We start from the raw sequence: 72,089 nt of genomic DNA, 5'->3' as shown, positions 1-72,089 counted from the left end.
ACACAAACACCTCTGTGTATGTCCACCCATCGAACTTGTGACGGCCCCCTCAACTTTACTTCAAGCTCCATCTTTACCTTATCAAGGAAGATGTTTGCCACATGAGCTCATCAAAACATGGTACATGTCTTGTAAGTGCAGCCTATATGTACTACAATGTCTATGTATGAAATCAGCTACATGCACTTTAATCAGCGAATAGAAAAGTGGACGTTGTTGTATGGTTTAACTTTAACAATCTGATGCTCTGAAAAAGTGAAATACCTAACTATTCGTCGAATCGAAATTCCGTCATTAATGCCACAGCCGTATACTAAAAATAAAATGCTAGCAAAGTTCCGTATTCGTTTTATTTTGTATGAACGCGATATAGACCAGAAAGTGCATTTCTATTATTTTCATTATTTACAAAGCAAATACATTCATTATGCACTTGATAATTAAAAACGTGTCCACTTTCAGAGATTGTGAAATTGCGAAAGGTGTGCCTTTTTCTGTTGAACATTTGATTCATTTGAAGGTAATAATGTGTTGCTGATTTGTGTACGGTCAAGTCTGATGTCACAACAGTATAACTTTATGTATGCTTGACTGTACGTCAGATTAAGCGCCAGCTGAACAAAAACGTGTTGATGTCCTATCATCAAGCCTTGATTTACCTCCACACTTTCTATTGTCGAATTCGACTTTTGTTTAAAGATTGTTGTCTCGAGTCTGTTGCCTGACCTGTTAGTCAACATATTAAAACAATTAAAAAATATATATCGTGAGATCTTTTAATTATTATTTTTTTTTGCGTTTTTTTTCCCATATTTACTACGTTCTAATAATACATCATTTAAGGAGTCGACACACATCCGCTACGACTAAAAACATTTGCTTTAAAACTCGAACAGTAGCTCGCGATCAGTGAAGGTAATTTATTTGCCCCTAATTGGGTTTATATTCATGCATTATCATCCAAGAAGAAGGTATCTGGAAAATTTTAAAGAAATCGCTGGAATAAAAGTGGGTCAAAACTGAGTTTTAAGATTTGCTACCAATCCCCAGATATTGTAACAAAGTAAAAGCTTGTTATACATTTCTGTCTATAATAACGATAAAAGATTTACTTCCTGTGTTGAGGCTTAAAAATTCTCTGTCGAGCTTCCTGCACTTGTGTATCATGTTTCAAATAATAAAGGATGTATTTTCATTCTATTATTTACATTCCTGGACAACCTGGTCTGTTTCGGGTTATATTTTTACTTTTAGGCAGTTAATGTTTGTTATCAACAAATAACATGTTTGATAGCTTGGAATTTTTCTTTTGTTTAAATTCTTGCTTTGTTCAGCTGGGTACCTTTCAAATTCAGATTTAAAAAGTAGGCAGGGATGTAAATATTGAGAAAATCGATGCTGTTAAATACACGCTAAACCAACGTATTTTAATCAACTTAATTTAAAACTTCTTTAAAGGCAGGAATTATTACAATATGAAGGCAAACATAGTTTTCTTGATGTAATTCCAAAAAAAAAAAAATACAAACAAAGAAACCCAAACAGAATGTGTATGGCATGATAAGAGACATGTGACGTGGAAGAAAGTGTCAAGTTCCATGTGGCCACGCCGATGTTCATGCACTCCACAGAGAATGTTCCACTTTTTCAGTCAGTCACCTGATAACCGATCACGCGTGACGTGTACACTCATGTCGAACAGCTCGAGACGTAGTGCAGCGGTTATGTCTGTCAATACATCGGGGACGTTTGTTGACACGCCGTGGCTGAACTGGCGGGGCTGTGTCAAGATCTGAGGCCGGGCTTCACTCAACCGTAAAGAAGGAGGTTAGTCGCGGCCTAGTCGACGGCGGTGTCGATCCAGCGTTAAGGTGACGTCCTGTGGCGGCTGACGGAGACGTCCTGTGGCGGCTGACGGAGACGTCCTGTGGCGGCTGACGGAGACGTCCTGTGGCGGCTGACGGAGACGTCCTGTGGCGGCTGACGGAGACGTCATGTGGCGGCTGACAGAGACGTCCTGTGACGGCTGCCGACATCAAGCTTCAAATTGTAGAAGACTTTTGTTTCGTTAAAGTGTGCATTGAGTGTCCCACCAATCGATCTAAGCTTCGATCAGATGAGTCGACCCGTACGTTTTAATATCCGGAAGCAACATGAGAGTAGCATTAGAAAAGAACTATAACAGAATGTCTTGATTTGCACACAAACAAGATCTCTGGGTAAATAGCTGTGATAGTCACTCACTGGTGCCCTGCTGTATCAGGTTCAAATGACACCACACAAACCCACTGGTCGCTATCGGTTCAACAGGGAAAGCGTCTGGCATTACATAAGAGCTCCAGTCCTCTTCTATTTACATCAAGAGCTTGGAGGACTTTCGAACGCATACATTTCAAGTCTTGTCAGCCACACACACAAAAAACATCGGACAGTCTATGACAGGAACCTTTCCCACAAACACCCACCGATGTTTTCAACTCATTTCTATTCAAAACAAATGGAATGTGACGAGCGGGGGATTTTAAAAAGCTACCGATCCTGCCTCATCCGTAAAAGATACCTTCACTAAAAAGTTCAAGTGCTGAAATGGGGAAAGTTATTTATAGATCTGGGCCATAGTTTCTAAAGCAATTGGTAAGTTGTTAAATATGGCTGTAACAAAGCTCAGGGATCTACCACAACACATAGCCAGACAGAACATTACAGAGCCCCACGAGAACATTACAGAGCCACACGAGAACATTACAGAGCCACACGAGAACATTACAGAGCCACACGAGAACATTACAGAGCCCCACGAGAACATTACAGAGCCCCACGAGAACATTACAGAGCCCAGCCATATTTCTCTACGTACGTAAAAAGGCTCTGTGCTCTACTAGAGCTCCAAGTAGGTAGTCCAAACTGGCGAAAAAGTGCGTTTTAGGGTCAGTTTTTGCGGTTTTCAAAAAAAAAATTTCACTACTTCTAGTTGTCCTATAAGAATAAAAATTATATGTCAATAAAGTTTAAGTCTTTATCTGCCGTAATCTGGTATTTTTATATCTGTAACACATGTTTGAATGTGTTTTATATTTGTTTGAAAAGTATCAGTTACGTCAACAAATTTCACCGTTTTGCGTGTACCGATCGAACCCACACTGTTTTATTTGGTCGCGGCTTCGCGACGAAGCATCGTAGAAGCATAATCTTAATGTCATTTTAAAGATCGAATTCTAGGCTATCGTTTGATGTATAAATTGAAAAAATAACTTGTTTATTTCATTTAAAAAATACAGATTTTAAACTTTAAATGACGATATATACACGGAAACAAACTAATTCTGTTTCAATTTTTACACCGATGTAAAGTTCAGTTTTATAACTACTTTGTGTTGTAAATTCAAGTATTTCTGATTTACGGTCGCGAAGCCGTACCCCCAATAAACATATAACCCTCGAGTCGACTTTCAGCCCCGAGTAAGTTGCTCGCCGAACGGTTTTAAAGGTTGACGACCGATGATGCTAAACGGATTTTACCCTTGCTAGAGCCTTCAAACAAGTTGTAAGTATCATTTTTAAAGTTTCATTTCCATTTTAATAAATGAATTTTAAGTTTGAATGTCAGTTTGGTTTAATTAGTACACGTTATTAATGTAAATTTAAACGCTACAAGTCCACGGTTTTAGCGGGTGAACTACGCTTGTACACAGGGTGTGTTTAGACGTGAAGCTATTTAATTCAGGACATTCTAGGGACTTAAAATATGGATGCACTTAACTATTAGATGCTAGTGTTTACTAATTCTTTAAAATCTATTGACTGGGATCAATGATAGGGTCGTATTACTACAGTTTATCTGGACTATCACGTCAAAATTATGAATCGACAAATTCAAAATGGCCACCAGACTATCCTGGTTACTATGTGGACGAACTCAATTATTTACAGGGAACGAAGGTTAAATACTTATAAAATACTAATGAAACACGAAAGAAATTTATAATTATAATAACTATACATTTTTATCAATGTATTTAAAACAAAAGACACTAAATTTGAAGGACTAATGTGATTAATTTTTTTATTTTCTGTTGTGCACTCTGATTCTGATTCCCCTGCTGAATAATGTGAAATGGTCTGCGCCAGTCTCCTTAATAAAATGTACAGATCAATTTTTAGATGGTTGTGCAATTTATTAAGATTGTACATGTTGTGACTTAGTTTTAAATGTTATATTAGTTGTAAGTGTAAGTAGTACTAGTAGTATTTCTCATTATTTATTTATTTTATATGCATATAATAGTAACAATGAAGGACAGTTAAGTTGTCCTATAGGATGTTGAGAACCACAGTATGGCATCTTCATCATTGGATATCTCAACCATTGTGGGACAAGCAACGATTATTTCAAATTTCATTCAGTAGAATTACTCTTAAAAATATATATTAAAAAATATAAATTACTTTTAACAAAAAGGTGTTTTCAGGCTTTTTCATATGTTTCCAGTTATAGTCATAGGACAAATAGTAGGCCTACACAATAGGCTAGTAGTAAATTTAATTATATTTTATTAATCACTAAATCAATTGTTCGTTCCATAGCTGGAGACATTTACGGTGGCCTATCCAGAACTTTCCTTACAAGGGAAGGGAAGAAGGCCAAGACCCCACTCCCCCCTCCCCCCTACAATTCCCAAAACATATTACTTACTCTTGATGCTCCACAAGATCAAGGTTGAGGGAAACAAGACGTACAAAGATGTTCCCCCAAAACTGTTCCCCCAAAGCAGTTATCAGGTTTGAAAAGAAACCAAAGCATGTGGCATCAACTGCTGCATCACTTGTAGGCATCACGTCTTTATTAAACTACATTACATTACATTTACTCTACTAAATTTTGATTCTGTTTGTCCTGCACTAGTTAACTGTGGTATTTTTTTAAATAATATTTTAACTCATGTGATTTTTGAAAATAATTAACACATTTTTCCACGTCGATGTTACCAACACAATAATTTTAGAGTTATTCCAAAGCAAAAAAAAAAAAATTGAATTTTTTTTTTTTTTATGAAAATAAAAGTGACCAAAACGCATTTTTGTCATTTTCAATTATTTTTTTACCTTAGAAAGACTCATTTTAGATGACTGAAAAAAATTGGGCTTATATATTACAAACTTTGCAGCAACTTTACCAATTTCCACACTTCTATGTTATTTAGTTTAAAAAATATGGGTTCTCAAAAATGGCACTTTTTGAAAATCAGTTTTTTACCAAATTTTGCTTTTTTAAAAATCGCATAACTTTTTTATTTATTGAGATATTTTTATAAAATTTGTGGCATAGACCTTACAGTTAAAAGTTCTTTCATGACATACTCACTCCAGAAGTCTGCAATCAATAGTTAATTTCAGTTTGGACTACCTACTCCAAGCCTTCCTGGTTTATGTACTTAACAAAAGCGTAGGGCTCAATCAAGATAAAGGTTCTACGGAAAGTGTGTGTTGTTGTTCATCTATATTGGATGTTGGATGATAGATAGGTTGGCTGTAATTTAAAATATCCCCATCAGCTGTATGCTGAAACGTTTAGCACTGAAATTGACATGTAAATTTTGAATGTGAGGACCGTTGTCCCACTAAATGCTTCATGTAGAACCCATGCTGGGAGGGTGTGGGTGTCAAGTGAGGCGGGGATCAGTGCCGTCACACAAGGGTACACATGAATGGGTTCCTGCATCTCATCACCAGATTCATTATCTCTGAAGATAGGACTCACTGATAGGGCCGTTATTGAGCAATGGGGACACCAGTGAAAGATATGACAACGTTATTGGACAATATGGGGTTTTCATACAGACATTAGATAAATGATGGGATTTCTTACGGGCTTCAGGAAAATGATGAGATTTTTATAGACAGGCAGATGATGGTGTCTAAAAGGGAGGAGTGTGGGAATCTATTTATAGGAGTATTACATTGATTAGAATGTGGGGCTTGATGGTTGGTGTTTTGTAAGGCAGATCAAACCACCGACCGGTCTGTAGATGTATGTACTGTTTTAACATAGGATCTGATGACAGGCTACGCCAGAATGTCAAGATGGCATGTCGAGATGACATTCAGCACAGGTGCAATGACTAAAATGACGTGCGTAGAGACAGACGTTTAATTAGTCGATTCATGACACCAGGGAGTTGGGGTGGGCAACTAAAAAAAAAACGTCTAAATAAATGTAATTACTGGTGTCATGAGTAATGGAGCCGCGAGGTCAGTTAACCGTAGTACAACCCTGACGTCAGCCAACCGTAGTACATCCCTGACGTCAGCTAACCGTAGTACAACCCTGACGTCAGCTAACCGTAGTACAAACCTGACGTCAGCTAACCGTTGTACATCCCTGACGTCAGCTAACCGTAGTACATCCCTGACGTCAGCTAACCGTAGTACAACCCTGACGTCAGCTAACCGTAGTACAAACCTGACGTCAGCTAACCGTAGTACATCCCTGACGGCAGCTAACCGTAGTACAACCCTGACGTCAGCTAACCGTAGTACAACCCTGACGTCAGCTAACCGTAGTACAAACCTGACGTCAGCTAACCGTAGTACAACCCTGACGTCAGTGTAAGTAAGAAAAATAAAAGCAATGAGTCGAGAATGTTGATATGGCAGAGTGGCAGAGAAAAAAGAGACAATGACATATGAGGTGGTCACACCTAATCAGCCGTCAGAAGTCAAATTACATTTGTGCATGCGCTCTCAGGTTGCTCTCACGTGTACGTGGGCGGGGATGAGGTGGGTGGGTAGATCAGCCGATCAGATTTATTTAAAGCTAGATAAAAAGGTCAGATGGTTTCTCCGTTGGGAAATATAAAAAAAATCGAGTTTAGCGTTTCAAGGATGAAAATAATATCTGACTCGAATGTGTGAACTTAAAAAGAACAACACGAGCAGACAAACACTCCACTTACCCAGCCACACTCTCCCCAACCCCAACATTTAACTACGCGTTATGCAAATGAGGAATGAATTTAATTTCTCTGTTTAGAAAACAGAACATACAGACACCCGCTGGGAGACCGGACACGCATGAGTGACGCTAGAAACGTTGTCAACATTCAAGGATTTAATTTAGGTAGAGCATGCGAACTGTGCTTCAATTTGTCAACATTCGGGTATCACTTAATGAATGTTTCACCAAATTGTGAGCCAAGAATAAATTAAAGAACATGCAAACTCACAAGAAGTTAGCGTATCTCTAATCTCATTTACCGACCCAATTGTTCTTGACGTTGAAAGCACTTCCTGTTGCCAAAATTGGAAGAGTCAGCACTGAAAGAAATGTTTGTGGGAGAATTCTAACAACCCACAGCTGAACTTTACCAAGTTTAAAAATGTTTCTAATTAAAACTTAACGAACCAGAAAAAGACAAAACTGTGACGCATTAATGTCACAGTGACATTTTGTTGTGGGTTAATTTAATGTCTTTTCAAGATGGGAAATCACCTGTTAGCTGTGGAATTAAATATAGCTGTGTGTAGATAATGTAATTTCTGTCAGCAAAGGAAGCTGACCTAAGGGGCAGAATAAACAGCTGTGATATGTGCAGCAGAAACAGTCTATACTTTTATCAGACGTGATGCACCCATTTAGTTGGACTTCAACATTAACCTAAGCCAGAGGCGTAGCGCCCCTTCCCGGCGCCCGGGGACAAACTTTCGATTTGCACCCCCCCCCCTCGAACTTTTCATTTGCACCCCCCCCCCCCCTCAAACTTTCAATTTGGCGTCCCCCCTAAGGTCGGCGCCCAGGGACATATGTCGTCCCCCCCCGCCCCCCCCCCCTCGCTACGCCTCTGACCTAAGCACTTAATTTAACGTTTAAACATGGTTACGGCATAGTACGGTTTCCGACACTATTAGGTATAGTTAGGGGACCCAATATATCATTCGTTTTAATAATCACATAAGGTTTGGCCGTGTGACCAAGTCACATAAACGCATGTGGTTTTGAGCTACTTGTGAGACAGTGTGTTACTACATTGGAAACTCCCCCCCACACACACACCCCAAACGTGACGCGGGGCAGTCCCCCACTCACAAAACAATCACTTGGGAAAAGTCTAATCGGACATTCCCCACACCCTTAACAGTTTGATGGGACAGCCCCCCCCCCCCTCCCCTTACACCACTGACATTCACTTGGGACAGCCCAGCACATGACCAACTGTCACAAGGGACAGTTCCCTCCACCACACAATCAACAGTCATATGGGACAGTCCAACACACAATCAACAGTCATATGGGACAGTCCAACACACAATCAACAGTCATATGGGACAGTCCAACACACAATCAACAGTCATATGGGACAGTCCGACACACAATCAATAGTCATATGGGACAGTCCGACACACAATCAACAGTCATATGGGACAGTCCAACACACAATCAACAGTCATGTGGGACAGTCCAACACACAATCAACAGTCATATGGGACAGTCCAACACACAATCAACAGTCATATGGGACAGTCCAACACACAATCAACAGTCATATGGGACAGTCCGACACACAATCAATAGTCATATGGGACAGTCCGACACACAATCAACAGTCATATGGGACAGTCCAACACACAATCAACAGTCATGTGGGACAGTCCAACACACAATCAACAGTCATATGGGACAGTCCAACACACAATCAACAGTCATGTGGGACAGTCCAACACACAATCAACAGTCATATGGGACAGTTCAACACACAATCAACAGTCATATGGGACAGTCCAACACACAATCAACAGTCATATGGGACAGCCCAACACACAATCAACAGTCATATGGGACAGTCCAACACACAATCAACAGTCATATGGGACAGTCCAACACACAATCAACAGTCATATGGGACAGTCCAACACACAATCAATAGTCATATGGGACAGTCCAACACACAATCAACAGTCATATGGGACAGTCCAACACACAATCAACAGTCATGTGGGACAGTCCAACACACAATCAACAGTCATATGGGACAGTTCAACACACAATCAACAGTCATATGGGACAGTCAAACACACAATCAACAGTCATATGGGACAGCCCAACACACAATCAACAGTCATATGGGACAGTCCAACACACAATCAACAGTCATATGGGACAGTCCAACACACAATCAACAGTCATATGGGACAGTCCAACACACAATCAATAGTCATATGGGATAGTCCAACACACAATCAACAGTCATATGGGACAGTCCAACACACAATCAACAGTCATGTGGGACAGTCCAACACACAATCAACAGTCATATGGGACAGTCCAACACACAATCAACAGTCATATGGGACAGTCCAACACACAATCAACAGTCATATGGGACAGTCCAACACACAATCAACAGTCATATAGGACAGTCCAACAGACAATCAACAGTCACATGGGACAGTCCAACACACAATCAACAGTCATATGGGACAGTCCAACACACAATCAACAGTCACATGGGACAGTCCAACACACAATCAACAGTCATATGGGACAGTCCAACACACAATCAACAGTCATATGGGACAGTCCAACACACAATCAACAGTCATATAGGACAGTCCAACAGACAATCAACAGTCACATGGGACAGTCCAACACACAATCAACAGTCATATGGGACAGTCCAACACACAATCAACAGTCACATGGGACAGTCCAACACACAATCAACAGTCATATGGGACAGTCCAACACACAATCAACAGTCATATGGGAAAGTCCAACACACAATCAACAGTCATATGGGATAGTCTCTCCCACCACCAAGTCACATGGGGCATTCCCCACACAACCCACAGTCACATGAGGATTCCCCACACACTAAACAGTCACATGGGGCAGTCCCCACACACTCCAGTCACATGGGGCAGTCCCCACACACCCAATGTGAACTACTCCTCCAGTTATTTCAACAGTCACGTGTTACTGCTACACATTGGCCTATGTCCACACACGTGATACGGGGTTTGAAATGTTTTGTAATCCTCCTTGTATAATTTATTAATTAGATTACATGTGGATTTTTAACATGGTATTTATCAATCACTTTCTATAATGTAATTTTAAGTTATTATTTTTTTTATTGAAGAGCGAGTTGTTAATTCTTCTTTTTCCATGTGTCCCTTCAAAACTCAATATTCTAAGACTGGTTTTTGTTTACTATGTACAAATTAAAAGATCCAAATCTAGAAGAGAATAACTGGAGGTGTATCAGAAATAGCCAGGGGGATGGGGAAACATTCGAACAACGGGAATTCCCACAAACTAATTAACTTCCAGCAAAACCAAATAAGAAAAAATAAAACAAATTTCATCACGTAACTGCCCCGTGTTGTTTTTGTTCCAGTTTAATGTTTGTGCTTTTAGCAATTTTTCAACACTTAAAATCTAGATAGAAATTATATTTTAAAAACATATATAAATCAAAACACTTTTTTTAAAGTTTAGGCTTTTATGGGGCTTACTTTAAAATGAAAGGTCGATAAAACAATATATAATTATTTTTTCTGTGTAAGTGTAAGTATTTATAATTTATGGGGCTTATTTCCAAATGAAAGGTCGATAAAACAATATATAATTATTTTTTCTGTGTAAGTGTAAGTATTTATAATTTATGGGGCTTATTTCAAAATGAAAGGTCGATAAAACAATATATAATTATTTTGCCATTATTGGACTTTCAAGAAAATAAAGATCGATGAAAAATATTTTTTGTCAAAACTAACCAATATCTTTTCCTTCTTAAACTTTTTTTTCTTTCCTCTTTCTTAAAAAGTGAGTATTGTTTATGATATTTAGGCCTCTAGTACAATTGTTGATAACTGTAGCACATTTTCTGGCAAATGGCAGAATGTCGATTTTGGTTATAACACGTACCAAATGTTGGATCAACTGTGCCAACCCTAGCTGACTCCATTTAAATCTAAATGTGATGTGTTTTATTGTTGAGCGTGGACAAACAGTCATCAACGATCAGATGTTATCTATTATATAGACATCTAATGTCGCATCATGTCAGCATTCCTGGGCAATATTGTGTTGTTTAAACAAAAATACACTAGCTGGAAGGCTTTGGCAATCGCATACATTCTTTATTTATTAACTTGTTGTTGTTTTTTTTTTTACACGAATGTGTGGTTTTATAGAAAGAATATGGACATTGATCGTCAAGTAATGTGTTTAAATGGGTAAGACACAAGTCTGAACCACGCGCGCACACATGCCCACTGCGATGAAACATTTTTCCTGCCATGCCAGCGTCTGTCCCGGCACACAATTGTACAGGTTAAATACAGATCACGTCTGCTCCCGTGTTTGCCCGGGGATGAGTTAGCTCAGAGCTTCGAGTGGATTTGTCCAGCTAAATACAGATGTCAAATGTTTAGGGGATCGCATTGGGAGGGAGGGGACTGTCGTGTGCCGAAGGACTTGTGACTCACACAAGATAACGACAGAGGAACGTAATTTTAATCGCGAGATCTTCTAACTGGTGCAACGGAAAGTATAGAGTAGTTGAAACTGGCCAGGCTCATTATTTAATAGTGTGACATTGTTTCTGTCAAGTATTCAATGGTGTGACATTGTCTCAGTCAAGTATTTAATGGTGTGACATTGTCTCAGTCAAGTATTTAATGGTGTGATGTGACATTGTCTAAGTCAAGTATTTAATGGTGTGATGTGACATTGTCTCAGTCAAGTATTTAATGGTGTGATGTGACATTGTCTCAGTCAAGTATTTAATGGTGTGACATTGTCTCAGTCAAGTATTCAATGGTGTGATGTGACATTGTCTCAGTCAAGTATTTAATGGTGTGATGTGACATGGTCAAAGTCAAGTATTTAATGGTGTGATGTGACATTGTCTCAGTCAAGTATTCAATAGTGTGACATTGTCTCAGTCAAGTATTCAATGATGTGACATTGTCTCAGTCAAGTAATTAATGGTGTGATGTGACATTGTCTCAGTCAAGTATTCAATAGTGTGACATTGTCTCAGTCAAGTATTCAATGGTGTGACATTGTCTCAGTCAAGTATTTAATGGTGTGATGTGACATTGTCTCAGTCAAGTATTTAATGGTGTGACATTGTCTCTGTCAAGTATTCAATGGTGTGACATTGTCTCTGTCAAGTATTCAATGGTGTGACATTGTCTCTGTCAAGTATTCAATAGTGTGACATTGTCTCAGTCAAGTATTCAATGGTGTGACATTGTCTTAGTCAAGTATTCAATGGTTTGACATTGTCTCTGTCAAGTATTCAATGGTGTGACATTGTCTCTGTCAAGTATTCAATTGTGTGACATTGTCTCTGTCAAGTATTCAATGGTGTGACATTGTCTCTGTCAAGTATTCAATAGTGTGACATTGTCTCTGTCAAGTATTTAATGATGCGACAAATTTCGCTACATATGCACCCAAATGTCGCTACATCTACACCCAATGTCGCTACTTCTACACATGTGTGTTTATATACATATTTGTATGTGGCTACATCTGCACATTATGTGACTACATCTGCACCTGTGTGTAAAAACCCAGGTTAAACAGATACATGCCAGTCGATTGACATGGTGCATGCTCAACATACAGGTCTAGTGGTTTCAAAATTTGCTCACAAAAATAAAAACTTGAAATCTGAAAACTTATTTAAATAAAATGTACATGTCAGCCTAGTGAATTCGTTGGCAATGCTAACGACGTTACCGTATACCAGTGGAACCCTAGCTCAATGCCTAGCTCAAGCCCTAGTACAACTGAACTAGGCTAGCTACTCCACCACATCTCCCTATTTATATTCACGTGCCTGACGTTTCCACGGATTTTATTAAATATGATTCAACATTTTAGTGGCAAAATATAAAGGCCGCAATATGTAAACTAAAAGTAAAAATGAAATGTGCAAATACACACACAAACTTGATATTACGTCCGTGAACATTTGTAAAAAATAATTATCGGCCGATTTGTATGGCTTTGTCCATGTAAGACACGCGGCGTCTATTTTAAGCTAGCACGAGTTTATTGGCTGAGGGTCCCACCGTAATGAAGAGCCAGTCTTTCATGGAAGCTGACGTTATATTTGTCTTCTTATTCTACCTGCATTATGTGAACGCCTACAGAATTTGGCTATCCTCTGGAAGAATTGGCCTAATGACTAGATATCAAGTTAACTCGTCAGAATCAAAGAGAAAAAAACAGATTGTAAATACCTTGTTTCAACACTACAAAGGTATTATGGTGTGGAAAACTATAAATTATAAATTTAAAGCCAGGCAAGAAACAGTTAAAATTAGATAAAAAAACAAACAGCGAACTAGAGTCAACAGGTTATGTGCCTAATATAAGAACAATACCAATCTAACATTGTACTTTGAGAAAAGCTGCTAAATAGGCTGCACACGTTTCACACGTAGCATACCTTTATTTAAAAAGGAGAGATAATTTATTTCCAAATCGCTAACACTATTAAAATGAATTTTAGAAATGGATGTATAATAATGATAAGAGAAACACTTAAGGTGGTGTATTAGGACAAAGTGTAACATAGAGAATATAATTAGAGTGGGGTTTGGTTTGTAATTTAACCTCACAATAAAGTTTCTTTAATTCGTTCGGGTAAATGAAAAACCTGTTTTGTTTGCGCGAGCTTTTCCATGAAATATGAACTTTTAATCTCCGCAGCAACAAGTCCCCTTGGTTCGACTAGAATTAATCAGTCAACAAATACTTTGGGACCCCAAACATTGCGACACACAACACACTGGGAACCGCTTTATGATTGATGGCAACACATCTTGACACGCCCAGAATTATCCTAGTCATTGCCACAAGTCAACAGCCACAAAGTCGCAGTCATGCAGTCAAACTGACTCGGTCACACTGTTAAACAGTGACCCGTGAAACAGTGACTCAGTCATATAGTGACCCACTCAAACAGTGACTTAGTCATGTAGTGACCCAGTCAAACAGTGACTTAGTCATGTAGTGACCCAGTCAAACAGTGACTTAGTCATATAGTGACCCGTGAAACAGTTACTTAAAAATGAAGTGACTCAGTCATATAGTGACCCAGTCAAACAGTGACTCAGTCATATAGTGATCCAGTCAAACAGTGACTCAGTCATATAGTGACCCAGTCAAACAGTGACTCAGTCATATAGTGACCCACTCAAACAGTGACTTATTCATGTAGTGACCCAGTCAAACAGTGACTTATTCATGTAGTGACCCAGTCAAACAGTGACTCAGTCATATAGTGACCCAGTCAAACAGTGACTCAGTCATATAGTGACCCAGTCAAACAGTGACTCAGTCATATAGTGACCCAGTCAAACAGTGACTCAGTCATATAGTGACCCACTCAAACAGTGACTTATTCATGTAGTGACCCAGTCAAACAGTGACTTATTCATGTAGTGACCCAGTCAAACAGTGACTTAAAAATGAGGTGACCCAGTGACTCAGTCACACATTTTTCACTTGAACAATCACAGCCATATATTGAAATCAGTCAAGCAGTCACAAGTCGTTTTGGTTTCGAATACATTCGTCTTAAATCGGATAACGTTTTCCGGTGTGCGCTGGTCAAGTATCTTTGACTGGACGGAAGTTAACTAACGCCTTGGAGCGGACGTTGGTCAACCGAACAAAAAGGAATGAATCTATTTGACTTGTATCCAATTGGATGAATGCTTCCACATCCACTAGGAATGACTGACTAACCTGAGGCAAAGAAATTCACCGAATCACGGAACGTGTGAGACAATGACGCAGTTATCCCATTAAGCTGTAAAAACAAGAGCGTCCACCTACCAGCTAGGCTTGGATGTTCAAGTCACCAGAAGTCCAAGAAGAAAACTTGGATATTTCAGCACTATCGAGCGTTAGTCCAAAGAACGACACTGTGGAGCGTATCCCACCTAGGTAAGAACTGAGACGGTGAGACAGAAAAAGTTGACACACACCTTTTACCTGTTGCATGACCTGCTTGGGCCTCTCCAGGTGTTTTCCTACTCCACACAGACGTGTGTAACTCCATTACTGCTACACGTGAACTGCGCTGTCACCTGGGTTTAAACAAGAAGTTCGCGTGAACTGTAACTGACTGCAGGTAAAAATGTGTTATTCTATAATAAAAGCCGGGAAATAATCAGTTAAGAAACTATTATAAAACTGATGTGGGTAATAGGTCAATGATTAATCGTTTAGTAAAAATAGGCTGAGTAATTTAATTTGGTTAACGGTGAATACTATTTTTAAATTCTAACTTAATAAACCGGGAGTGATCTCCCCTAAACTTTCTCGAATATTCTTATATAAAACAACAGGGAATGGGAACACGGGCTATAGACATGATTTTTAATCCATTTTAAATACTTAAAGTTTTAAAAATAGAATAAAATCTCGTAGACAAAAGAATTGCACACCAAGTGAACGCCAAATAAAAAAAGTACATAATAGTGCGCAATATTATTAGTACTTTAAAAATTTACATTAGTTTTTTGAGAAATCGGAAGTGGCGTAAATTACTACTTCCGGTCAACGGAAGTTACTCAAAATTTAACAGAAGGTAGAGAATTAGATCTTATACTTACATGTGAAATTTCATTTATCTATCTGAAATAGTACTCAAGTTATAGGCTTTTGAAAAATTCAAAGTAGAAAAAGTACCATTTCCGGTTATCGGAAATCGCTCAAAAGTTGATACGGATCTACGATTTTGATAAAATACTTATATATGAAATTTCATCAACCTAGCTGTAACGGTACTCAAGTTATCGTGTTTACACACGGACACACACATACACAGACAGACACACAGACATACGGACAGAATTGCAAAGCCCAGTTTTTCAGACTGGATTACGCATAAAACCTCTTAGTTTTGATAAATCTGGATTCATAATTTTTGCCCGATTAAAATAAGTCCTCTAAATTTCGGATGTGATGAAGGACTGAGGTGTAATACGGTGAAAATTGTTAAAATTTCAAGTGATTTTTGTGCACGATTACAATACTTTCTCTATACGAGAAAGTAAAAACAATGCACAAGCCACGTACGGTATTCTTACTAATAACTTCAAAACACACACACACACATATTATATATATATATATATATATATATATATATATATATATATATATATATATATATATATATATATATATATATATATATATATATATATATATATATATATATGATCTTTGTTTAGAAGGGAAGTTCGACCGTTTACCCGGAGACGAATGGCGACCAGCAGTATCAAGGTGAGCCATCCCCCTATGGAGGTTTAGTGGGTACAAGGACGGGTCTATCACAGACGGGTAGAAGAAATTGTTTTTAACTGCTGTGTTCTAGTGTAGACATTTCAATGTTTATTGAGCTATATTTAGACATTACTGGGCCACTTACAAGCAGTTTGAGCTTCAGATATAATTATGGACACACAATAAAATAATAGACTACGACGGAAGTCAGTAATTTGTATGAGTTCGAGGTTTAACGGTTCATTCTGTGCAGTCCCTCCATACTGTATTGCTAGTACATTTTTAAATCAAGGCAAACATGAACGAAAATAACATTTGGAAGTTTAACTCTAATCAATCTGGAGGTCGGTTATTTCGTGTCCCCAAAACGATTACTTCCCGCCTCATTGCGGGGTACGTAGTGCTGTACTTCCACAACTGCCCAATTACGGTAAGGCCTTGGAATGATCATCATTCGCTATTAAGTTTTCATTGAAATTTATCATCATATCCATTTATTAATTCGGCCACATTACAATTCTTTTGGCTAGGTCTACGCTTCATATTAGCCTAGTGCAACTCTCAACACTTAGTACTGCATTTTCACAGAATTTCAGTAAATCAAATTACTGGCTAGCACAACCTTTTAGCATGTAAATAATGGAATATACAATTTTTTAAACACATTTTAATTGTTTATAAGTTTTAGTTTTGTTTTAGCCATTTAAAATGTTTTCTAACATGCTATTGAGAGCAATCCCAGCAGGGACCTGAGTGGTAGAAATGTGTCTGAGAGTGTACGTAGTCGTGTACTTTAGCTCGAGTTGAGTACCCTGAGACAGAAATAGGGCTTAAATATTTGATGCTCATCTTTTGTTCAGCTATTCCCTTTTGTTTAGACAGTACTAGTTTTAAAAGCATTTTTTCTAAGCATCTTGCGAACTATCTGAACCGAACATTGAAACTGAAACATTTTAAAATATGCACTAGAGGTAATTTGCTCTAGCTTAGTTTTGAAAGTAAAAAACAAAAAACTTTCAATTCAATAGAATTATTGATAAAGTAATCTAGATGAAAACAGTGCTACGGAAATAAGTGTTCCACACATCCATCTGTACACTTATGGGGATATCAAGAGCAGGCAGATAGACGTGTGATTATTTATAGAACAATGGAGATTTACAAGTGGTGTCATGTTGTACAGGCCTTCTGTCATAAAAAAGTGTTTAAATGCAGAAAATTAATTGATCAAAGAAGGATAATTATAAATACAAATATAAATTATAAGTCCAAAATGGTATTGTTTAAAACAGGGGTCTCCAAACTTTTCAGCCCGAGGGCCACATTAACTATCAAATATCAGTTCGGGGGCCAGAGTTTCTTTAAGGCATCTCTTCGGGGTGGTGCCGCCCCCCCTCCAACAAAATATAATTTATATAGAAATATATATGTTTTAAGTGTACACCCCCATCTCTTCCCCCCCCCCCCCCCCCCCCGTAGTAAAAAGTCTGGAAGAAACACTTTCGTGGGTCGACAACACACTCGATGTCAAGTTTGCTCTGCTCTCAAATTATTCTTAACGTATTTCATTCTTGAAAATGTTTGTTCACACATGTATGTTGTTCCAAAATTTAAAAAGTACTTTGATGCAGAAGTTTTAATATTAGGAAAGTCTTCCTTGTGCAAAAACTTATGAAAACCCATCCGCTCTTCTTTGAACGTGTCTCTAAGGAAGTCATTTTCTTGCAATTCAATGACCGCCCGATGCAGTTCATCTTTGCAACTGGCCACATTTGTTTCAAATGGGTTTTGAAACAGTCACACTTCTTCTGCCTTTGAAAACAAGTAAGAGAACCGCTACTGAAACAGCAGTTGGAGGTCTTTGATGATCTCGCATGCAAATGACGTGGCGAACTCAGTAGTTGCTTCAGCCGTAAAGACCTTGCACTGCTGAAAGTGTGTCAAGTTGTTCACTCTTCATCAGACAATAGCGGCTGTGGCTTGCCTTTACTTCCAGGAAGTCACCTATTTTTTTCTTAATTTAAATATTCTGCTCAGAACGTTCTCGCAAAATGAGCCATCTTACTGATGTGAAATATGATCAATCTTGCGATTTTGTGTTTGTCTCTGAACTATCTATGGTAAGATATTCTCTCCGGTAACAGTGTCATACATTCTATGTAGGGAAGCCAGCTCTTGTATTATGTTCATGTCTTCATCCACACCTCTAATGAACACAAGAAGTTGAGGTGGAACAACGGTCAAGCGACTCATCAATTTAGGGTTGCCAGATACCTTTTCCGAAAATACTGGACACCTTTCCATCCTTCCCTTCTCAGGTATGCCGCAAAGCAGAAGAAGGGGGGGGGGGGGGGTAACAGATTATCATTCATATACTTGTCCAGTATTTATATTTATTTTATCCTGGACAGTCTGCTCAAATACTGGACTGTCCAGTTCAAAACTGGACACCTGGCAACCCTACATCCATTGCAAATGAAAAATGGCGAAGCTTGCTTGCATTTTTCGCTATTTGAGTCACGATGTTTTCACCAATGTCTGCAACACTGCGGCAATGGTATTTGCACACTAAGCTACATTTTCAAATTGTTTTGAATTTTCTGTGCAAAGTTCCTCCGTCACCTCTAACAAACATTTATTCAGTGGACAAAAAGATCGTCGCGGGCCGGATGAAATGACCTCGCGGGCCGCATCCGGCCCGCGGGCCGTAGTTTGGAGACCCCTGGTTTAAAACATTAAGAATAGACCTAGTCATCTGTAAATTCTTTAATGTAAAAATAATTATCATCTTAAAATAATGGGTACATATTATACGCCATGAGTTACGTCAAGTGATGAAAACACATATATAAATAAGTTAGTGATTACACGCTTGATAAAACTTGAGACGTTTTTATACGCCCACTCCGTCCTCGTGGTCCAATTTTATCTCGCGAGTTCTAATATCCCACGTCTTGTTTTCAAGATAAGATGATAGTTTAATTAAATGTAATCATGAACGATTGTTTTCTATCTCTATATAAAACAAGTTCTATTTTCTTAACTTAAAAGTGAATCGAGATAACTGAAACAGTAAACAAGCTCATGTAATTAGCAAACGAAATAAAGACAAATGCTAGCAAGATCTCCGATTAAACAAGAAATGCTCTGCGACTGAGTCAATGTCCAGTTTCGTCTGCTTGATTGGAGAAATGTTTCAGGCTGACCGCTAGAGTGAAAATAATTTCCGCTGGAGCGATGATTATCAGTTTTTCCCTTGTGGTTTATGACATTGTTTACATCATCTGGTCTCATGGGAGCCCGTCATGGTTCATTGGTCTAGTGGTCAGCAGCTTGGTGCCACAGCCTGTGGGATCCCAGGCTAAAACTGACAGTCTGTAGACACACGCTTGTACAGTGCAAAACACAGATATAGGCCTACTCATTGCTCGGCCCCCAGTGTTGTATAGATGTTTGTTATAAGAACCTTGAAGAGTGCAGGCCACAGATATAGGCCTACTCATTGCTCGGCCCCCAGTGTTGTATAGATAGATGTTTGTTATAAGAAACTTGAACAGTGCAGGCCACAGATATAGGCCTACTCATTGCTCGGCCCCCAGTGTTGTATAGATGTTTGTTATAAGAAACTTGAAGAGTGCAGGCCATAGATATAGGCCTACTCATTGCTCGGCCCCCAGTGTTGTATAGATGTTTGTTATAAGAACCTTGAAGAGTGCAGAACACAGATATAGGCCTACTCATTGCTCGGCCCCCAGTGTTGTATAGATGTTTGTTATAAGAACCTTGAAGAGTGCAGGCCACAGATATAGGCCTACTCATTGCTCGGCCCCCAGTGTTGTATAGATGTTTGTTATAAGAAACTTGAAGAGTGCAGGCCACAGATATAGGCCTACTCATTGCTCGGCCCCCAGTGTTGTATAGATGTTTGTTATAAGAAACTTGAAGAGTGCAGGCCACAGATATAGGCCTACTCATTGCTCGGCCCCCAGTGTTGTATAGATGTTTGTTATAAGAAACTTGAAGAGTGCAGGCCATAGATATAGGCCTACTCATTGCTCGGCCCCCAGTGTTGTATAGATGTTTGTTATAAGAAACTTGAAGAGTGCAGGCCACAGATATAGGCCTACTCATTGCTCGGCCCCCAGTGTTGTATAGATGTTTGTTACAAGAAACTTGAAGAGTGCAGAACACAGATATAGGCCTACTCATTGCTCGGCCCCCAGTGTTGTATAGATGTTTGTTATAAGAAACTTGAAGAGTGCAAGCCACAGATATAGGCCTACTCATTGCTCGGCCCCCAGTGTTGTATAGATGTTTGTTATAAGAAACTTAAAGAGTGCAGGCCACAGATATAGGCCTACTCATTGCTCGGCCCCCAGTGTTGTATAGATAGATGTTTGTTATAAGAACCTTGAACAGTGCAGGGTACAGATATAGGCCTACTCATTGCTCGGCCTCCAGTGTTGTATAGATGTTTGTTACAAGAAACTTGAACAGTGCAGGCCACAGATATAGGCCTACTCATTGCTCGGTCTTCAGTGTTGTATAGATAGATGTTTGTTATAAGAACCTTGAAGAGTGCAGAACACAGATATAGGCCTACTCATTGCTCGGCCCCCAGTGTTGTATAGATGTTTGTTATAAGAAACTTGAAGAGTGCAGGCCACAAATATAGGCCTACTCAATGCTCGGCCCCCAGTGTTGTATAGATGTTTGTTATAAGAAACTTGAAGAGTGCAGAACACAGATATAGGCCTACCCATTGCTCGGCCTCCAGTGTTGTATAGATGTTTGTTATAAGAAACTTGAACAGTGCAGGCCACAGATATAGGCCTACCCATTGCTCGGCCCCCAGTGTTGTATAGATGTTTGTTATAAGAAACTTGAACAGTGCAGGCCACAGATATAGGCCTACTCATTGCTCGGCCCCCAGTGTTGTATAGATGTTTGTTATAAGAAACTTGAAGAGTGCAGAACACAGATATAGGCCTACTCATTGCTCGGTGTTGTATAGATGTTTGTTATAAGAACCTTGAAGAGTGCAGAAAACAGATATAGGCCTACTCATTGCTCGGCCCCCAGTGTTGTATAGATAGATGTTTGTTATAAGAAACTTGAAGAGTGCAGAACACAGATATAGGCCTACTCATTGCTCGGCCCCCAGTGTTGTATAGATGTTTGTTATAAGAAACTTGAAGAGTGCAGGCCACAGATATATAGGCCTACTCATTGCTCGGCCCCCAGTGTTGTATAGATGTTTGTTATAAGAAACTTGAAGAGTGCAGGCCACAGATATAGGCCTACTCAATGCTCGGCCCCCAGTGTTGTATAGATAGATGTTTGTTATAAAAAACTTGAAGAGTGCAGGCCACAGATATAGGCCTACTCATTGCTCGGCCCCCAGTGTTGTATAGATGTTTGTTACAAGAAACTTGAAGAGTGCAGGCCACAGATATAGGCCTACTCAATGCTCGGCCCCCAGTGTTGTATAGATAGATGTTTGTTATAAGAACCTTGAACAGTGCAGGGTACAGATATAGGCCTACTCATTGCTCGGCCCCCAGTGTTGTATAGATGTTTGTTATAAGAAACTTGAAGAGTGCAGAACACAGATATAGGCCTACTCATTGCTCGACCTCCAGTGTTGTAAAGATGTTTGTTATAAGAAACTTGAAGAGTGCAGGCCACAAATATAGGCCTACTCAATGCTCGGCCCCCAGTGTTGTATAGATAGATGTTTGTTATAAGAACCTTGAACAGTGCAGGGTACAGATATAGGCCTACTCATTGCTCGGCCCCCAGTGTTGTATAGATGTTTGTTATAAGAAACTTGAAGAGTGCAGGCCACAGATATAGGCCTACCCATTGCTCGGCCCCCAGTGTTGTATAGATAGATGTTTGTTATAAGAAACTTGAAGAGTGCAGGCCACAGATATAGGCCTACTCAATGCTCGGCCCCCAGTGTTGTATAGATGTTTGTTATAAGAAACTTGAAGAGTGCAGGCCATAGATATAGGCCTACTCATTGCTCGGCCCCCAGTGTTGTATAGATAGATGTTTGTTATAAGAACCTTGAACAGTGCAGGCCACAGATATAGGCTTACTCATTGCTCGGCCCCCAGTGTTGTATAGATAGATGTTTGTTATAAGAAACTTGAAGAGTGCAGAACACAGATATAGGCCTACTCATTGCTCGGCCCCCAGTGTTGTATAGATAGATGTTTGTTATAAGAAACTTGAAGAGTGCAGAACACAGATATAGGCCTACTCATTGCTCGGCCCCCCGTATTGTATAGATGTTCATTGTAAGAAACCTTACTGTTGTCTAAAACAAGGTGGGTGGTGGTTTACTCACCCAACACTGGTTAGAGCAAACATCATCAAATGGGGGGCGAGAAGGAGGGGGGAGTTGAAGCTCTTCAGCTCTCAGTACAGAAAGTTGGCCGGATCCAACGTGGCACACTATGTTTTCTTGACATAGTCCTATAAAATCAAACATGATTTGGCCATGTTATTATTTTTTCTTACAATTTAAAACAAATTAATACTTAACTTTTTGCTGTCTTGAAGAAATCGCACGTTTTTAGTACTACTTTTTTTTTTATTGATTTTTAAATCACTGAATTACTTGGTATAAAGATAAAAATTGACGTTTGTCTATACCATGCTGGAGAAGGACAAAGTAGAAAAACCTTCACAGTCACACAAACAACAGGATTGGAAAGCGTAAAAAAATAAGAGTAAATTTTTTTTATTGAACCTAAATTAAAAAAGTAATTCGATTTTTAAAAATTAAATTCATACTTTCCACAGGAATAGACACATTAAGTTGTTGTTTCCTATTGCTTTTTAGTTCAATATTTATTCCGCCGTTGTTCGTCAGTACACCAGAAAGAAAGTCAAAGCTCTGGTGTTTTTTTTAAAACTGAATCCTATCAAATGCTCTCTTCTCAGTACTTGAATGGAGACTTAATTAAAAACCAGGAATTTCCCACCATCTTTAAAAAAATGACCACATCACCAGTGTTTTCTTGACAGACCTACGTTAACACGTGTCTTCTAATTAGCCCAGTCTGCTCCAGTTCCCCCCCCCCCCCCCACATGGTGTAAAACAACGAGAGCATGTTTGTTTGAATTGGGTGGAGTAAGTTGTCTTTATTTAAATCAATAGCAGGTTCAGCTCAGTACACAAGAAGTACCTACAAGAAGGGACTGACATTTCGATGTCTTCACAAATACAGGGGCTTTACAACTGTCTTCACAAAGACAGGGGCTTTACAACTTTTTTCACAAATACATGGGCTTTACAAATTCACAAATACAGGGCTTCAAAAATTCACAAATACAGGGGCTTTACAACTGTCTTCACAAGTACAGTGTCTTTACAAATTTTGTGATTCGCAAACATGTTTTTTTTTTCGACTCTCTTTTTTTTTTAAAATGTGCTTTTACTTCACTATAAAGGGCTAGTCTTAATTTAAAATAGCTAAATCACGCTAGTAATAATCAACTGATGAGAGCAGAAATGTCTATCGCGAGGACACCTCTTTCATCTTCTTGAATAAACCAGACATTAGCAATTACGTTTCTCATAACTGCGTCATGAAACAGCAAATATTAGACCGGTACAAATGATGTCCTGACGCAAATACACATCTAACAACTAATGATGTTTTCACACAAACAAAATGTTATAACGTCATAACCACATACATCTAAAGTATAATCTCATAGTATGAACATCAATTTTAAATGCAACAATAACTAATGAATTCAAGACACAACCAGCGCATTATAATTATGAATCAAGAGGATTTGCTCGATAAATCCGACATTTTTAGAAATCGTGTTTTCATTAAGAGATAAGAAATCGTTTTGTCTGTCGCACAATGTGTATGTGTCCATGTCAGACGTGAATTAATAAAATATCTGAATGGATACGAACTCGAGGTGGAAAGTTAGCTAATTGATCAAAGAGACAGTATCCTTGTTGACTTACAGGTTTTCGATTAAATATTAATATATTAATAGGCCGATACCAGTAAGTAAAGAAGTTGATACGTTTTTCGTGGTTTGCTGGTTGATTACCCATCTGTTGCAAACTTTAAGTACAGACGGCTACTAAATGAAGAGGTTAGAGAGGATAGTTACAGAGAGATGTTTAATGATGGTGTTGCTGTCCAAGAGAGATGTTGTTACAGAGAGATGTTACTGTTACAAAGAGATATTACTGTTACAGAGAGATGTTGTTACGAGAGCACTAAATAAACTGTATTTTAAAGTGGGTAGGACAAATGTAATACAACTTTATCTTTACCTCATTAACAACAATACGTCATCGTGGGGGGACAAAACATATTTCTCTGTGCGTCATCGTAGCTTGACGTTGGTTGGTAGGTCACTGGTAATGATGCGCCGGATGTGTTTGGACAGTGGAGGAAGTCATCGCAACCTGACTCAACAGATACGGGTCACTGGATACCAAACCAACACCTGTAACATACATGACATTAGGTACTGTCCTAGTAGGTCTTACACCTGATTAAGGGATGTAGTATTTTCTTTAAACTTTAAAATATTAGCACGCCTTAATATTACTATCCTCGATGGAAATGTATTAGTAGTACATTTGCAGGCACAAATTACAGACTGAGACAGTCAGGTAGCAAGCAAGTGACGATTGATTAGAAAATAAATTGCTATTTTGATGAACTAGTATTGTGTTGCAGTAGAACTGAGTACCTTAATGTAACATGAAGAAATAGTTCTGTCGTATATCCTTTACACTTCATCAGAAAATTAAATCCATATATGTTCTACTTCTTGGAGCAGTTGAACCATCAACTTCCCATGGTTTTTTTTTCCTAAGCATAGATATCAGCCTTGAGTCTGTAGACTAAAAGAGTTAATTAGTACTAAAGTAATGAATGAAAAAGGTTGCCGGCCTTTAGTTTCTCACATGAGCCCATCTTGCGATGGATGACTTGCCCCGGAGCACCAGCCTCCCGAACAGCCGAGTCACTGGCCAGCCGTGATGACAAAGAAGAGAAATCGGATTCGACGTGTTCGCTCATGTCATGGGAATTTTTTCCATTTCAGGGTAGCTAATCAAAAATGTTAAAAAATAAACTCAGACAAATGAAGGTTTAAAGGTGCCTCTTGTGATGTATATAGTTCCCAGTACTCAGAGAAGCAGATACAAATTTATCGATGCAAAAATATCTCACGACGTTTAAGTATAAAGATATATTACTTTTAAAATAATATTTTTTATGCTTTTAGATTTCGGAATGGATTTCTCACGTATTTCCTTCGAAGAAGAAAAAGATGTAATTCAATAATATGCGAGTAAAAAATAATGGGAACAACGACCGATGTATGTTCCTTTTTAAAATCGTGTTTTTTTTAATAGCGCTATTCGTTTTGTCTTATAAAGCTAAGAAAAACATTGATCTATCTATTAATGCCAGCAAGTGGAGATTTCTTTTAAAAATCTGTGTTCAGATCTAAAAAGGGGAGGAAACCTCTAGTAATGTCAGAGACATCATTAGACAGTTGTGATGGGCCAGTCCAATCAATGTGCAATAACTCTGATTTCACCACCAACTCGCGAGCTTCTACAAAATCGAAATTTCATCTAGTTTGGAAGCTAAAGCTAGTCCCACTACATTTTTTTACAATTACATCTCAGCAGTGACTCAGACTAGTTAGGGGAGAAAGAAGCGTTAAACACATGAGTTGTGTGGCGTTGTTTCAAGTCATATGTGAAGGACATTGGTTAAACACATGAGTTATGTGGCGCTGTATCAAGTCATATGTGAAGGACATTGGTTAAACACATGAGTTATGTGGCGCTGTTTCAAGTCATCCTTGAAGGACATTAGTTAAACACATGAGTTATGTGGCGTTGTTTCAAGTCATATGTGAAGGACATTGGTTAAACACATGAGTTGTGGCGTTGTTTCAAGTCATCCGTGAAGGACATTGGTTAAACACATGAGTTATGTGGCGTTGTTTCAAGTCATCCTTGAAGGACATTGGTTAAACACATGAGTTGTGGCGTTGTTTCAAGTCATATGTGAAGGACATTGGTTAAACACATGAGTTATGTGGCGTTGTTTCAAGTCATATGTGAAGGACATTAATTAAGCACATGAGTTATGTGGCGTTGTTTCAAGTCATATGTGAAGGTTGCCGTTATTTAACACGAAGAAAGTGTAACAATAATGCCTTTTCACCAAATATCGGATACCATTAGTTTACTGGACGGTAAATAGTGGGCAGTAAATGTTTAATAAAACCTAATACCACGATGTCTGTATGAAGCAACAAGGGATTCTGCTGCCTTTGATTAAAGCATCGCTCACACTGCATCGCAGCTTTGACTCCCATCTTGAAACTATTCTAGTAATAGCGCTGGATTTGCTTGCATAGCTGTTCTCCACCCAAGATCAATCTGCGATGCAGCAGTTGATGTTTTCTACTCTAGATGATTTCTTGCCTCCAGCAATTAGCATATTGCTTGCCCCGGGTCCGAACTAAGAACGTTTTGGGTTAGCAGCAATAAGCTATCCTACCCGACCACGCCATCCACTTACTAAATACGTCAATTACCTCTTCCTTGAGACATTAATAATTTCTTGCAAAATATTTGCCGATTTTACTTTCTCGTTATATAGTTACGTATTGCAATCGTGCGAAAAAAAATTAATTTTTTTTTACACCTTGATGAGTCAGTAATGAGTAAAACAAAGTTTTGTGATGTTATCTGTGTGTGTGTGTGAACATAATAACTTGAGTGTCGTTTCAGTTAGACAGACGAAATTGTATACATAAAGTATTTGGTATACATAGGTTTCTTTCACCTTTTGAGCTATTTAAGGCAACCGCAAGTGGCACTTCAGTCGATTTCAGCTATCATAGAAAATCTCCATTTTGATCATTTAAATATTCTCATATAGCATATTTGAAGAATGTTTCACCTGTGTTTCCTTAGGAAAAACGAGTCTTTTGTCACAGACACCGACAATGTCTATAGACTTGTACATGTAAATTTCAACATTCAAGTACATTACAAGAAAAAAAGGTTTCATTATTAAAGATTTTATAAAAAGAAGACCTGAATTCTCTTTTGCAATGGCTTGTAACCCATAATCTTTGAAACCAGATGTATTGACACTATTTCTTCACTTGAGTGTGTAGTATCACCACTTTAGTCCTGTTTGGTAGCAACAGACAAGAAGATTCAATTGACTGCGTTAGCTTAGCTGCGAAAAAGTACCGAAGGCAACGTTTGAAAGCCAATTAAAGTCATGTGTGGGACTGATCAATAGAGGAAGTACTTTAAGAGAGTACCAGAGAGCCAGTAGTTTGATGTTGATTACTATCGTGCCGACATGGTTCACTAAAACACAGTGTGTTTGTGTTGCAAATGCATGCCTGTTACACTTGTAACAGTACACACGTGAAACGATAACATTCATGTAACGAAGCGAATGTTCCAGTTGTCAGAGGTCTTGCCCCTTAAAAGCCAAAGCCTACTCATGAGATAATCACTTGTCGTAGGAGACGGGTTTCAACGCTAATTTATTGACATGCACGCTGCCCTCACTTAAGCACCCATTGATTTCATGTCATTTGAAAGCAGAATGTCTTAGATATGTTAGGACCGATTATCTGTCAACACCCAGATGGATCAAAGATGTCTTATCTATTAGGTAAAAAATAAAGGTCGCTTATTAGAGGACTGTAACATTTGGTAAAGTACGTTTAAAGCTTTATTTGACCAGATACGAATGGTATTTGAGTGTTTTTGATTTGCGCTCATGGTCAATGATTTGGGTTTTTCCTCTTTTTCTCGAAATCCATGTATCCTGTTCTACAGCCTAAGAATAAGATACAGCCTGTCTATCTAGACAAGCAGCCTCACCTATCAGCGCGACTTCACAAGATATTGTCTATTTAACTAGATAAGCAGTCTCACTTATTAGTTTGACTATTTAAGATACAGTATATTTATATAAGCAGTCTCACTTACTAGCTGGAATCAAAGATATTGTCTATCTAGATAAGCAGTCTCACTTATTAGCCTGACTCTCCAAGATACTGTCTATCCCATATCATTTTGACGGTCTCAGATAGATTGCATCAATCGAGACAAGCAGCTTCAGCTATCCCCGTGTATCGATCACCCCAAGTCCATCTGACGATCCATCCGACTAGATCCATTTCTCTCTGTTTTCTCATTATATCACGCCCTCTCGTCCTGTATGGCACCAATGTGTAGCTATCGGATGACACATCATACCACATTTCTCACAAGACATCGATGTGCATCATAGCATTTCTTCCTTTCTATACCTCACTGTCTTGTGAAGTACTGTTTATCTTCCACTTGCTGACATTTTAATCGACACCAAATATAGAAGATTTATTTAAAGTTGTCTGCCAACTATATCAGTTAACCAAGATTTTAAAAAAACATCCGTGTTTGGCTGTAAACATTGTGTCCTACTACTACTACTAATACTACACGGTAGCTGCAGTACTTCATACAAAATGAAGTTTTATTTACACAGAATGATATGTGGTGGCAATAATCTAAGCTGCATTACTGTTGACAATCACTAAACAACATTTTGATTCATTAACTCTAACAGGTAATTTATTACAAATGAAAAACAGGTACATGTTTAAGTTTTGACACATCCTGTCTAGCCACTTCTTTAGTTATCTACAAAGACTACCAGCATGCATCAAATGTCATAAAATAAGTTATGCCCTTTCTATGTACCGATTTAAGCAAAATCAAAACTGTTGGTAAATTTTAATAATTAAAAATATTCAGGTTATTATTATACTAATCAGCTTATTGCTTTAAAAATAGCATAACTTAGCTTTTTAGCATAGGGAAAATAATAAATAATAGTAACATTTTATTAAAAACAATCCTTAAAGTCTAATGCAAATTTAGTTCAATGAAATTAAGACTAACACAATTATATTATCAGAATGTTTAATAAATACACCAGTTAAAAAGAAACAAAAAAAAAGAGTAAGGAATATTAAGTCTTAGTGACCAATATAGTCTACTGAGCGGAACCCAGTTGTTATTTAGCAAGAGGTTTGTATTGCTTATAGTAAACTTTGCCATCTCTATTTTCCGAAATTTCAGGACTGAATAAGTTCAAATAACACAATTACAAAATAGGCAATAACGCTGGTTTAGTAAACAGCTTTAGTTAAATCAAGTTAAAACACTGACCAAATACTAATTTAAACAATCAAAACAGAAAAAAAGCATTTAAAATAAAACAAAACAAATGCTGAATTGAGAATACATTTCACAACTGTTAAACATTTACTGTCTATTGGCGAACTTCTTCTTATACTTGAGGTCAATGAAAGTGGTTTGAGCTTTCTTCTCTAGCTGGGCAAGTTCTGCTACGGTAGGAGCCAGAAACTCCACGTGTCCCTTGTACATGCTCCCTGTGAGAGAGAATAAATGTTCATGTTACAGGTCTCAATAAGGAATGATTCAGACATGTCATAGGGTCAAACAACTTGATGTTACAGGTCTCAATAAGGAATGATTCAGACATGTCATAGGGTCAAACAACTTGATGTTACAGGTCTCAATAAGGAATGATTCAAACATGTCATAGGGTCAAACAACTTGATGTTACAGGTCTCAATAAGGAATGATTCAAACATGTCATAGGGTCAAACAACTTGATGTTACAGGTCTCAATAAGGAATGATTCAAACATGTCTTGGGTCAAACAACGTGATGTTACAGGTCTCAATAAGGAATTATTCAAACATGTCTTGGGTCAAACAACGTGATGTTACAGGTCTCAATAAGGAATGATTCAAACATGTCATAGGGTCAAACAACTTGATGTTACAGGTCTCAATAAGGAATGATTCAGACAAGTCTTGGGTCAAACAACATGATGTTACAGGTCTCAATAAGGAATGATTCAAACATGTCATAGGGTCAAACAACTTGATGTTACAGGTCTCAATAAGGAATGGTTCAGACATGTCTTGGGTCAAACAACGTGATGTTACAGGTCTCAATAAGGAATGATTCAAACATGTCATAGGGTCAAACAACATGATGTTACAGGTCTCAATAAGGAATGGTCAGACATGTCTTGGGTCAAACAACTTGATGTTACCAGACTCAGTAAAGGACAGGTACCAAACATGTCTTGGGTCAAACAACTTGGATGTTACCAGACTCATTAAAGGACAGGTACCAAACATGTCATAGGGTCAAACAACTTGATGTTACCAGACTCATTAAAGGACAGGTACCAAACATGTCTTGGGTCAACTTGATGTTACCAGACTCAGTAAAGATTAGTTAACAAATGTGTCATTATCATTGAAGTTTAACTTTTAAAAATGCTTATAATAACAAGCTTTTATATAATAAGGATTAAAAAGAAGAAGACGTTATTATTTAAATTTATAGTAATGTACCACCTTTTACACAAATATAAAAAAAGTTTTAAATAAATCATATTTTAATAAAATAAAAAAGTGAATAAAGATAAGTATTTTCATTATTTTTTTTTTTAATTAATAATTTTATTGTGTCTAAGTTTATGTCACATTACATTGTCATCTGGTCTTGACCAATGTTCCAAGTTAGGGAACAAGCACAATAGACGAATCAAGTACGAAGTAATAAAAAAAAAGCATGAAGAATCAAGTTAAAATAAAAGCTTGTTACAAAAGCACGTATCTGAAAAGATGTACTTTTATTAAAGAGATTATGTACATTACACAAAGTAAACCTGCAATAGACAAAGAATTTACGACAACTGTAATTCTCTTTGTAGAGATCATCCCTTTGTAAGCTTACAGAACAAGCTAAATATCTATACTTTGTTTCTCTACACAATAAAATACGGACATAGCTTATGTTTCTCAAGAACGGACCAGGCTTTGAGAGACCGAGATACTGTAAAATGATAGTCAGTTGAATAGAAAACTATTGATATCTTTGGAAATGTAAACATGTTTACCAGTACTGACAGAGTTTAACCAAATGTCAGCATATACTATTATATTTATTTCATTTGGTCAGATTCTTATTAACGTAATAACGACCAATGGCATTAGCTGAGTAGTTTAATAAACATTCTGTATACATCATCAAGATTATAATATTTGGACCGTTATATATATATATATATATATATATATATATATATATATATATATATATATATATATATATACATACATATACACTTTTGGGAATGGCGTAAACATAGTTCTGCTCGAATTTAAATGATAATTTATACTTCGACAGCTTACGGTAGTCCAGAGGTTTAAAACACAGGATGTGAAAATATAAGCCGTAAAATATTTAGCAAGCTTTTGTTGGTGATAATGAGATTGTCAAGTTTATTTTAATGAATTTTCTGAAGGTTCCTATTTTTTCACACGAAAATCTCCTTCAAACCATACTAACAAAGAAAGATCGAGAAGTGATAGTTTCATATCTTAATGCATGCGTTTAATTTCACGGTTTCTATACACTCTATATAAAATTATTATACTTTCTTTAATGACAAATTGTAATATTAGTCGAAATGAGTTACGGTTTAAAAAAAAATAATGATGGTACCAAATATAGAACAAATTAAATTGCTTTAATGAATATGAAGCTAAAGTTAAAAAATAATAAATAAATTGTTAGTGTCAATAGGGGCATAGCAAAATCTCTCCCCCCCCTCTCTCTCTCTCTCTATCTCTCTCTGCGTCCAGGTGAAATGACAATATACGTATATTCCGCCACCCCCCCCCCCCACACACACACTTTATTAATGCCACTAATACTATATGTTTTACCATAGTCTATTACGTTACTAAAACTATTACACTATCACCGAGATACATATAACGTATGGTGAGCGGGTGTGAATACAATAGATGAGCCAGACTAAAATGATGCACTTTTGTGATAAGTATCTTCAGTAGAATTATTCCAACAAAAGCATCCTTGCGACCGACGCATAACTCAATCGAAACCCCCAAAGGGATACCACATACCATCAGTCTAGTAGAGAGAATAAATCATTTGCTGGCTCATATTGCAGAACTCTTACGATAAGCAGCTCACACGGGTATAAATTAGCACAGTACTAGTGAGTTTTTATTTATGAAATACCTTGTAATCTACTTAACTAATTCTCATGTGGGCAGATCACAAATCACTAGTTATGTAGTTTATGATCAAACCAGGGGCGGAACTACCATACTGCCAGACACCGCAATGCGGGGGGGGGGGGAGAGGGGGGGGGGGAGCATGCCGTTTAGGGGTACATAATCCGACCAAAAAAAAACAACTTTTTTTTTACTTTGATCTACCACGTCACTGATTTTTCTACAATAACTAACACAAAATACTGCATAGACAAAAAAAAAAGTTACAAGAGCTGTAGTGTGAAAGATACGCAAACTTTCAAATCAATTCCATGACTTATCGCTGCTCCTTAAATAGTCTAATAGAAGTGCCCATAAATCTCATTTAAATAGTTTTTTACTAAGCAGATTAAAAAGCAATTCTATATCTATCTATTATTAAAATAAGACATACTAAAGAATGACAACAAAAAAAAAAAAAAAGAAATGTATTCAAAATTATTAATATAAAAAAAATATAAGAATAAAACAAATACGGAAAACAGTAAACATAGAAAACGTCCGAGTATACTTTTGACCAGCTTGCCAGTTATGAAGTTACTCTTTTCACAATTTTTAGTGAGTATAAATGAGATAAAGACGTTTGATAAAACGATTATATGAGGCCCGAAATGAGTTAGAGCATATTTTTGTGTGACTTCTTATCTCACGATGGATATACTTTGCTATGAAATAGGTTAAATTACTAAATTAGGAAAGGGTTAAAATATGTAATTTAAATTTAATCATCGAGTGTCGTGTGCAGCCTTGTCAATATTGCAGGGTGCTCCTTAAAACTAACGTAGGCTCCATAGTGCCCACAGGATAGCACAGGGTGCCAAATCGCACCGGGGCGCCGGAGGACGCGCCTGATTCGATATAGTCAACGTTTATTGTTGCTCATCGAGCCTTTTTTTTTAAAAAAAAAACGAACGTAGGCTCCATAGTGCTCACATGGGAGCCCGGGGCGCTTCGGGTCACGTAATAGCCGGGGCGCCCGTGGCTTCACCTGTTGAAGTTTTACCGCTTAATATAGTAGTACCCCTAACCCACTATGCAGGACGCCCGATTAACGAATACCAAGTGCTAAGATAGCCGCTATGGAAGTCTGGCCGCAAAAACCGTGTAATGACAAAAATCGCACGCTCCTTTTTTTTCTCTCGCTGAAACCTTCCCTGGAGTATTCCCATCAACTCCCCAAAAGTTTCATGGCGATCGGATCAACGGTGTCAAACCGCAATCGGCTTTTATTTTTTATATACCGTATTTACAGAATAATTGAATCGTGGCCTGCTGGGGCGCCACCCATGCGAATTTGATTTCTTTTTCGCAAATACCTCCTCATCAGTATTCTCAACAACTTCCAAAAGTTTCATGGCGATCGGATGAAAAGTGTAGTAATGCATAAAAGACAAACAGACACATATACATTGATTTTAATATATATATATATATATATATATATATATATATTGTGTGTATATATATATATATATTGTGTGTATATATATATATATATATATATATATATATATATATATATATATATATATATATATATATATATATATATATATATATATATATATATATATATATATATATATATATATATATATATATATATATATATATATATATATATATATATATATATATATATATATATATATATATATACATACATACATACATACATACATACATATATATATATATATATATATATATATATATATATATATATATATATATATACATACATATATATATATATATACATACATATATATATATATATATATATATATATATATATATATATATATATATATATATATATATATATAATGGATGATATAAAATAACTTTTAATGTGTTTATTTCTATACGTACAAAGGAACAATTTACTCGAATGTTAGATAAAAGTGTAACCATGGAAATTGATTAACGAAAGCAATATGATGTACAAGTTGCAACGGAAGTTTGATTGTAAATAACGTCAGCATAAGATAAAATCGTCCTACTCGCAGATTCATGTTCTATCCAAGTTGCTAAACCTCTGTAAGTTGTGTTATTGCTTTCCGTCTGGTCGCCCACATGTTGTCTAGCACTCCTCTGTGTATAATACCCACGGGAGAGAGTCCCATCCACTAGGACATCTCACTATTGGTGGATTAAGTCAGTCAATGGGGAACCGTACGATAGTTGACCACCAGAATGAACGACTACTCAAAGACTGGCGGTTTCACTAGAAAACACTTTAGTGGCGTTGGGTACATTCTTCCGCATGACTTGATGGCACCTAGTGTTAGTGTTAATGTCGTTGTATATTTTATAGCACAAAGCGTGTTTACCGGGGTGTTGTACAATTATCTCCATCTACTGCGTTTTAAGATCCGGATGTCCACTAAGAGGTTTTTTTAATCTCAGTGTTTTCGTTTATATTCTAGATGCTGGGCCATACTACAACAGGAACCTAATCTGTTTTTAAAGACTTTAGTAAGTGCTAAAAGTTGGAAGCAGCTTGGACACAAACCATCTGATGGAGTGATGTCAACAACTCTTATCGTACGATGACAAAATTCAATACATGTAACCGGCTGGTTGACGCATATTTACAATTCGCTTACTTTATTGGTACCGATTGCAAACATAAAGTTTATAAGATTTCTTTTGGACCATGTTAAATTGAAAGTTTTAATGTAATGGACATTGAATGCTATCAACTCTGAACGTTTGAGTACCTAGTTTTAATATCAGACGTTTAAAATGACATGTATCGCGTTTTGACATTATCATAACCTTTAAAAACCTTTAACACGCCTATAATATAATGGACGATGTATACGTAGGAACACTGTCTGTGTAATGCTGACTGACTAAAGACATCGATACATTAGTATTATGGGTGTAATAAAAATCTGTATATACCATGCATTTATAAATGTATTGATGAATTAAAGCGTGCATAAAGGTATCTCCAAAGATAAACATTTTTGAAAAACCTAAATTTAATAAACCGGGAGTGATCTTCCCTAAACTTTCTCGAATTTTCTTATATGAAACAACAGCTGATTGCAACTCGGGATATAGACATGATATTTAATCCATTTTAAATACTTAAAATTTTTAAAATAGAATAAAATCTCGTAGAAAAAAAGAATTGCACACCAAGTGAACGCCAAATAAAATGTGCATAATAGTGCGGAATATTATTTGTACATTTGTAAATTCACATGCGTTTTTTTAATATAATACTTATATATGAAATTTCATCAACCTAGCTGTAACGGTAGCCTAATCAAGTTATCGTGTTTACACTCAGACACACAAGATTACAAAACTATGTTTTTCCGACTCAGGGAGACCTAAAACGTCGAGATTTGCAAAAATCTCGATTTTTTTTTTTTTTGCACGATTACAAGACTTTCTCTATACTTCGTATATACGAGAAAGTAAAAACCCGTGGTGAGCCCAAGATAGAGAGAAACACTACTTTGTTGGTACATTAATTACAAAATCGATAGTGAGGATTTAGAACATTGTATTATCTCAATATTAGGACTTATATTCCAACAACCAGAGGCTTAGCTAGGGTAGGGCGACTGCAGCGGCCAGTACCAGCATCGACTCTTAGGTGGCGCCAACAGAGTTGAAAGAAAGAAAACATCTTTTGAGCTGCATTTTTAATTATATACAGTCTTAATAGAAGAGACTACTACGGATTTAATTGTTGGCGCAACCGTTTATTCAAAAGAAAATAAACAATTGTTAAGAATCAGTGGTAAAGAACACCCCCTTCCCAGGATGGTGGAAGGGAGAGGGCACAATGGCGTAGCTACAGGAGGACGGCAAACCCGGGCGCTTATCAGAGGGGCTCCAAATGGGGTACACATTGTTTTTATAAAGATTAATTTGATAAGCATTACCAAGTACAAGTTAATAAATTAATAAAAGTTAGGACGAGTGACCTACATTTCTGTCTCCACCTATCGCTATCGTTGTTGTAATAACAGATGCATATTGCATCAGCAACACCAAAGACCTACAGTGTCAACCTCCATAAGGGTGAGGTAAAACACAGGGCGCTGCCATTTCGGTCGTTTGGTAATAGATTTTAGAAGACTGCCGAATCCTTCGTGTCGGGCGCTCTTTAAATAAAATATAGATGCCAGAGTGCTAATAGAGAGCCCAGTGTGCTTGATTTCAATAGCCCACCGTATCCATAAGGGATGATGCTCGTTGTAACAAATGTTGGTGCTCTAGTGCTCATGTGGGCGCCGGGGCTCACCGGATCTGCCAACCGCCCAAAAACTAATAAAAGCTAGTTAAATTGAAGTCCAATATATGTATTAATAGCTTCTTGGATATACTATTTTAACCGTTCTTAGTGAAGCTTATACAATTAGCATACATGTATAGTTTCTTAAGGCGGCATTAGTTTGTGTATCTAAGAATGTAGCATGGTGGACTAAAAAAGTTTTATAATTTCTACTAGAGACATTGACCCTCTAGTATTGTTATGCTCAAAGCTTAGAACATAAGCATGTAGTACATTTCGGCCGACAACTGCGAAGTGCTGAAAAGTAAATAAAGGTTGTTGTTTTTTTATTCAAGCACTGTCGTCAATTAGCTAATTACGGGCTCTAACGAGATTCACCGAGAAAGATTTATTTCACTCATTTAAATGATTACCGTTCAAACACGTTTTAACATTCATAACGATAAGCCGAAAATAGCACATTAATTTAAGCAATAAACCTAATCAACTACAGTCAAATCAGAAAATGTAGGCAAAAGGAGAAATAACGTGTTTCATTTTTTTTTTAAATCCTCTGAGTATAATAATAATTTAGACAGGACACATTATTTCTTATAACTGGAGTGTGAGGTAGTGATTCAGCTGAACGCTCCCAATCGATGATCACACAAATTGCTGCCGTGGCCAAGTTAATTGGTACTAGATTAGATCTAATTTAGAAATCAGCTTAACTGTCATACAGCATAATTTAAACAGGCCTCAGCACGCGCGTCCATTAGTTTAAAGACATATTTACTGTTTGGACGAGTTCACAAGCCACAATCAGAGAATACATTTACAACTTTGCCCTTTTTCTACTACATTGGAAGCGGAGAATCAATAGACAATTAAATTGATTGTGGGCATGCTATTTAATTTATCAAACCAGAGCAGCAGTGTGCATTTAAGTCCGTAATATTAACACGCGTTGGTTATGGCTTATGTAAGACAAAAGTAATCCGCTTGGTCAATGCAGTCGACAGATGATTATTAATCTATGGATCAGTGGATATAGGGCAGAGGTATATCGGTTAACTAGAACAGGTAAGAACAACTTTGTCAGTGATCAATAATCCAAATAAAGGTTTGTGAGTAGTTTGGGCTAAGTTAACTAGAAATGGTAAGAACACTTCATAAGCGAGCATACGGGTTTTGTGTGTAGCTGGGGCTAGAGACAAACTTACCTCCGGCTTTTCGACGTTCTCCGTAAGTAACTTTCCCGTCAAACTCGTTGATCGGGACTTTCATGTCGGTACTAATTCTATCGATGGTCACATCCAAGTGGTCCTCAACGTCATTCAGCAGCTTGAGAAATAAAGCAGTTTTAGGTTAAACACATCTATTTAGTTCAAAATTATATTAAGCTATGTGCTTGAACAAAGTTTTGATAAACACTCCTTAACTATGTGTTGATATAGATGAACAGTGAAGCTGAACTGTAGAGCTCACGACTTCAGAAAGTCTTGAATTCGGTTCCCTACCCCAGCGTTTAGGTCTACCCAACTCTGATTGACTAAGCCAGAATTCAGTTAGGTCGTGAAGTATCTTTGTAAAAGCTTTTTTATTACAAAAACTAAAACGATCTGTCTTGCTTTAGACTGATAGAACAAGCATTAATTGTTAATGAAATCACTTAGCATAAAATAGCGACCATGCTTTTAATATTATATTTAAATAAAGCAACAAAAGTGTTTTTTCTTTTCATATTACTAGTGCTGTTAAAAAGCATGTTAATGTAAATCTTTTTATAATTGTTGTATGTACATATGCATTAAATGATTAACGTAGAGATGTTCGCTCTCAAGCTATTTGACTGAAGCGCATTAAAAAATAGAAAGCTTGCCCCACAACTTATGATTAGAGCTGGAGAATCCAAGATTTAAAAATGTCTCCTCCCACTTATACAGCTTGGGTAAAATGAGATTGTACTTGAGTACATGAAAGATGAAGGTTATGTGTGGGCCGTTGCCTCCAGCCTTCATAAAACTACATCTATTCCAGATTATTTATATCTCCAATCTATGGAAACATCCGAGAGATTCACGATCGTTGCTTGTCGCCTTTATAAACATAACTAGGCATGCTGCCCAGCTTCGCTTAGGCTTTCGAAAACATTGAGAATTTGAATGCTTAATTAATTCGCCCGAGGGTCGGTCTACGACCTCAAGAGTTATGAAGAGGTTCCTCCGTGGACATTTTTTTTCGATTTATAGCTCATATAAGGTACCGGTCAGTCGAGGTCAGTTTTGACCCCCTCATCGTAGACTTTTCGGCCAACCGGCCCCCGTGTTCTGTCGCCCCAAGGCAAGATCCTGCCAAATTTGAAGCGCCTGCGGCGCCGGGAAGTGCCCTATCGGACACCCGACAATCTAGATCTAGATCTAGATTCCTAAAAGAATTTTTTTTTTTTAAGTTTAGCCCGAGCATAATAAAAAAAAATACATTAACCAAGTTGACTTGGTGTGTCTCGAACCCGCACCACCTACGTGGTTTAATGTACACTAACATCTCCGCTATTTAGGCACCTTATAAAATACGGGGAATGAAACACGTATTTTAAAATCTTAACTTACGCGAATATGCCTATTCTTTCAAATTAATTTATTTATCCCAAATTAGCCAGTTCCAAACAAAGATTTTGTATAAAATAAATAAGTCTTGAAATAGTTTAGTCCTAATATAGAAATTTATTTTTGGAATTGATTTTAGAGAAGTTAGAGTCTAAATCTAGATCTTAGCGTCTACGTCCTACGTCTAGCTAGATCTAGTTATTGCGTAGATTTAGATTTAGTCTAGATCTAGAATCTCTAGATCTAGAATCCAAATACATAAAATAAATTTTATGAGTTTAGGCCGGAAAAATTGTATTGTATACAGTGTTTCTTCCAGACTTTTTTCTCCGGGCGGGCACTTGAAATCTTCGGGGGGGGGGGGGGGGGGGGGCGGTAAACTTTCTTCGGGGGGGGCGGACACTGTTAAAAGTATATATTTTCTATAATATATAAAATATATAAATTTCATTTCGTTCGGGGGGGGGGGCGGTAAAAAATTTTCGGGGGGGCTTCGCCCCCCCGAAGAGATGCCTGGAAGAAACTCTGATTGTATACATTTCATAGTGTACGTAGATCTAAATCAAATTTGAATTAAATAGTTCATTTCTTTTTATTCTAAACACGGCAGATGACGTCATTAGTTAATGTATAAGCAATAGTGACGTCACAGTTTTATGCGTTCTTTTTCACATATATTAATGCTTTTCCGGTTGCATAAATAATACTGTTTCTCTACATTCGAATACGCCTTTAATTTTTATTTTTCTTCTTTAAATAAAATTGTGGTTATACATTTAAAACATCTAACATATTATTTTCAACAAAAGTCCGTATAAAGTTCTCCATATATCGCTGCCGTTTCTGACGTGATGTCCGGCGAAAATATTTTGCGGACAGACAGAGAGAGAGAGAGAGAGAGAGAGAGAGAGAGAGAGAGAGAGAGAGAGAGAGAGAGAGAAGAGCGCACATGGCGTTTTATATATTAGGATAATGTAGTTTCTTTGCATGCACTAGGTAACACAAAAAACCACATGTCTACATAAATGGCAAAACAAAAACAATTAGTTTTTATCTTGATTTCAAACAATGTTTTACAAAATAATGTTCTCGCTGTTTAGCCGGCTTATATACGATTACTTAAATGTAACAATATGTCTTTTACTGTAAAGTGGATACATTACCAATAAAGAACGATTAAGCTTATAAAAATATAAATAGTTATCTTTTAGTACATAATAAGAATACGGATGTGGAAGATGTTTTGTGTTCATGCACTAACAGGAGAAAAGAAAATGATATTAAACACATATAATAATAATAATATATACAAATAACAAAAAGCTTAGGTCATTATAACTATATTCATCTTTTTTCCGTTCGTGCCCAAGATACACGAGGCAGATGAAATAGAGTTCAACTGTTTCAATCATCTCGGCATATGAATGGATCGTATGTTCAGCACTATGGTTAGTCGCCTACGTTTCCCTAACGTGAGTCCCAACCGAGATCACAACTCAAGACCTTCGGACTAGTGGTCAAACGCTCTACCGTTCAACCACACAGTCTCCGGGTCACTATACTGTGCAATGAAAAAGCGTGCGAATTACTAAGCGTCTTAATCAGCCATCAAATGATTCAATATGCGATAGGAACAGAGTAATAGTCTACTCAAAAGACGACGGAGAAATAAATTTAAATAAAAATATGGAAAATAAATAATTTACAAGACGGGAGATTTTTAGTAGAATACTTTAATAAAAGTTGATAGTAGCATAGACATGATGGAAACAATGGGCTAGAGTTTGGTAAGTTGGGTTCAAATATCTATATATATAAAGCAAAGTGGTCAAGTGCCCGTTAGGGCACTTCCCGGCGCCGCAGGCGCGTCAAATTTGGTACGATGGTGCCTTGGGGCGATAGAACACGAGGGACGGTGACGGTTGGCCGAAAAGTCTACGGGGAAGGGGTCAAAACTGACCTCGACTGACCGGCGCCTTATATGGGCTATATTACGAAAAAAATTTCCTCCGACGACCCTCCTTGAAATTTTGTGAGGTGGTAGGAGAACGCCTTGGGGTGTCACAAAAAACTCGCCATGTCCGGGAAAATTCGTTAAATGGGTCAAAACTGACCAGTCGTATTTCCCTATATAATCTTTGTATTGTATGGGAAAAACAGAGGGTGGTTTCAAAACGGATTTGAGGGCACTTACCGTCTTAACATCTGGCTAATCTTTTGCATGCTCTTAGGTAATTGGCTTGACTTTTAGGGAAAACTGTCGGTTTCACTCAAAGCCCTCGACGAGGGCTAAAAAGTGACCGCGAGTGAAATTCTCATTATACGAGATTTGGTCATCTATATACTACTAAAAGTCAAGTTTGTTTACATGTTTGAATATTTATTTGTTTTTTTGTTTGTTTGTTTGTTTGTTTGCCTGATTGACTATTGCTCATGGTTGCACTCATCGTGGAAAGCTGTAAAATAGTATGTAGGTAGAGAAATTTTTTTGTTTTAAGACAGACTGTTAATCACAAATTTATTTAAAGACGTTAATTAATTTATTGATTTATTCATTGTTAAATTAACCGTATTTTTTTAAAAATGTTAATACTTTGAATAAACTTTGTGGGGATAGTGACGTCCCTTGATGTGTTTACTTTTTTGGTGCAATAAAAATGGCGGACTCCATCATAGACTTTGTGGCCCATTCAAAAGTTTAACGCGTTACAAAGCTAATTTTCAGCCGGCTATAACTTAAACAATACGTCCGTTTGCTGTATTTATTACGTTCCAACACTTATATCTAGCCTAGATCTAGATCTATCTAGATCTAGCCTAGATGTGAAAGTTACTAGATTCTACTACTAGACTTAGATCTAGATCTATGCGCGGAGACTCAAAAGTATAGTATAAAAATTCATTTGTGACGTCACGAGTAAATAGCTAAGTTTGTAGCGTAGTCCGCTCTCATGCGGGTGGTACAGGTTCTAGACCAATATGTCAATGATTTTTTTTTTCAATTTTTTTTTTTTTTAGATGTGAATGATAAAGTTGCCTATCTGAACTTGGCAAGATACAGGGCAGGTGAAGTAGAGTTCATCTGTTTCTTTGTCCTAAGCATATGAAAGGATAGTGTGGTCAGAGACATGCTCGGCTGGAATCGTTTTTTAAACGATAAATACATGTTGTCTGAGACTTGGCGGGACACTGGGCAGGTGAAGTAGAGTTGAGTAGGTCACATGTGACGTCAGTATATGAAGGGATAGTCCGAAATCGGTGTTATTCGGTGTTTTTAAAAGATAAAAAACATATTTTTGAATGTGGGGTCTGTTTTTTGTGACGATAAGTGACACTGCAGTAGCGTAGCGAGGAGGGGGGGGGGACGGTAGGGGAGGGGAGGCGGTGGGGGGGGGGGGGGAAGGGGAGGCGGGGGGAGGTGGATGGGGGAAGGGGGGGGGCGGGTCGGGACATATGTTGGGGCGCCAAAATGGTTTGGAAAAATAAATTGAAAGGTTGAGGGGGGTTCAAATCGAAAGTTTGAGTGGGGGGGGGGGGGGGTGCACATCAAAAGTTTGAGGGGGGGGGGGGGGTTCAAATCGAAATCTTGCGGGGGGGGGGGGGGGGGGTTCAAATCGAAAACTTTGTCCCCGGGCGCCGGGAAGGGTCGCTCTGCCTCTGAGTGACAGACGTGATGTTTTTTGATTGATGACCCCCGAAACCCACAGTTATCCAACGGATGACGGGTATTCTAGTTTGGTCTATGAACAGGGGAAGTAACTTTTTAATGTAATAATTTTTTTTAAAATTTGTATTATCTTTTCAAGAAAAAACAAAAATCATAGAGTATAGCATTGTTTTAAATAAATATTTTGTTATAAATTAAGTCTTGCATTGTACTGAAATTGTAAAAATTAATTGAGAAAGTAATTTATTATAATATTTGATTGATACTATTGAGAAACCCCTTGCAGTTCTAATAACCGTGCGAGTAATAAGTTTGCGAATATTCTCAATACTTGATTAGCATGAAATTACTCCACTGTATAAATTTAGGCCCTAAGCATTTAAGATAGCAGCCAATCACCTATTAATTAATTATTCAATTCCTTATTTTTTTTGAAAACCTAAGCGAAGCTAGGCAGTATGCCTAGTATAATATAATATGGATAAAATACGTGTTTTTTAATATATATATATTTTTAGATTTTGCCATCTTTCACTTATATATGAAATTTTGTCTACCTAACTGTATTCAAGTTATCATGTTCCCACGGTTTTAGAGTAGATACCACTTCCGATTATCGGAAATCGTTCAAAAATTGATAAAAACCTGTGCATACAATCTGATACTTGTTTTTAAAATTTCGTCCACCTATATTTAAAGGTGCTTAAGTTATTCGCTTTTAATTGGTGCATACTCCCCTTCCGGTTACAGGAAATCGGCCAAAAGTTGAAAGAAAACTAAACATTTGAAATAATATTTATATATAAAATTTCGTCATCCCAAAACAAAAGGTACTCTTGTTATCGTGTCGGCATCGGAAAAAGTATCTCTTCTTGGCGATAATGTTTTGTTCTACCTTCTAGTTGGTGATATACTTTAAGCGTCCCGAGTAAAGCGAAATGTGAGCTGTTAGAACGACCAGGTTGTCCTCGACAAGGTCCACAAGATGTCCTCGACAAGGTCCACAAGATGTCCTCGACAAGGTTCACAAGATGACCTCGACAAGGTTCACAAGATGTCCTCGACAAGGTCCACAAGATGTCCTCGACAAGGTTCACAAGATGTCCTCGACAAGGTCCACAAGATGTCCTCGACAAGGTCCACAAGATGTCCTCGACAAGGTCCACAAGATGTCCTCGACAAGGTCCACAAGATGTCCTCGACAAGGTCCACAAGATGACCTCGACAAGGTCCACAAGATGACCTCGACAAGGTCCACAAGATGTCCTCGACAAGGTCCACAAGATGTCCTCGACAAGGTCCACAAGATGACCTCGAAAAGGTCCACAAGATGACATCGACAAGGTCCACAAGATGTCCTCGACAAGGTCCACAAGATGTCCTCGACAAGGTCCACAAGATGACCTCGAAAAGGTCCACAAGATGACCTCGACAAGGTTCACAATATGACCTCGACAAGGTTCACAAGATGTCCTCGACAAGGTTCACAATATGACCTCGACAAGGTCCACAAGGTCCACAAGATGACCTCGACAAGGTCCATAATGTAAATCATCGTATCACTGAAAACTTCATCTTTTGATACGGTCTTGTACATAAAATAATGCTAAACGACGTGGCTTTATGAGGACGAGCACCAGAGGCGTATCCAGGTTTTCGTTTTAGGGGGAGCGAAAAGAGTTAAAAAGGCGCCGAATTTTTAACACGTTCTATATACGGGTATTATATATATATATATATATATATATATATATATATATATATATATATAATTACTAGCTGTATGTCATTACTGCGCTATGATGTAAAGTAAATTGAAAGTAGCACTCTGAAGAAATAAGAAAAAACACACAATGTAGGCCGACAAAACAAAAAATTGTATCAATCTAAACAAAAAAAAATATACACAGACTACAACCAAAATCAATGAACGTAACACAATCTATTTTGTAATTCTTGTAAAAAAAAATTTCTTACATAATAATTCCTGGGAAATTATTTAAGACAAGTGAAATAGGGGAAATAATCACTCGCTTAATATAAATATGTATATATCTACACATTTAATTATAAATGTCAAAACAAATAAATAATTACTTTAGAATATAATGAAATTGTTTAACACTATTTGTGTTTACAAAATGTTTTTGTCTATAATCATAATTTAATATATCGTCATCATAAATGCTAAAGTATTACAGCATAATGAAAGTTCTTAAAATCAGAGTTGGTATAAAACCACGCTTTTCAATATAATAGGAAAACATTCGGAATAACAGCCTACATTTAACTAAAAATCGTTCTTTTTTGTTCAGATCATATATATTTAATTAACTAGTGCTTCTTTGTGTTCTTTAAAGATCCTTTTTTAACATAGTGATAGGTATGGGTTAGATCACTGTATTGATCACACACCTTTTTACTGGTAATTGCAAAAACAATATTCACAGAGTTTTACGTTTAAAAAGCTAATTTTCTGGCGACATGGTACTTTGGTACATCATTACACGTTTTTCTACATGTACTTAACAGATCAGTTCGGGGTGGTTTGGGGGGAGGGGATGGGTTCAACTTCATTCACCACTGTCCGGTCACTTTAGGTCAATTATCCAACCCAGTGTATACCATGGTGTGACATTAATGTCGCTCTACACAATTGTGGTGGTGAGGTGTGTGGCGGGGGGGGGGGGGGGAGGGATAGCTAACTCAGAGTGAAAATAGCGTCAGTTCTTAGATGACTGTTCTAAACATACATATATCTTACACACATATATATATTACAGAAATAGATTTAAATAAGTAGCAGTGGTATTATGACAATATGGCAAACTGATGCAGCTGTTAATATGTGTTGTAAACGTAGACACTACTAGACTATTGCAATAATGCTTAATTGCTGCATGAAAAGAAATCTTGTGATTTACATAGATGTGCCGACCAAAAATATTTTTTAACAAATATCATTGTTTAAAACTTTGAGTTTAAAAAGTTTCCAAAAAGGCGCCACTTTGCTGAAAATGGCCAGAGGGGGAGCGGCCGCTCCCCCTGCTCCCCCCCTGCGTACGCTACTGACGAGCACACCGACATAGTAAAAAGGGTTGATGTTTTTATCATGAAGGAAATAGCACCAGGACTAAGTGACAAAGAGTGAGAACATAATGGACCAGTACAGAAATAACGGGAATCTAACACCTTTTTAATGGACGTTGACGGGTATTTTGAAATACATCATTGAAATGACTTTAAATGGAGAGAAACGATTAAAGCTGGGACACAGGAGAGTGATGCTGACAAAAGGGAATGTCTACAGAAACCACTGATGACGTTCGCTTAGTTTGTTATCCGTATCAGCAGTCAACGCATTTGCTAAACATTAGGACTAATGCGATTTGAATACAACCAATGCACACAGCCAACTACCTGATGGTGACCGGAACGATGCGCAACGGAAAACAGCGAATAAAAAGTGCGCAAGGGCAATTTTTGTTTTCTTAAATCAATCATTTATAGACATTAAAAAAGAGTGGCTACAAATACATTGCAGCATGATAAAACATATTTCAACGAAATATGACATTAAGGTGTATTAGTATAATTAGTTTGTATATGGGCATTTTTCTATATGCGCATTTTTCCGTTGCGCAGTTTTTCGTTTGAGTATTTTTCTGGGAAAACTACCTGATTACAACCGTAGTCACGACAATCCAAGTAATATGACTTTAGGCCGTCACGACAAAACGAGTTACATAATGTAGAGTTGTAGACTATACATTGGTGTTTATTTGATAGATATGTGACACCTTTATTTACGAAAGTGATGTTTAAACATCAGTAAATTTGGAAAGTTAATTATTAAAAACGATAATGTAATTATCTTGTATCTAAATTAAGTGTGGGAAACTGGATATGTCCTACTTTAGAATCGCAGCAAAAATTCTTGTTTTAACACTATCATGTTTAAACAACCAACAACAAACAAAAAAACTAGTTTAAGAGTACATTCGCTGATGCTATTTTTAGAGGTCTTAAAGTGTAAAAGTAAGACGATAATGTGTATACCAAAATATATTTGCCATTTCCATTCGGTTTTATCCTGTTTCATGACATATTTATATCCAAGTGATGTATGCAATACACGTTCTCTTTCATCGTGTGATTTGCAGCTCTTAAAATAGCAGAAAACGTCTTCAAATTCAAAAACTTGAATTCTAAGCGCTAAATGTGTGGTGTATTCTGGACCTTTTTTCTTTAGTAAAAAAAAATACCTAAAACAATCTACAATTGTATACTACGGTTTTAAAGAAATGTACGGATCAGGGTCAGTCCATACTTCGCTCGTCTCGGCTTAACAAATTCTGACTTGAATGTGACACAGCGGCTTTATTAAGAGCAAATTTGGAGTTGTTAGATAACACTGATGACCTTATCAGACAAGGATGAAATCAAGCGATGGAGTAACGCGCCAAGAGGACAGCTGGGCGAGCATGAATTGGATGTTGACAGAGTACTTGTGAAGTCGGGAGCTAATCTCAGTACAAACGACATTAAAGCGGCATTTACTGGGCTCTCTCGATACGTATATCATACAGCAGCACAAACTTACTTGTAACACTTCTAGTGGATTGGCATGATTCATTTGACATGTAAACACAGTAAGACAAAAAATAACCGGCATAGTGAGTAACACTGTGGTTGAATGACAGTTCAACCACAGTGTTACATACTTCTAAACATGTGTTTAGAATCAAGGTTTAACATACTGACCTGAGGTTCATTGTACCAAATACAGCAGCCTCCTTGGTCTGTTAAGTTTGTGTTGTAGCATCCCCGCCCCTTGCTTGTACAATTTGAATGATACCACACCTTGAAAAGAAGAAAGCGTACATTTGACAGTCATCACGGCTACAATTAAGAAGATGTCACGAAATAAAAAGATGACAAACGAGTCCAACACGACAAGTATCATTTCAGAATAAATGAACAACTCGAGACGTCATGTTATACAGCTCTTGGAAGTTCGCTCTATAGCAAACAAAATAGTAGTTGGACCTGTGAACATTTTAAATCAGGGACGATGTCTGTCTTATCTGGGATTTTTCTAACACAGCTGCTGTCAAGCTTTACACGCTTCCACCAAGCAGCTTTAAATACTTTAATTTTTTTTAACTGTTAAATATTTTAGGAGAAATAATTGTCGCACTTTTGTTATCGCAGGTCAAATGATCAAAAAGATCCAAAGAAGATTTTAAAATCCATTTACACAATACAACCTTTAAAAATTAAGGATGCTAAATTGTACTTTAATACCAGCGGTGACATGAAAGCATTTTTTGTTAATGAGTATAATTAATTATGTGTTGGGATCTTAATTTAGCCATTTACTAAAGTGTCAGAAATGTAAAACTTAGAATTTAAATATACACTAGCCGTCCCGGCCAGGCCCTGCTCTGGCTTCTGTGAAAAACCTTTCTGTTAAAGACCATTACCTGTGTGTTTAGTAATCATCATAAACCCGGCATTGCCCACCCAAACCACAACCAACCAAAACAACAAAACGCAAACATAACGCTAACACAATTACAAATACAAACGAAAACAAAAACCTAACAACAAACCCAACCACAACCACATACACCAATACAAACACAAAGAAAAAACAAACAAAAAAGCAAACGAAAACAAAAACCTAACAACAAACCCAACCACAAACACCAATACCAAAAAAAAAAAAAAAAACAACGAAAACAAACCAAATCCAAACGCAAAACCAGCCAAAAACACAAATACAAACCCAAACAAAAAAACACAAACAAAAACGAAAAAAGAAAGAACAAAAACGAACCAAATCAAAACGCAACCACTAACGCAAACCCACCTAAACACAAAGAAAACACTAACGCGAACATAAACGCCCGGGGCGGAATCACCTGTTTTAGCTTAATGAACGACTATAGTACCCCAACTTATTCATAGTCTTTTGCACTCACTTAAACGAACGCGCCTGTTTCAATTTGATGAACAATTTTAATACTTCAAGCTTATCCGTAAAATACCTACAACATTTGCACTTGATCAATCCCCGCTAATTATGTAATTATTTTTTTTTCCCAACACCAAAACAAAGTAATTAAAAAGTAAATTATTTTCGACTAATGCAATGGTTTTATAAAGGGAAGTAATTTTGTTTTCCTAATTTATCAAAGGGAAGTAAGTGCTATAGGACTAAATAAAGACATAATTAGAATTTTTGTAAAAGATGATATTTTTTTAAAACTTGTGTTTAATGAACATGCCGACAATTATTACTATAATTTGAAAAATGAAAACTATTTCCCAACACTTTCAATAGTAATTTTTTAGCTCATAAATTTAGACAAATGCGCACGATAATTTTCTAACACTTAAATTCATACAATTCCAACGACAAACATATGCATTACATACAGAACTGAGCTTTATATATTAGATTATATCATTCTGTAGTAAAACTGCAATCAACGTGTAATGGTGCCGCTCCATCGTCATCTGAATATAACCAACGAGTAATAAAAGGAATAAAGTAACAAATAGATCCCTTGGTAGAAGGAAATAGCAAAGACTGACTTGAATAACACATTTCGTATATTTCCATACTCTTATAATATAACAGGACAAAGCTTTCTGAGATATCTGAAAATATTCAGAAAATTTCTACATTATTGGAAAACGAAAGCATTGTGTTGTGACATCTCCTTGCTATTCAGCTTATATAGTGTAAATTAGGCGTGTTCCCGTGATACTGATTTCTATTGAGGAACCGGAATCGTAAGCGCGTAGTATTTAATATATTTAATGAGTTGAAATTCAGACTTAGTTTCTTTCATAGTCGTGTAAATAAAGTGTAATGTGTCGTAAAATATTAATCGGGTGTCGTAATATTATCACTCTGTTTATTGTTAGATGTGACTAACGGACGTAGCGTTTCCACACATCTTAAGCAGTGATAGTAATCTATTGTGACTATTGTAAAGCTTTATTTGTTTATACAACTACAAATTCTGACACTAAAACTACCGGATACACTAAAACTATTGCAACCTTATAGGCCTCTCTTTATATATATATATATATATATATATATATATATATATATATGCACTTGCAAACTTGAAAACATCTGGTAGCACCATGCACCGCCTGCAGCGTACAATTGAGTCAGATTTCTGGTGCAATCTAAAGATGTCGTGATTAGCACTCATCAGTGGACAGAGAGAGACAATTCCAATTCCACTGCAGGCTTAATGACATTCGGGTGATAAAACGTTGTGTCACACGCATTATGTTTTCTTCTCATTTAGATTAAAGCTTCGTCGGTATTTTATTTCCAATGACTTTGCTCGGGTAATAATCCTCAGAAAAAGAAAGTGAGCTTTTTTGCTTTAAAAAGACGGAAAGTGCACCCTAATAACCACACATTGTACACAAATAAAGTAGTCTGTAAAGACAAGTGGAATGATTAAAACATAATAGCTCTTTTAGTGTGGAAAATATATTCAAATCTGTATATCTTCTCTCTCTCTCTCTCTCTCTCTCTCTCTCTCTCTCTCTCTCTCTCTGTCGCACGCACGCTCATACTGGAACGTACACACGCGTATGCACAAATATATAAATACATTTCGCTTCCCTAGAAACAGACTATTTTAAGTTTATTTTTCGTTTTTCAAAGAGATTCTTCATTTGATATGTTATAAATCCATTACACTATCATATATATATATATATATATATATATATATATATATATATATATATATATATATATATATATATATATATTATGCAGCAAAGGACCAAACAGATTGCCTTAATCTGAGTGTAAATATACTAGTCGGCCTCCATTAGTGCTGCTACCTTAGAGTTTAAAAGACGAAAGAGTTAAGAAGTTCACAGACAACAATCATGAAAGTAGCATGCCTTAGCTTCGTCAGGTCAATCACTCGCGGAATGATCAAGCTCATTTACATGCGGGACCACGGCAAAGTCGCAGCGATGAATACAGACCGTGATTCTCCTCATTCCACATTTCCCTTTCACATTTGGCAATGGTTGGCATTTTTTTCGGGATCTCTCTATAAGTAGTCCAAGCAGCTAGTGTTGAATGTTCACACAAAATGGTTCTTGCATTGTGGCTATGCGTTCTTATATCTCAAACTATTAAAAAGATATTTACCACAATATACGACACCCAAAAAAAAGCGCTATTTAAGTTTATATCTGTAAAAGAGTTTATATCAACTGAGGTGACTTGTGTACTCAACACATAGAACTGAAATAACGACATCATTTAAATGTTTGGCATCGTATATGGATTTGCTAACAGGTATTATTTTGTGGACAAATATTTTTAAAGCAAAGTAAAAACAAACATCAGGTTTGTGAACGTTATGAACATAAAAAGCATACCGATACAAAAGCATATATGATATTTACATCTAACTGTAGTGAAGAACCATGTCTATGGAGTTAGGTTACCTTAAGGCTTAAACATAACTATAATCAGAAGCGTGTATGGCTGATATATCCCACCAGTTATGGTAAATCATTTTTTTAAATGGCATGTGAATGTTATTACTTCTAACCACATATATGTGACACCATACATGCGAAAGGATAAAGCTGTGTATTTAACGTTGCTATAGAAGCTACAGACAACAAAATGTAACGTGATTTAGATATTGGTTTAGTTATACGACTTCAAAAACTACATTATAAATATAATTGAATTAATGTTTTCCACTTAGATATTTATAAAAAATCATATTATTCAATAGTTGCCTTTGCGTGATGTAATATAATGTTAAGCAAATCAAATAAAGTGTAGGCTAGTAGTAAACAAGCACCCATTAATACATCCGTATTAAACGAATGACTAAGCTTTCCCTTGTTGAACAAAAATGTCAAAATATCTCTCGATCCTCTTTTCCATTTCAACTAAATGAAAAAACTGGGCAAACAATGATACCATTCTTCGTGTAAGCCGTTGTCTTATAAATACCTCCGTCCTATCAGAATTGATATCCAGCGCCTAGTGAGGATTAAACCTAAACTGAGCTACATCAAGTCCACTCCCCATTCAAGTACACTGAATTGATCCATCCAATCTAATGTGCTTACCTTTTCTTTGCAGCTTGCTACCAGGCTAATAGCCAAGCCCATACTGAAAATGAATGGCAAAGTAAAGTTAAGTAGTACATCATATTAAAATATTTGAGAGGATTGCATTTGGTTTAGACCAGACAAAAACAATAGATAACCAACACAGAACAACACATAAAATAAAAGAAACTCACAGTGGCGTCATTTCCCTCTTAGTATATACTTTTATTCTTTATTACACACACACACATGTATATATATATATATATATATATATATATATATATATATATATATATATATATATATATATATATATATATATATATATATGTTTAGGATATATATGTAATATACGTACATGCAAACAAATAGATAAAGACAAGTATTTTAAGTAAAAGTATAATATGTTATCTTATATAGTCAGATGAAATAGTAAATGAATTGTTGTGAGGCTAGAAGACACATACTTCTAAATGTATTATATTTTACAAGGTTTTGTAAAGATGAGTGTTGTAAAGATATTTACATGTTAGTGAGTAGAATTCTAAAATGGAGAGTACTGAAACAATTCTAAGTACACAAAGCGACGATACAGAGATCACACTAAGTAACTCCGATATAGCGCCATTATCTGCTCAAATAGCTTTACTGTTGGGCTAGTTTGAAGCTTAAAACGCCTGACTGTTTGGCCTAATGAAATGATCGATGTCATTTGTCGCCCTGCAAGCAGCAGCCAAACGACGATTTCTATGACCAAAGTACGGCGCCTGCAACAGCCTGTTGTGTTCCAGAAACAAATAGCTAGCTGTTCAAATAACCAAGGCATTGTTGGGTTAAATAATTGCCTTGTTTATTTGGCACTTAAGAAGACATGCCTAGGTTTAACAAGATAATATATGGGAATAAAAGTGTATACACTGTTTAAGTTTTTAAAATGTGGTTCTGTTATTTAATTTACAGATAACTAGCACATCTTTTATGTTGTGAGTAAACCTCCCACCATGGATTCTACTATGCCTTCCAAAATATTAATATTCAAGTAAAAACCCAAACATACGATGGACATCTAGAGTATCGCGCTATTCAATAGAGAACGACCATTTATCGGCGTTTGGAAAAAATAAATAATAATATACTGCTATAACTCAAGAGGGAAGCATTAGCTAATCTAATCGCACGTCGCAGAGTGTCGTAAACTAGCTTGATCAAACAGGTTCGATAACTGCGAACATGAAGCAATAAACAATGTTGGCAAAGTTTGTTTAAACTACATAACAGGGGCATGTGTCAACTCATTCAGTGGTTATTACACACCTCAAGGTTAACTGGTAAAGCACTAGGTTTACACAGCTTTCAAAGAACAAGGACCAAAAAAAGAGTGTTAAAACATAACCAATAAAATATATGAAGTGAGATAAGATTTTATTTTTAAATGTGTTTTAAAGTACCATGAAGTAACATTTAAAAAAAAAACAGCCGCAATATAAAGAAAAAAAAAACATGTACCTTATCTTAAGTTGAAAACTAACAGTTACCGAAGAATTAAGACGTTACATTAGACATTTTTAAAAAATCTGTTATTTTTTTTTTAAATTAATAAACTAAAAGTATAAAACATAAAAACATATGGTGACTTAAGTATTCGTAGTATTGGTATCTCAGTTAGTGAAAAAATGTCAATACTGCAATGAGTATAAAGCGGAAACATGAATAACCTCATCTTTAGTGAAAGTGGCTATATCGATCAGTAGCTTAGCACTACAACTCATGTCATAAAAAAACATGTAAATATAGCGTTTTAAAACGACGTAAGATAGAATAATATCCACGACCAACTCCCTGACAAACAGTACTCACATATTTGAAAGACACATTTTTTAAAAACCTCATTGAAAAGAAAGTTAATATTGATAGTTCAGTTGGCGGTCGCCGTAAATAAAATAGCCGTACATTTGACTGTGTACTTCTTTAACAGCTGATAAAGGACGAAGACTAAATAAAAAATAATTGGGTGATAAAAAGAGAAACAGGTGTTCAAACCAAGAATTGTAACCAGCTACTGTGGAGGACTACACAGAGTAAAATAACTGCAGCACAGGCCTACATGTATTTTTAAAAGCAATCTAGTGATGGTTCAAAAGTCAGGTCTAAATCTTCAACACTGCTTCTCATCAACAGACTTTCATATAGCTGATATAATACGAAGCGATTTTGTAGATTAAAGTGTAAAAGTATCTTCCTAAAATAAAACTAATCAGCTTGTAAATAAGTGAACTTCACAAACGTCTGAACAAACAGATTCTTGAGAACAAAACTTTAAACTAAATATACCTAGCATCAACAGAAGTTTTTCTCTGGGAACAGATTTATTTAGAAACTAAAACAGCAGTCAAAAACATGTTTTGAAACGACAATAAGTAGAGATTCCCAGTCAAGACAAGCTATACAATTTTTATCGTGCGTGCCAGTCACAGTGGTGTTATTTTGTTCAATCCTCTGATTAAGGTGCGGAAGTCGCCTTTGATTTTCGCTAGGCAAAATAAGTTGTAGAAGCAAACAACTGGACTGTCACAGACACTCAGGGAAAGTTAATGGAAAAAGTAAGGGTAGTGCGACCAGTGGGAATGATTCATTAGGAGAATCAATCCTTGCTCGAATTCAACTTATCAACGAAATTCAAGAGCTCATTAGAGTATGGCTACAGGTAACTATTTTCCATTAGTCTGAGACCATCTCAACTCTGAACGAATGAAGACATATTTTCTTTAAGTTTAACAATTAGTAACTATGGCAATATAAAAGGTAATACCCAAATAATAGGTGTTGTTATAAAATAACCCGTACTACCGATTACCAAGGATACTATCGCTTTATTAAAAAAAATAACAAGGGTTTCTTTCAGACATGATTCTTTGCAGTGGGTGGGTGTGGGAGAAGGGGGTTTTGGGGGGCATTTGGACCTTCCTTCCGAGAGGGGGATGTCGCATTAAAATCTTTCGGTGGAGGGAGTGCTGACAGACACTGTTTATGAAAGTATAAAGTATATACTTTCTGTAGAAATTACTATTTTCTAATTCGTCGGGGGGGGGGGGGGGGGGGAGAAATACCTGAAAGAAACTATGTTACTTTAAGTACATCTAGCACTAGTATTATAAGGCACACGATAATGCTACAAGCATATCTTCGGCTTTAGTCAGTACGCACTTTTCACAGATGTAATGCATCCTGCACTTATAGTTGCTAATGCATTTGATCGAGTAAATATTGCACTTTAGTTCTTTAAAAATACTGTCACAGAAAACTAAAGCCCCCGCCCCCTGGAGATTGTTACTTTAGAACACCCGGACATTCAGTGGTCGCCTACAGACCTTTCCGGCACAGGCAATAGTACCGATGACAGCGTGTCTATACATTTCAGTTCACCAGAAAATGTATTGAAAAAACAACTTGATCTTTCTATGATTTGTTATCAGTATGTCGCTATGGTTTCGACTGTTCAGAAGTTTACCTCATACCAGTAATGCTGTATTATAATTGATTTAAATGTTTTAAAACAGTATCATAATACTTTGTTTTCTTCAAAAAATTTCTACCGCAAAAAAGTAAGTTTTTTTCTTCTATTTCCGAAAAAAAAGAAACAGAATCCGCCCATTTAAATCTTTCACGCAGGGGTTGCTTCCATTTATTATTTATTACCGTACACTACCAGGGTTGTGGCTGGAATGTACTATTTTCCTTCATTTGTCTAATAGAGAATGAAAAATAGTTGATAGTTTCACATCACTATAAATCAGTGATGATGCACTCGATTTCGTACGCAATAGAATAAACCTAACAAATTTCTAACCCAAACCCAATTCTGCTTAAGGTTCGAATAAAATACCTGAACGAGTGCCGTTTTCCTGAATGGACGTTTTCCCAAATGCTTCAAATAGCCAAATAGACGTTTGCACAAACGTGACGAATGCCCAAACTTATTCTAGCACTAACCTAGCTTAATTAAAGAGTCCAAGCTTTAAATCTAACCCCAGATTTTTAAAAGTTTGAATATTTTTAAAAATATAAAAATGCTTATCTTACACCTAATTTTTATTTTTTACGAGTAAACATTCAATTTTTTTAACACAGGAAGACCTCATATAAAAAAAAATTCGCGCATCGATCCCCATTCATGTAAAACTGCGTAAAAGGCGAAGTGTGATCGGAATAATATGCTCAAACAAAATATGCGTCTTATATGGCTTCTACAAAAAAAACATTTGCGCTGAGTTTCTATAAATAGAAATTAGATCTGAATAAGCTTGTAGAGCTCTTCTCTTAATATTCTTTACTAGAAAAATGGCCCGTTGAGGAAGGATACACCGGGCGCTAGGTTGATAGTGCTGTCTCTTTTCTCTAAACAAAAACCACCCCCCCACACACACCACCCCCCACCCCCCACCCCCACCCACACCACCCCACACACACACCACCCCCCACCCCCACCCCTACACACACCACCCCACACACACACCACCCCCCCACCCCCCACCCCCCCCCCCCCCCCCAAAAAAAAAAACATGTCTACCGTCCCATTCAACGAAATATAATTATATACTTTTTCCAGTGTCCGCCCCCTCCCCGAAAATTCTACACCCGCCCCCGAAAATTTCAAGTACCCCCACCCCTCTCCGGGGAGGAAAAAGTCTAAATTAAAACCACCCCCCACTCACCCCCCCACCCCCCACCCCCCCCCCCACCCCCCACCCACCCCCCACCCCCCCAAAAAAAAAGCATGTCTACCGTCCCATTCAACAAAATATAATTATATACTTTTTCCAGTGTCCGCCCCCTCCCCGAAAATTCTAACCCCCGCCCCCGAAAATTTCAAGTACCCCCACCCCTCTCCGGGGAGGAAAAAGTCTAAATTAAAACCACCCCCCCCCACTCACCCCCCATCCCCCCCCCACACACCACCCCCTCCCCCCACCCACAACCCCCCCCCCCCCCCTAAAAAAACATGTCTACCGTCCCATTCAACGAAATATAATTATATACTTTTTCCAGTGTCCGCCCCCTCCCCGAAAATTCTACCCCCGCCCCCGAAAATTTCAAGTACCCCCCACCCCTCTCCGGGGAGGAAAAAGTCTAAATTAAAACCACCCCCCACTCAACCCCCCCCCCCCCACCCCCACCCCCCTCAGACGTTCTTACGCGGGGGGTGGGGCTTCGCCCCTACCCGAAGAATTGTATGCAAGAAACTCTTCACGCAAACCATTTAGATTAGACATTTCCTGTTTATTCAATGTTTACGCGATAATCAATGACGTCATTACTGTGTGCACTTTCCGCCTTGAGATTATTTTCAACTTTAATATGCTAAATGTGTCGACGTCATATTTCGTTTTTCGAATTACTGTGCAGGTTTTTAAATTCCTTGTGTTTTCTCTAGAGCGTTCTTGTCAGACAGATAGATAGATAGATAGAGAGACAGCGAAACTATTATTATAGACTAGAAAAATGGCCCGTTGAGGAAGGATACACCGGGCGCTAGGTTGATAGTGCTGTCTCTTTTCTCTAAACAAAAACCACCCCCCCCACACACACCACCCCCACCCCCACCCACACCCCCACCCCCCCCCCACACCACCCCAACCCCCCCCCCACCCACACCACCCCCCCCACCCCCACCCCTACACACACCACCCCACACACACACCACCCCCCACCCCCCACCCCCCCCCCCAAAAAAAAAACATGTCTACCGTCCCATTCAACGAAATATAATTATATACTTTTTCCAGTGTCCGCCCCCTCCCCGAAAATTCTACACCCGCCCCCGAAAATTTCAAGTACCCCCACCCCTCTCCGGGGAGGAAAAAGTCTAAATTAAAACCACCCCCCCCACTCACCCCCCACCCCCCCCCCCCACACACACACCACCCCCCCACCCCCCACCCACCCCCCCCCACACACACACACCACCCCCCCCCCCCACCCCCCACCCACCCCCCACCCACCCCCCCCCCCCCCCAAAAAAAAAGCATGTCTACCGTCCCATTCAACAAAATATAATTATATACTTTTTCCAGTGTCCGCCCCCTCCCCGAAAATTCTACCCCCGCCCCCGAAAATTTCAAGTACCCCCACCCCTCTCCGGGGAGGAAAAAGTCTAAATTAAAACCACCACCCCCACTCACCCCCCATCCCCCCCACACACACACACCACCCCCCCCTCCCCCCACCCCCCCCCCCCCCCCCACAACCCCCCCCCCCCTAAAAAAAACATGTCTACCGTCCCATTCAACGAAATATAATTATATACTTTTTCCAGTGTTCGCCCCCTCCCCGAAAATTCTACCCCCGCCCCCGAAAATTTCAAGTACCCCCCACCCCTCTCCGGGGAGGAAAAAGTCTAAATTAAAACCACCCCCCCCCCCCCACTCAACCCCCCCCCCCACCCCCCTCAGACGTTCTTACGCGGGGGGTGGGGCTTCGCCCCTACCCGAAGAATTGTATGCAAGAAACTCTTCACGCAAACCATTTAGATTAGACAACATTTCCTGTTTATTCAATGTTTACGCGATAATCAATGACGTCATTATATTACTTTCCGCCTTGAGATTATTTTCAACTTTAATAATTAATATGCTAAATGTGTCGACGTCATATTTCGTTTTTTCGAATTACTGTGCATGTTTTTATTTTGCTTGTGTTTTCTCTAGAGCGTTCTTGTCAGACAGAGCGTTCTTGACAGACAGCGAAACTATTATTATAGATATGAAATTGTTGGCTTGTAGAGAAGTTCAGACACTAGAGCCACTAAGTTGAGGGAAATCAGTAATACTGGCTAAAACATTCATTAGGCATGTGTATTCCCACTTTCTGGTTACAAAAAGAAGTAGTTCCCCTTCAAGACATAACGATAGAAGAAATTCAAGTGGAACAAAATAGTAGGTAAAGAAGGTGAACAGGCCATACATTGAGATCCAGAAACGTGTCAGACGAGGCAAATCACAAAACCAACAAGGATAAAAAGGGAGACACCCTGTCGCAGAGAAATTTCAAAAGACAAGCCTGGTGTAGGAAAGCAATGGAAAGAAATGGAAACAACAGCGAAGGGTAGAAACACAGTGAGGGATGTTGTAGATGATCTATGCTTAACTGGGACAAGAAAAATCCGAAGAGGGCTGTTACACTCTACTTAACGTGTGTCCAAAGCAGGTCATAACATTATTACGATGCTGCTCTGTGGAACGCGCTATTGATAAGCTGATACTTGGAGGGTTGAGAAGATTGCACTGGCAGTTGTATCTAGTAAGACTGGCATTCAATTTGGATAAATGGATGAAAATTAGTTGAACTTAACGTAGGGCGATGAAACCTAAAGCAGCAAAGTTATGAAAAGCTTATTTAGAGCTGGAGTGTGCTTCTTTAAACGAATGATAGCATTAAACCATCTCAACACCTAACCATTTTAATGGGGCCAATTAAAGTCCTAACACGATCACAGAATATTTCGTCTATGTTCTCAGCTGCATTCGCGGTATCAAAGAAAGAATACAGTGGCCCTTGCGGTGAATAACTAAATCATAATTGTAATGTAAATGAAACTATAGAAGGTTTTTGGAGATTTAACTGTTAAAAACTAAAATTTAAAAGCAGTGAACTTACCGCTCAGCTCTACCAACTCGACCAATGCGATGGATGTAGTTTTGTTTCTCGTCGGGAAGGGTTACGTTGATAACTAGAAGAATCAAACAAATACCAGATCAAGGGACGGCATTGATGTAAATATCTATCAGTACCAACACAAGCTGAGAAAAGTCTAATGAGCTCATTCCATATTTTTATGTGTTAAAAACCTGATTACTAAAGTTTTGAATAAATGCACGCTAGCTCAAAGTGTCGCTGGATGTTGAAAGGATGATAAGAGAACCCAATTAAAAACGAATGAATACAAGACTGTTTTGTGTCTGATAGATCTGTGCAGCGCTGCGGGATATTATTGAACTCAGCTTGACATTGGATTTAACAATCTTTCTTGTTTCGACTCTACAATAACAATTCTATAACGTGTTTTTTTTTAAATACATGTAATAATGTACATTTTGTTGTGAAAAAAATAACATTCAATTGTAAGGGGTTGGATAACCTTTTCATTTCTAAACTTTTTTCCAAATCTGAAAGCTAATTTTTTTAGTACGTCAACATTACGTTAATGCTACAAGGATAAAAACTTGTATCTAAAAACTGAAGAAAAAAAACTCATTGTTTGATATACTTGTTTGTGATTGACGGGTGCTGGCCGGGTAAATATCAATAATTTTATTTCGCGTCAATATAAAGAATAGCTAGCGATTGACGGCTAACGATCTTCCGAGAAGAATGGAATCCTGAGAACAAGGCCTGTCTGTCTGGTCTTGTCACCTTGGGTGAAGTATAGATGTTCATTGTCGTGTCATTGTCAGATCTATAAGAGCACAAATACATCTAGGCTAACGGGTTATCTTATTGGGTGAAGGATAGATGTCAATCGTGGTAAAATTGATACCAATCATGTATATATATATATATATATATATATATATATATATATATATATATATATATATATATACATATATAAAAATTGTGTGTTAAAAATTAGTTTTGACATTTTCAATTATACCGAAAGTGCTTGATAGCATATTTGGAAAAAAAAATTGCTCTATTTCAGGTTTAATAAATGTTTAAATACTAAGCCTGCCACTTCAAATTTCTTCTCTTAAAGTTTAAACCAGCACTTTGAACATTTACTTTTAGAATTGCTATTTACTGCTTCTTATGGTAAAATTTAGATTAACATAAGCGTTATTATTAATAATATAAATGCATATGACCCCTTTTTTCTGTAAGCCATTGACTTTAAGAGTTGAATCATGGCTTAGTTATTATTTTGTTTAGTAGGCCTATTTATTTGTGCCTTAGTCGCTTTTTCGCTTCTTTTTCGATGGCGTAACTTCTACTGTATATAAATGATTTTAAACCGTTCAACGTCTGGGTACCGAGTATATCTAGTTGCAAATAAATGTGATTCTTTAGAGGACAAGCCAGTCACAGACGTTCTGTAATTACTTAGCAGGACTATAGTCGTTGTTTTGTTTTGTTCCAGCGGTTAGTCAAATCAACAAAGTTCCATTTTGAAACCTCGGAACAAAGGCAAATAAAAACTTTCTAATTGCGAGGCCAAGTAAAAAGGTCGAAGAAAAATGAAAGAGTTTACCGTAAGGCAATCCGCTTATGTCCAAACCTCTGGCCGCGACATCAGTACAGATTAGGTATTTCACTTGTCGTTTCTGAAAACAAAATATTGACAAACGTCATAAAAATGTGTATCTCAAAGTAAGAAGCAAGCAATAAATAAACGGTTACAGAAATACGTGTGCACTCTAAGGAACATAAAAGAAGAAAAAAGATATCAATATCTTGTGCAAACAAAATACAAACTAATCTCCTTGAAAGTTGCACGCTTTCATCAATTATTTGTTGCTGAGGTAAAACCATGGTTGAAAACGATATCGTTGAGTTACGACGACGAAATAAGAGGGCTGTGTACGTGTGACCGAATAATATTTAATTACATTTAGAATAAGTATGATAAATATACACAGTTGAGTTACACTGCGTAGTATATGTGTTTTGGCGACAGCCCGCAGTTTGGCCAGTTCCGAAATCGGTTCAGATCTCTTGCACTTGCTCAAGAAATTTGGCAAAGCTCCATTAACTTGAAGTAACCAGTAAATATGATAGTTTAGCTGACCATTTCGTCACGTGGATGAAATCTCTAGACAATCTTTGATTTGCTAATGCAAGAACGTTGGGTAGGAAAATGCACTACTACATGCGCAACTCATCAATGTACAAATACAAACTCTAGTGTAACTCTAAATTTCATTAGTGCATTGTATTTTAACATTTTAGGGTAATGTCATTGATGAATAGACCTTGGTGTCACTCACTGTATTTGTTTCACACTGCTTTGTGTGTTTAGCTGAATTAATAAACGACATAATAAAACAGAAACTAAAAATACAATATATTTTTATGATGTGTAACTAATAATAAATATCAAGTATAAAATTATGCAAAATCATTTTTAAAAATCGGTAAATGCTTTTATTTCGTGACTACGTAGGCCGATCGCAACATCAGGAACATGCTATTTCGCAAACTGGCAAAACGATCTGGATATCATAAACAGATGAACAACTGCTGGTCGTCCAATATACAATAGGACTGGAAACTTTCCAGTTTAAGCCATTTCGGACTTTGATAATGTCAATAACGGAAAAGATAATGTTACATAGTTTATTTTATCTAAAATGATTATAGCTATGTTTGTGAACGCAAGAAATACTGATGTGTCACATATTCGAGAATTAAAGAGCGTACTCTGAAGTTGAATACCAAATTATCTTGGAAACTAAATGACAACTATTTTTTTAAAAGTAACTATCTCGAGTCACCCTAACAAACCATAGCATTGGTTTTCTCAAAATTGTAACGCTTTAAAATACACTAAAAGTTCGCAGATACGGGTGATTAGAACGTGAATATATCTGTATTTTAAAGGAGGAATGAGGGAGAGTGATGCAGATTGCAGTTAAAGAAAATATGGATCCAATTAACTAGGACTGCAAAGCAGTAATAGGTACATTTCTTGAGATCGTTAAATGGGAGTGCAGCAAATTCGGTCCACTAATTGGTACAATACACCTAATAAGCACCGGGATTTCCTAATACACGCTTTACATTTACCTAATGAAGCAAGAGGTACAAACTTCTTACCTTAAATTTCTCAAGATTCTCTTTTCTTTCTTGAGGTTTCCTATCTCCATGTAGACAAACACACGAGTATTTACCTGCAATCACAGTTTTACTCTGGTTAGTCAACAAAGATTCGTCTATCTATGGGTCTGATGAAAACATCAGTCAACCGATAGACAGAAGGGTGGACAGCACACAAAAGTGCTCTTACACTAACGATAGAAAATAAAAATAAATAAGTGCATTCGTTGTAGGAAGTAAAAGACAATTCGGAAAAATCATAAGCCATGAAGGGAATTAAAAATTGTAAGAGCGATTCCATCAATTGTTGATCTGCCGTGTGGTAAAAACATTTTTTGTTACAGAAATGCAGTCTTTACAATATTTAAATTAACAAAAACATTATTTATTTAAATTAAAAGTTAAACAAAAAAGACTCACGTAGATTTAATGGATTTTAAATCAGCTTAAATCGCAATTATAGTTTGAATACAAATTAAAAGACAATTAAATTATTTGTCACTGAACTATTGAACTTAAAACAAAAAAAACGAAAATGTGGTTTCTGTTTACAAAGCCAAATACACTAATATCTGGCCAGTGAACCCTTGTGTAGGAGAAGAAAAAAGTGATGAATGTCTCAAAAATAAAACTTAGCCACGGTACAGGCTTATTTTGTTTCATTCTAAAACTTTGAGGTGTTCTTTTTGTTTTGTGTGGGTGGGTGGGTGGAGGGGTTGGAGATATTTCGTGGTAGTTTCACGTGTGTCTAAGCAAAATACGACAGCCAGTGGGATTAATTTTCTGTAAACAGTTCAGTTCCTAAAATATATGCCAGACGTTACATGATCTGGGGGATTAGGGAGAGCTATGCATAAGATATCTAAAGTCTACTGTGTCTGACACATTACTCCTTGCTGACTAATCAACGCGATACTTCGGGTGATCAATTAAAACTAAATACATTCTTCACACCATTGATGACCGTATGGAGAAATGGACAGGGATCAAAGTAAAACACTAAGTTAGTTGTATCTAACGAGTCATGGAACAAAGACAGTTTTAGCAGCATTTTAGTTAATATACTTTTGTCAGTCCCGACCTCTACACGGTATACGGTGACACAACTTACGTCAAGCAATAATCTGGGTAGATTGTAAATTGAGGGGAACTTGAAAAAGCGTATAATATTCAATACATTTTATACTTATATAAGCTAAATATGTATAGATTTGTCAATAAAATTAAACTATCTATTAAACAGATTGTCATAACAAATACCATGGCTTGTGGAAGCCAATGACAGGTAAAGAAAAATCTATGGCGACAGGTTGATAGTGACAATACAAAAAGACATGAAACAATTGTATGTTTATAAATAAGACGCGAGTAAGATTTTCTACTGCTGGGAACAAGTTGCTCTATGAAATAGACGCATATCGTAGCACTCTAACATAGGCCAAGTCATGTGATGTGTACTTTTGTGATGTGTATGTTTGTGATGTGTATATTTGTGATGTGTATGTGATGTGTATGTGATGTGTATGTGATGTGTATGTGATGTGTATGTTTGTGATGTGTATGTTTGTGATGTGTATGTGATGTGTATGTTTGTAATGTGAATGTGATGTGTATGTTTGTGATGTGTATGTTTGTGATGTGTATGTTTGTGATGTGTATGTTTGTGATGTGTATGTTTGTGACGTGTGTGTGATGTGTATGTGTGTGATGTGTGTGTGATGTGTATGTTTGTGATGTGTATGTGTGTGATGTGTATGTGTGTGATGTGTATGATTGTGATGTGGATGTTTGTGATGTGTATGTTTGTAATGTGTATGTTTGTGATGTTATGTTTGTGATGTGTATGTTTGTGATGTGTATGTGATGTGTATGTTTGCGATCCGTATGTGATGTGTATGTTTGTGATGTGTATGTTTGTGATGTGTATGTTTGTGATGTGTATGTTTGTGATGTGTATGTTTGTGATGTGTATGTTTGTGATGTGTATGTTTGTGATGTGTATGTGTGTGATGTGTATGCGTGTGATGTGTTTGATGTGTATGTGTGTGATGTGTATGTTTGTGATGTGTATGTTTGTGATGTTATGTTTGTGATTATTATGTTTGTGATTATTATGTTTGTGATGTGTATGTTTCTGATGTGTATGTTTGTGATGTGTATGTTAGTGATGTGTTTGTGATGTGTATGTGATGTGTATGTTTGTGATGTGTATGTGTGTGATGTGTATGCGTGTGATGTGTGTGATGTGTATGTGTGTGATGTGTATGTTTGTGATGTGTATGTTTGTGATGTTATGTTTGTGATTATTATGTTTGTGATTATTATGTTTGTGATGTGTATGTTTCTGATGTGTATGTTTGTGATGTGTATGTTAGTGATGTGTTTGTGATGTGTATGTGATGTGTATGTTTGTGATCCGTATGTGTTGTGTATGTTTGTGATGTGTATGTTTGTGATGTGTATGTTTGTGATGTGTATGTTTGTGATGTGTATGTTTGTGATGTGTATGTTTGTGATGTGTATGTTTGTGATGTGTATGTTTGTGATGTGTATGTGTATGTTTGAAAAAGTATGTTTTCCCAACATGCACTAATTGTCTAAAACCACACTGTCAATGGTGAAGTAACATGAAGCCAGTGTTGAATGCTTACCTTTGCCTCTTTCTTGTAAATATTTCTCTAAGTTGTCGCAGTCAACTTTAGTTCTACAGAAGATCAACGCCACGTCCATTTTGTGTTCTTCAAGTGCATTGATGACGTACTCGCCCTTGAGTATTTTTACAGCCTCCGAGTAAGTCTCTGACGGATAAAAATAACAGTGAAAATGGCGAACTAAACTTCATCTTCTGACAGTTAAGAATTATTTTAAATTTCACTTAAGTTGTGTTTAAATCGTTTTCCAGAGTACTCGTACTGTGTGAAGGTAATAAGTATTTATGATGTCGATCTATTGCTTTTAAATATAGAATATGGTGGCTTTCTCCTAAACAAGTACACTCCTTCCTCCTCCTCCTCCCTCCCCCTTAAATTTCAAATTCCTTGCAGTTAAAGTTGTGGGAAAAGTCGGGCAAATAAGTAATCGCGAAATGCATGAACAATAGTGTGGAAACAGCTTTTTAAAAAAAAAAAAGTTATATATAAAATCCAGAAATCCCACCATTGTACCCCCTATAAATTCCTTAGCACGTATGTCTGAACATTTCACATAAGGCGAACAAGTGGCTTTAAAATAAATGTAAATCTGGCAGACACTGTTTTTGTGCTATACAGAATGGTCAACGTTTTTTTTAAAAAAGCACAGACTGTGGGCGAGAAAAGGCCGTCGGGGTTACCAAATGAAAACAAGCATGTCCTTTGAGCTTTAATAGGCTGGATAATTTAAACCAACGCCCCAAAGGGGTTTTTCTATGCCAAGCTGATGCTTCACTAGTATAATAAAGGCAAGAAAACCTTCCAACCCAAAACGTTAACTTATCAAACTTGATCATTTATAAACATTTTACAAAACAGTATTTATCATTCTTTCACAGAACTCAATGGCGTCTTTAATTTAAACAGTTCACGGTTCACATGATACATCATTCTAGTTCGGCCAGGTCTGTTTATTTATTTTTGCATAGTTAATATATATAAAACATGCTAACGTTTATTAAGAGATTTATCTAAAAAAAAAAGCCTGCTTTAAGCGCAAACACAGATTTCACACACAGAAATCTCTTACGATTAAGCACACACACGCAACTGCAACATTTAAACACAAATTTTTTTATAGATAAACACAGATATCTCATAAGCGAACGAAAATAGATAACTTTTGTTTTACAATAACCGATCTATTCTACTATAACTTAAGGTGGGGCAATATATATATAGGCCTACTATATATATATATATATATATATATATATATATATATATATATATATATATATATATATATATATATATATATATATATATATACAGGCCTACTATATATATGAAGAATTATACCCTCATTAATCAGATAACAAACTGTTGAACCAAAATAACAGCTGTTGTTTGAAACATGAGGAAAATAAAAGCAATAAAATATGCCATATGCTACCATTGGCAGTTGGTCTTAAAAGTTTTTATCTAATACTGGAGAGGCAGACTCAAAAGTATTATATAGTTTCTTATCCTGAACTGTATTATTGGACGATTGTATCCAGTGTTTCTTCCAGGCATCTCCTCCCTCGAACCAAATGGAATATATATATAGAAAATATATAGGCTACTTTTACCAATGTCCGCCCCCCCCCCCCACTGGAAATAAAGTCTGTAAGAAACACTGATTGTATCTTTATGTGTTGAACATATAAACGTCCATATATAAAAATATGCATTACTCAACAGTAATTATCTCACAATTGTCTTAGAATCTTCCGAATTATATTTGTATATGTGTGTGTGTATGTGTCTGTATGTGTCTGTGTCTGTGCGTATAAATAGCTTTATTGAAATCATTTTTAGAACGCTTACGCTTTCACTGTTACTATATAATATATTACAGCTAAGGCAAGAGTATGTTTATTTACAGTGCATTTAAAATCTTATTGGTATAAAAGTTTTTAAACTTGTTTTGCTTATGAGAAGTGATTTGGATAGCACCAGATGCGAATAGCAACAGAATGGCGGACGGATCTAAAAGATGCGATAAAAATGAGCGCGCGGACCGGAGGCAAGGTTTCGCGTAACAGTTGTAACACGGGCTGTGAATACAGAGCAGTAGAGGTAGTCTATAAATTGATTGAAACACGCCTAGCGCAGGCACACAACTAGCAGAATTATGGGATAACTAGAGCTTTCTTATTCATTCACCAGTTCTAGGAGAAATTATTTCAAACATTTTTATCGACTGCATTCAATCATAAGCTTTTTCTGTCGATATTTGAACAAAACAACAGCTCAACAGACTAAAGTTCAAGTGATTCGTGATTTTTTTTTATCATGATCGCAGGCTGTTGAAAAAGTACATTTGACGTATATTGTATGATGTTCTTTCCTGTTGGAGATAAGGTTTAGTAATATTGCTACATCTGAAAGTTACAAGCACCAACTCAGGTAATGAAACAAGATAACTTATCCTTTTAACCTGTGTTTATAGGCTTGCATAGTTCAGTAAAGTAAACATCTTTCTGTATCATACCCAAACTAGAACATAAATGAAGCAACATGTTTTCATTATATATGTTATTTTTGTGCCCACAAAAAAAGAAACCTCGTAAAATAACAGCTGTTAAATAGTTATGTTCATTGCGATAGGTTTTACCATCGTAAAGATAATAAAGTTAACTCACTTTGCAGGTACTGATAGATATTGTGATATAGATTCAATTTTGGTTGTCATTTAAGTTACCGACATAAACAATGCTAACTGTAGAATGTATATACAGGTGTAATTCTTAATGTGGGACCTCGACATATGTTTATATCATCATCATCATCATCATCATCATCATCACTATCTTCATCAGCATCACTATCTTCATCTCTCAATGATGATATCAAATAGAAATGACTTCTCTGTTAGGTTGTAATATATTAACCCAGATTTAGATCCAACTCACATCCTTAAAAAAATGTTACTGTCACTAAACCCATTTAGTCAATGCGTAGACGGCATTGTGGGCGCTTCATTATTAAAAAGTTAAGGTCTCTGTCAGCTCTCGTGCAAGACGATATTACTTTACAGCTTTGACTGTATCAATTGTTGCAGATGTAGTGGTTAGGTAATGTCATTTCAACATTTATTTTCGAATCGTTATTGAAGAAACAAAGTACTATTTCGGTTTTTTTTCAAGGTCGCTTCAAAACACGACAAGAAAGATTAGTCCTGCATTTAATTATGGCTTCTTTCAGCAAATAATTTTATTCAAAGACTAAAAATATAATTTTTTTAGCTTAGACTTTAAATTCGTAGTTTACTTAAATATCTTTTACGAACGTTCCAATTTAATATATAATTTGCTACCGGTAACTTTTTATTCTTAGTTTTTAAATTAGTTTTCATTCATAGATTTGTTATTTTAAACATTTCCCCAATGTTGGTGCAAATTTTTAGAAGAACACGTTTCATTTCATGTTAGGCAATCTTTTTTTCCCGGTGCTACTGGTGTGCACTACTTTGTCACCCAGTGGTGATTGCTATTATGTTTCTCTTTTATTTACTGTATTCAGGAGTGATTGTGTGTGTGTACATATAGAATATATATATATATATATATATATATATATATATATATATATATATATATATATATATATATATATATATATATATATATATATATACATGCATATATAAAAATAAAAACTGGCTACTATAATTGTTCACTAAATCAAATTAAAATCGTCACCTGCAGCACCCCGGGCAATATGGCGCCTAAGCTCGTTTTAAAGAGTACCCTACAAAATGGACACGGTTCACCACGGCAGTCGATGGTTAAACCGAACCAAGTGCCATACACGTCGTCACTGCGGTAGTGTAACCGGCGGCTCACGAGAACGCCCCGATACGCCTCTGACACCTGAGGGGTCGCCGAGGTGTGATCTGCCTCCCTGTTACGGAGGGTGGTAAACGTACACAAAAAAATGAGGACAATTTTTATCCTGACAGTCCATAGGGGTATGTAAAATAAAGTTCACCTGATTCTGTGACCTCTGCATGTGAAGGGATAATATTATTAGCGCTATGCCCCTAAAATGAGTGAGGTACCCGGAGCTAGGTGGACTCAGGGACGTTCTACTGACGCAAACCAGCGATTCGTATGCTCTACCATCCGACCACGCAGTCCAGTTCCGTACATTATTGTGTGTCTTACTGATATACATGCTATAATTTAAGAATTGTATTTTGTTCATGTTAATAACTTACATCAACGCCCCATCAAATAACAGCAATTCCGTTTATAAGTGAGCAGAGTAAAACAAAAGAGAACCATTTTAGAGAGTTAAATATAACGTTGAATTGAACACCTATGTAAATTTAAAACAACGAGATTGACTTCATCTCTAAACACTGTAATGCAACTTAAAACCATCATCAAAATTCTATTTCATAATCCGGGCGATCGTATATAGGATTACGGAGGTATTTAAAAATAAAGCTTTGATAACAGCTCGGATCTTTCGCATGAATAAGCCGACTTGATTATGTCCTGCGGTGTTATTAATCAAACTCCTTCGTTAGATCACACATTAACAGGTTAATATCGCCTGTCATAATGTGGCATGACCTGGTTCAATAGCATTTCAATTCTATACAAAAATATCTATGTCGGTCATAGTTGTTTTAAAAATAAGGTTCAGTGTCAAGAAATTGTGTGGCACTATTCTATCGTTTTATGTAAAAAAAAATGGTTTATTATATTAAAATGTATATGTATCGTGCGCAAGTAGCTTGGCAAGAGTGAAACCTCTACTCAGCTGGTCATAAATTGCAATGGTTATAGATACAACAGTTACTAAAGTCTCTACAAACACCTTGATTTATATAGTATGCGATCTCATCTAATAGTAACAGAAAATAAGATGTCTAAAAAGAAGGTAAAAGACGGTTCCAAAAAGTGTTTTGTAATCAAAATCCTCTAGAAAAAATAAACTGCAATATCAAATGCCTCGATGTATTTTAGTAGGCAACTATATTTTTTTTAAGTTTTATGGGCTTCTGAATGAATATGTATCTCATAACTGCAATGAAATAACAAAGTCATCACATATACAATGTACTGTGTCCCCAGTTTGCTATTGTTCTGTGTCCCCAGTTTACTAATATTGTGTCCCCAGTTTACTAATGTTCTGTGTCCCCATTTTAATAATGTTATTATACTTTACTAATTTTATGTCAGTAATTAATAGCTTTTATTTAGTTCACCTATCCCCAGTTTACTAATGTTCTGTGTCCCCAGTTTACTAATGTTCTGTGTCCCAAGTTTGCTAACTTTTTGTGTCCCCAGTTTACTAATGTTCTGTGTCCCCGGTTTACTAATGTTCTGTGTCCCCAGTTTAATAATGTTCTTTGTCCCCAGTTTACTAATGTTCTGTGTTCCCAGTTTAATAATGTTCTTTGTCCCCAGTTTTTATAATGTTCTATCCCCAGTTTACTAATGTTTCGTGTCCCCAGTTTACTAATGTTCTGTGTCCCCGGTTTACTAATGTTCTGTGTCCCCAGTTTACTAATGTTCTGTGTCCCCGGTTTACTAATGTTCTGTGTCCCCAGTTTACTAATGTTCTGTGTCCCCAGTTTACTAATGTTCTGTGTCCCCGGTTTACTAATGTTCTATGTCCCCAGTTTACTAATGTTCTATGTCCCTAGTTTAATAATGTTCTGTGTCCCCAGTTTACTAATGTTCTGTGTCCCCAGTTTACTAATGTTTTGTGTCCCCAGTTTACTAATGTTTTGTGTCCCCAGTTTAATAATGTTCTGTGTCCCCAGTTTACTAATGTTCTGTGTCCCCAGTTTACTAATGTTCTGTGTCCCCAGTTTACTAATGTTCTGTGTCCCCAGTTTACTAATGTTTTGTGTCCCGAGTTTACTAATGTTTTGTGTCCCCAGTTTAATAATGTTCTGTGTCCCCAGTTTACTAATGTTCTGTGTCCCCAGTTTACTAATGTTCTGTGTCCCCAGTTTACTAATGTTCTATCCCCAGTTTAATAATGTTCTGTGTCCCCAGTTTACTAATGTTCTGTGTCCCCGGTTTACTAATGTTCTATGTCCCCAGTTTACTAATGTTCTATGTCCCCAGTTTAATAATGTTCTGTGTCCCCAGTTTACTAATGTTCTGTGTCCCCAGTTTACTAATGTTTTGTGTCCCCAGTTTACTAATGTTTTGTGTCCCCAGTTTAATAATGTTCTGTGTCCCCGGTTTACTAATGTTCTGTGTCCCCAGTTTACTAATGTTCTGTGTCCCCAGTTTAATAATGTTCTATCACCAGTTTAATAATGTTCTGTGTCCCCGGTTTACTAATGTTCTGTGTCCCCAGTTTGCTAATGTTTTGTGTCCCCAGTTTAATAATGTTCTATCCCCAGTTTAATAATGTTCTGTGTCCCCGGTTTAAT

At 37.0% G+C, this 72,089-nt stretch overlaps 2 protein-coding genes across 2 annotated transcripts in view; both read right to left on the bottom strand.

The window, feature by feature from the left end:
• Window positions 1-15,002, bottom strand: part of LOC131947287 (uncharacterized) — a 96,970-nt gene extending 81,968 nt beyond the window's left edge. The window contains exon 1 of the mRNA XM_059308452.1: window positions 14,861-15,002. The gene's annotated coding sequence lies outside the window, so the exon portion shown is untranslated. The remainder of the gene's footprint in view (window positions 1-14,860) is intronic.
• Window positions 15,003-28,977: 13,975 nt separating this feature from the next.
• Window positions 28,978-68,554, bottom strand: LOC131947272 (ATP-dependent RNA helicase DDX1; the record flags this gene model as incomplete). Its single annotated transcript, XM_059308425.1, has 9 exons — window positions 28,978-29,806; window positions 38,009-38,129; window positions 47,826-47,924; window positions 52,215-52,257; window positions 59,853-59,925; window positions 61,444-61,516; window positions 63,009-63,082; window positions 65,660-65,806; window positions 68,446-68,554. Coding segments are annotated over 9 exons (867 nt in total), but the record flags the coding sequence as incomplete, so codon positions are not given.
• Window positions 68,555-72,089: the final 3,535 nt, after the last annotated feature.

Source organism: Physella acuta, unplaced genomic scaffold (assembly GCF_028476545.2).
Source record: "Physella acuta isolate Inbredline_101_S28 unplaced genomic scaffold, ASM2847654v3 ptg000591l, whole genome shotgun sequence".
NCBI classification, from domain to species: Eukaryota; Metazoa; Mollusca; class Gastropoda; family Physidae; genus Physella; species Physella acuta.
This window is presented reverse-complemented; position numbering and strand designations above follow the sequence as displayed.